The sequence below is a fragment of the Salmo trutta genome, chromosome 5 (assembly GCF_901001165.1).
Source record: "Salmo trutta chromosome 5, fSalTru1.1, whole genome shotgun sequence".
NCBI classification, from domain to species: Eukaryota; Metazoa; Chordata; class Actinopteri; order Salmoniformes; family Salmonidae; genus Salmo; species Salmo trutta.
The window spans coordinates 63,024,287-63,094,286 of NC_042961.1; the positions used below are offsets into that span (position 1 = coordinate 63,024,287).

At 43.1% G+C, this 70,000-nt stretch overlaps 2 protein-coding genes across 8 annotated transcripts in view; one reads left to right on the top strand and one right to left on the bottom strand.

Moving 5' to 3' along the window:
* Positions 1-15,949: 15,949 nt before the first annotated feature.
* LOC115194761 (mucin-19) lies at positions 15,950-50,227 on the top strand. Of its 7 annotated transcripts, none has more exons than XM_029754679.1 (4): positions 15,950-16,179; positions 18,799-20,642; positions 20,703-22,113; positions 49,096-50,227. In XM_029754679.1, the coding sequence occupies exons 2-4, from the start codon at positions 18,916-18,918 to the stop codon at positions 49,141-49,143; spliced, it is 3,186 nt and encodes a 1,061-aa protein (XP_029610539.1). In that variant the 5' UTR covers positions 15,950-16,179; positions 18,799-18,915; the 3' UTR covers positions 49,144-50,227. The 7 variants fall into 7 exon arrangements, with proteins under 7 accessions (XP_029610539.1, XP_029610542.1, XP_029610541.1 ...); XM_029754682.1 differs by having other exon boundaries at positions 18,799-20,162; positions 20,253-22,113; XM_029754681.1 differs by having other exon boundaries at positions 18,799-20,132; positions 20,193-22,113.
* Positions 50,228-65,690: 15,463 nt separating this feature from the next.
* Positions 65,691-70,000, bottom strand: part of rigi (RNA sensor RIG-I) — a 31,518-nt gene continuing 27,208 nt past the window's right edge. Inside the window, exons 19-22 of the mRNA XM_029754686.1 lie at positions 68,557-68,629; positions 68,396-68,481; positions 67,655-67,796; positions 65,691-65,828 (exon numbers count right to left, since the gene is read on the bottom strand). Of these exons, the coding sequence (XP_029610546.1) occupies positions 65,812-65,828; positions 67,655-67,796; positions 68,396-68,481; positions 68,557-68,629 (318 nt within the window). The 3' untranslated portion in view covers positions 65,691-65,811. The remainder of the gene's footprint in view (positions 65,829-67,654; positions 67,797-68,395; positions 68,482-68,556; positions 68,630-70,000) is intronic.

Sequence of the window (70,000 nt, forward strand, 5' to 3'; positions counted from 1 at the left end):
AGGACTGGAGGACTGGAGTTGGGCTGTTGGGGGTACTGGAGCTGGAGTTGGGCTGTTGGGGGGACTGGAGGACTGGAGTTGGGGCTGTTGGGGTTACTGGAGGACTGGAGTTGGGCTGTTGGGGTTACTGGAGGACTGGAGTTGGGCTGTTGGGGTTACTGGAGGACTGGAGTTGGGCTGTTGGGGTTTACTGGAGGACTGGAGTTGGGCTGTTGGGGTTACTGGAGGACTGGAGTTGGGCTGTTGGGAGGATTGGAGGACTGGAGTTGGGCTGTTGGGGTTACTGGAGGACTGGAGTTGGGCTGTTGGTTGTTACTGGAGGACTGGAGTTGGGCTGGTGTGGTTACTGGAGGACTGGAGTTGGGCTGTTGGGGTTACTGGAAGACTGGAGTTGGGCTGTTGGGGTTACTGGAGGACTGGAGTTGGGCTGTTGGGGTTACTGGAGGACTGGAGTTGGGCTGTTGGGGTTACTGGAGGACTAGAGTTGGGCTGTTGGGAGGACTGGAGTTGGGCTGTTGGACTGGAGGACTGGAGGACTGGAGGACTGGAGTTGGGCTGTTGGGAGGACTGGAGGACTGGAGTTGGGCTGTTGGGGTTACTGGAGGACTGGAGTTGGGCTGTTGGGGTTACTGGAGGACTGGAGTTGGGCTGTGGGGTTACTGGAGGACTGGAGTTGGGCTGTTGGGAGGACTGGAGGACTGGAGGACTGGAGGACTGGAGGACTGGAGGACTGGAGTTGGGCTGTTGGGAGGACTGGAGGACTGGAGGACTGGAGTTGGGCTGTTGGGAGGACTGGAGGACTGGAGTTGGGCTGTTGGGGGGACTGGAGGACTGGAGTTGGGCTGTTGGGAGGACTGGAGGACTGAAGGACTGGAGGACTGGAGTTGGGCGTTGGGAGGACTGGAGTTGGGCTGTTGGGAGGACTGGAGGACTGGAGTTGGGCTGTTGGGGTTACTGGAGGACTGGAGTTGGGCTGTTGGGGGACGAGGAGGACTGGAGTTGGCTGTTGGGAGGACTGGAGGACTGGAGTTGGGCTGTTGGGAGGACTGGAGGACTGGAGTTGGGCTGTTGGGAGGACTGGAGGACTGGAGTTGGGCTGTTGGGGTTACTGGATGACTGGAGTTGGGCTGTTGGGGGGACTGGAGGACTGGAGTTGGGCTTTTGGGGTTACTGGAGGACTGGAGTTGGGCTGTTGGGGTTACTGGAGGACTGGAGTTGGGCTGTTGGGGTTACTGGAGGACTGGAGTTGGGCTGTTGGGAGGACTGGAGGACTGGAGTTGGGGTTGTTGGGGGGACTGGAGGACTGGAGTTGGGCTGTTGGGAGGACTGGAGGACTGGAGTTGGGCTGTTGGGAGGACTGGAGGACTGGAGTTGGGCTGTTGGGAGGACTGGAGGACTGGAGTTGGGCTGTTGGGGTTACTGGAGGACTGGAGTTGGGGCTGTTGGGGTTACTGGGGACTGGAGTTGGGCTGTGGGAGGACTGGAGGACTGGAGTTGGGCTGTTGTTGGGGTTACTGGAGGACTGGAGTTGGGCTGTTGGGAGGACTGGAGGACTGGAGTTGGGCTGTTTGGGGTTACTGGAGGACTGGAGTTGGGCTGTTGGGGTTACTGGAGGACTGGAGTTGGGCTGTTGGGGTTACTGGAGGACTGGAGTGGGCTGTTGGGAGGATTGGAGGACTGGAGTTGGGCTGTTGGGGACTGGAGGACTGGAGTTGGGCTGTTGGTTGTTACTGGAAGACTGGAGTTGGGCTGGTGTGGTTACTGGAGGACTGGAGTTGGGCTGTTGGGGTTACTGGAAGACTGGAGTTGGGCTGTTGGGGTTACTGGAGGACTGGAGTTGGGCTGTTGGGGTTACTGGAGGACTGGAGTTGGGCTGTTGGGGTTACTGGAGGACTGGAGTTGGGCTGTTGGGAGGACTGGAGTTGGGCTGTTGGGGGGGGACTGGAGTTGGGCTGTTGGGAGGACTGGAGTTGGGCTGTTGGGAGGACTGGAGTTGGGCTGTTGGGGTTACTGGAGGACTGGAGTTGGGCTGTTGGGAGGACTGGAGTTGGGCTGTTGGGGGTACTGGAGGACTGGAGTTGGGTTGTTGCGGGGACTGGAGGACTGGAGTTGGGGTGTTGGGAGGACTGGAGTTGGGCTGTTGGGGTTACTGGAGGACTGGAGTTGGGCTGTTGGGAGACTGGAGTTGGGCTGTTGGGGGGACTGGAGTTGGGCTGTTGGGAGGACTGGAGTTGGGCTGTTGGGAGGACTGGAGTTGGGCTGTGTTGGGGTTACTGGAGGACTGGAGTTGGGCTGTTGGGAGGACTGGAGTTGGGCTGTTGGGGGTTACTGGAGGACTGGAGTTGGGCTGTTGGGGGGACTGGAGGACTGGAGTTGGGCTGTTGGGAGGACTGGAGTTGGGCTGTTGGGAGGACTGGAGTTGGGCTGTTTGGGGGACTGGAGGACTGGAGTTGGGCTGTTGGGGTTACTGGAGGACTGGAGTTGGGCTGTTGGGGTTATGGAGGGAGGGGTGTGGGTTGGGGTACTGGAGGACTGGAGTTGGGCTGTTGGGAGGACTGGAGTTGGGCTGTGGGGGGGACTGAGTTGGGGCTGTTGGGAGGACTGGAGTTGGGCTGTTGGATGACTGGTTGGGCTGTTGGGTTACGGAGGACTGGAGTTGGGCTGTTGGGAGGACTGGAGTTGGGCTGTTGGGGTACTGGAGGACTGGAGTTGGGTTGTTGCGGGGACTGGAGGACTGGAGTTGGGCTGTTGGGAGGACTGGAGTTGGGCTGTTGGGAGGACTGGAGTTGGGCTGTTGGGGTACTGAAGACTGGAGTTGGGCTGTTGGGGGTACATGAGGACTGGAGTTTGGCTGTTGGGGGTGCTGGAGGACTGGAGTTTTGCTGTTGGGGGTACTGGAGGACTGGAGTTGGCTGTTGGAGTACTGTAGTAGTAGCTAGTACTGTTAGTTGTTAGCTACTGAAGTAGTATTGTTAGCTGTTAGAGTTAGTACTGTTAGCTGTTAGCTAGCTAGTACTGTTAGCTGTTAGCTTTTTAGTATTGTTAGCTGTTAGCTACTGTAAGCTAGTATTGTAAGCTAGCCAGATAGCCACGAAGAAATGTTAGCTAGCTACCCTAGAATTTACCTAACATTAGTAACATAGTTTTAGGTAGAGGTAGTGAGGGGGTCAGGTCTGTGTGGTTGGTGATGTGTAGTTAGAGGTAGTGAGGGGGTCAGGTCTGTGTGGTTGGGTGATGGCTGTAGTAGAGGTAGTGATGGGGGTCAGGTCTGTGTGGTTGGTGATGGTGTAGTAGAGGTAGTGATGGAGTCAGGTCTGTGTGGTTGGTGATGGTGTAGTAGAGGTAGTGATGGGGTCAGGTCTGTGTGGTTTGGTGGTGGTGTAGTAGAGGTAGTGATGGGGTCAGGTCTGTGTGGGTTGGTGATGGGTGTAGTAGAGGTAGTGATGGGGTCAGGTCTGTGTGGTTGGTGATGATGTAGTAGTAGGTAGTGATGGGGGTCAGGTCTGTGTGGGTGGTGATGGTGTAGTAGAGGTAGTGATGGAGTCAGGTCTATGTGGTTAGTGGTGGATGGTGTAGTAGAGGTAGAGTGATGATGGCAAGTCGTCTGTGGTTAGTGGTGATGGTGTAGTAGAGGTAGTGATGTAGTCAGGTCTATGTGGTTAGTGGTGATGGTGTAGTAGAGGTAGTGATGGGGTCAGGTCTGTGTGGTTGGGTGATGGTGTAGTAGAGGTAGTGATGGGGTCAGTCTGTGTGGTTGGTGATGGTGTAGTAGAGTTAGTGATGGGTCAGGTCTATGTGGTTAGTGGTGATGGTGTAGTAAGGTAGTGATGGAGTCAGGTCTATGTGGTTAGTGTGATGGTGTAGTTAGAGGGGTAGTGATGGAGTCAGGTCTGTGTGGGTGGTGATGGTGTAGTAGAGTAGTGATGGAGTCAGGTCTTGTGGGGTGGTGATGGTGTAGTAGAGGTAGTGATGGAGTCAGGTCTATGTGGTTGGTTGATGGTGTAGTAGAGGTAGTGATGGGTCAGGTCTGTGTGGTTGGTGATGGTGTCGTAGAGGTAGTGATGGAGTCAGGTCTGTGTGGTGGTGATGTGTAGTAGAGGTAGTGATGGGGTCAGGTCTGTGTGGTTGGTCTGTGTGGTTGGTGATGGTGTAGTAGAGGTAGTGATGGAGTCAGGTCTGTGTGGTTGGTGATGGTGTAGTAGAGGTAGTGATGGAGTCAGGTCTATGTGGTTGGTGATGGTGTAGTAGAGGTAGTGATGGGGTCAGGTCTGTGTGGTTGGTGATGGTGTAGTAGAGGTAGTGATGGGGTCAGGTCTGTGTGTTGGTGATGGGTAGTAGAGGTAGTGATGGAGTCAGGTCTATGTGGTTAGTGGTGATGGTGTTAGTAGAGGGTAGTGATGAGTCAGGTCTATGTGGTTAGTGGTGATTGGTGTAGAGAGGTTTAGTGATGGGGTCAGGTCTGTGTGGTTGGTGATGGTTTGTAGTAGAGGTAGTGATGGAAGTCAGGTCTGTGTGGTTGGTGATGGTGTTGTCGCTAGAGGTAGTGATGGGGTCAGGTCTATGTGGTTTGGTGATGTGTAGTAGAGGTAGTGATGGGGTCAGGTCTGTGTGGTTGGTGATGGTTGTTGTAGTAGAGGTAGTGATGGCGTCAGGGTCTATGTGGTTAGTGGTGATGTGGTAGTAGAGGTAGTGATGGAGTCAGGTCTGTGTGGTTGGTGATGGTGTAGTAGAGGTAGTGATGGGGTCAGGTCTGTGTGGGTGGTGATGGTGTAGTAGAGGTAGTGATGGAGTCAGGTCTATGTGGTTAGTGGTGATGGTTGTAGTAGAGGTAGTGATGGAGTCAGGTCTATGTGGTTAGTGGTGATGGTGTAGTAGAGGTAGTGATGGGGTCAGGTCTGTGTGGTTGGTGATGGTGTACTGTATAGAGGTAGGATGATGTCGGTCTATGTGGTTAGTGGTGAGGTTTAGTAGAGGTAGTGATGGAGTCAGGTCTATGTGGTTAGTGGTGATGGTGTAGTAGAGGTAGTGATGGGGTCAGGTCTATGTGGTTAGTGGTGATGGTTGTAGTAGAGGTAGTGATGGGGTACAGGTCTGTGTGGTTGGTGATGGTGTAGTAGAGGTAGTGATGGAGGTCAGGTCTGTGTGGTTGTTGCTGGTGTAGTAGTAGAGGTAGTGATGGAGTCAGGTCTATGTGGTTGTGGTGAATGGTTGTCTGTAGTAGTAGAGGTAGTGATGGAGTCAGGTCTATCTGTGGTTAGTGGTGATGGTGTTTTTGTGTAGTGTCGTAGAGGTAGTGATGGGGTCAGGTCGTGTGTGGTGGTGATGGTGTAGTAGAGGTAGTGGATGGAGTCAGGTCTAGTGGTTAGTGGTGATGGTTGTAGTAGTGGTAGTGATGGAGTCAGGTCTATGTGGTTAGTGGTTATGGTGTAGTAGAGGTAGTAGATGGAGGTCAGGTCTATGTGGTTAGTGGTGATGGTTGTAGTTAGAGGTAGTGATGGGGTCAGGTCTGTGTGGTTGGTGATGGTGTAAGTAGAGGTAGTGATGGAGTCAGGTCTGTGTGGTTGGTGATGGTGTAGTAGAGGTAGTGATGGAGTCAGGTCTATGTGGTTAGTGGTGATGGTGTAGTAGAGGTAGTGATGGAGTCAGGTCTGTGTGGTTGGTGATGGTGTAGTAGAGGTAGTGATGGAGTCAGGTCTATGTGGTTAGTGGTGATGGTGTAGTAGAGGTAGTGATGGGGTCAGGTCTGTGTGGTTGGTGATGGTGTAGTAGAGGTAGTGATGGAGTCAGGTCTGTGTGGTTGGTGATGGTGTAGTAGAGGTAGTGATGGAGTCAGGTCTATGTGGTTAGTGGTGATGGTGTAGTAGAGGTAGTGATGGGGTCAGGTCTGTGTGGTTAGTGGTGATGGTGTAGTAGAGGTAGTGATGGAGTCAGGTCTGTGTGGTTGGTGGTGGTGTAGTAGAGGTAGTGATGGGGTCAGGTCTGTGTGGTTGGTGATGGTGTAGTAGAGGTAAGTTGATGGGGTCAGGTCTGTGTGGTTAGTGGTGATGGTGTAGTAGAGGTAGTGATGGGGTCAGGTCTGTGTGGTTAGTGGTGATGGTGTAGTAGAGGTAGTGATGGGGTCAGGTCTGTGTGGTTAGTGGTGATGGTGTAGTAGAGGTAGTGATGGAGTCAGGTCTGTGTGGTTGGTGATGGTGTAGTAGAGGTAGTGATGGGGTCAGGTCTATGTGGTTAGTGGTGATGGTGTAGTAGAGGTAGTGATGGAGTCAGGTCTGTGTGGTTGGTGATGGTGTAGTAGAGGTAGTGATGGAGTCAGGTCTGTGTGGTTGGTGATGGTGTAGTGTCATTCTGTTGATCTTAGATGGACCAGTTGTTTAATCAACACTACCTCACTAACTGTTTTATCAATAACGGATAAGATCCTAAAGTTAACAGCAGTATTTCACAGTGTTATTGTTGGACTGGTGTGTGTGTGTGTGTGTGTGTGTGTGTGTGTGTGTGTGTGTGTGTGTGTGTGTGTGTGTGTGTGTGTGTGTGTGTGTGTGTGTGTGTGTGTGTGACAGGTATGACGTAAGAGGAAGAACAATAGGAATGAACAACTCTTTAATGTTTAAACTCCCAGCGATGAAGACCGGCATACCTGACACACACACACACGCACGCACGCACGCACGCACGCACGCACGCACGCACGCACACACACACACACACACACACACACACACACACACACACACACACACACACACACACACACACTGCCCAGTACTCTGAGAGTATAATTGCTGGATAAGGGGCTGAATGTCAGTATCATAGCTAGAGGTGGGAGGAGGGGGCGTTGAGGCCACTGGAAAGGCCAGGGCAGAGAGTAGATCACATGGAAGTGGTTTGATCATACATAAGATACGGTTATACAGTTTAGAAGAGGAAGTTAGAGGGGGAGGAATGTAGGTGAGGGAGGAAGAGAGAGCGCTGGGGAGAGAGAGAGGGGGGAGGAGAGAGAGGGAGAAAGAGAGAGGGCTGAGGAGAGAGAGGATGGAAGAGAGGGAGGGCTGAGGAGAGAGAGGGAGAAAGAGAGAGAGGGCTGGGGGATAGAGAGAGGGGGAGAGAGGGAGGGAGGGGGAGAGAGGGAGAGAGGGCTGGGGGGATAGAGAGAGAGGGAGGGAGGGGGAGAGAGAGAGGGAGGGGGGAGAGAGGGCTGGGGGGATAGAGAGAGGGGGAGAGAGGGAGGGAGGGGGAGAGAGGGCTGGGAGGATAGAGAGAGGGGGAGAGAGGGAGGGAGGGGGAGAGAGAGGGAGAGAGGGCTGGGGAGAGAGGGAGGGAGGGGAGGGGGAGAGAGAGAGAGGGAGGGGGGATGAGAGGGCTGGGGGGATAGAGAGAGGGGGAGAGGGGGACGAAGAGGGACAGCTGAGGGAGAGAGAGAGAGAGAGAGAGAGAGAGAGTTTTGTACACATTTGAGAAGGTCAGGGGGAGGGACCTTGGACATTCTCCTCCAATATGACTCAGGAGGAGATAGGATGCTAGTAATCACAGAAAGCCTGTTATCCAATAAGCTGTGCTATACCACCTCTCAGTGTACAAAAAGTGTCATTTCAGTTTTTGAAACATCTTTCTTGAAGCCAGGGACTAAGATGCACCGTCACATCAAATCAAATGTTTTGGGTCACATAATACAACAGGTGTAGACTTCACTGTGCAGGGTTGGAGTTCAGGGTTGGAGATCGGGGTTGGAGTTCAGGGTTAGAGCCCTTTCCTAACAATGCAGTTAAAAAAGTCAGACAAATATTTTCTAAATAAAAAAGGAAATATCAACACAATAAAATAACAACAACGAGTGTGAAACAGTGTGTAGCATCAATATGTAGTGTGTGTGTGTGTGTGTGTGTGTGTGTGTGTTGGAGTGACAGCGCATAGAGTCAGTGGCAAAATATAAAGTGGTCCATGTAAATAGTCCAGGTGGCAATTTTATTAATTGTTCAGCAGGCTTATGGCTTGGGGATAGAAGCTGTTCAGGAGCCTTTTGGTCCTCCCATTAAACAGGACCTTTGGGTTGGGAAGCAGACCCTTCTGTGGGGGGGGGAGAGAACAAAGAGAAGTGGTGCCATTAGCCTCCTGACCAATTGTGCTATGTTGTTTTGGCGCTGATCCAATCTTGTTTTGGTGCTGATCTTATCTTGTTTTGGTGCTGATCCAATCTTGTTTTGGTGCTGATCCTATCTTGTTTTGGTGCTGATCCAATCTTGTTTTGGTGCTGATCCAATCTTGTTTTGGCGCTGATCCAATCTTGTTTTGGTGCTGATCCAATCTTGTTTTGGTGCTGATCCAATCTTGTTTTGGCGCTGATCCAATCTTGTTTTGTACATAATGTTTCTTCTGAACGTCAGGACATCTCTAACCTCCATTTGTACTTCAACGAGTCGGACATACTGCTCACCCTGGACCACGCCCTAATCCCCGAGACCACGCCCTAATCCCCGAGACCACGCCCTAATCCCCGAGATGCAGAACAATAAGATACATAGTTTCGTGTCAGGGTGCTATACCGCCGTAAGACATAAACCGCCTCTATTCCCTGGTGAATGTACAGTCACTGGAGAACAAACTGGATTAGCTCCGTTGGAGACTATCCTATCAAATCACTGGAGAACAAACTGGGTGAGCTCCGTTGGAGACTATCCTATCAAATCACTGGAGAACAAACTGGGTGAGCTCCGTTGGAGACTATCCTATCAAATCACTGGAGAACAAACTGGGTGAGCTCCGTTGGAGACTATCCTATCAAATCACTGGAGAACAAACTGGATGAGCTCCGTTGGAGACTATCCTATCAAATCACTGGAGAACAAACTGGATGAGCTTCGTTGGAAACTATCCTATCAAATCACTGGAGAACAAACTGGATGAGCTCCGTTGGAGACTATCCTATCAACGGGACCTGAACAACTGGAATATAATGTTTCTCAGAGTCGTGGCTGAACATGGTAAGGCAGACCAGGAGATTTGATCTATTCTAGACGTTTACACAGATCAGACACACGTGTGATGCCTCAGTTTCAAGGGTTTAATAAACAAATAATAGAAGAAGAAAAGAAACGGGCCCCGTCGAGACCTGGCACGTCCAGCAGAGGGAGCCACCGCCACGTGATGTAGACCCCGTCTGTCATCAGTCTACCCCACAATGGATAATATACGGTTTTAAATCACCTACATATGTACACTGAGTGCACAAAACATTAGGAACACCTTCCTAATATTGAGTTGCCCCCCTTTTGCCTTCAGAACAGCCTCAATTCATCAGGTCATGGACTCTACAAGGTGTCGAAAGCGTTCCACAGGGATGCTGGCCCATGTTGACTCCAATGCTTCCCACAGTTGTGTCAAGATGGCTGGATGTCCTTTGGGTGGTGGACCATTCTTGATACACACGGGAAACTGTTGAGCGTGAAAACCCAGCAGCATTGCAGTTCTTGACACAAACGGGTGCGCCTGGTACCTAACACCATACCCCGTTCAAAAGCACGTAAATGTTTAGTCTTGCCCATTCACCCTCTGAATGGCACACGTACACAATCCATGTCTTAATTGTCTCGAGGCTTAAAAATCCTTCTTTAACCCGTCTCCTCCCACTTCATCTACACTGATTGAAGTGGATTTAACAGGTGACATCAATAAGGGATCATAGCTTTCACCTGGATTCACCTGGTCAGTCTACAGTACGTCATGGAAAGAGCAGGTGTTCTTAATGTTTTGTACATCTAGCCTGTTTTTCAACGCTTCGGCAAGACAGAATGGCAGCTCAGGGGAAGCTCAGGGGAGGGTCAGGGGAAGCTCAGGGGAAGCTCAGGGGAAGCTCAGGGGAAGCTCAGGGGAGGGTCAGGGGAAGCTCAGGGGAAGCTCAGGGGAAGCTCAGGGGAGGGTCAGGGGAAGCTCAGGGGAGGGTGCGTCTCTTTGTGAACAACAGCTTGGTGCGTGATCTCTAATATTAAGGAAGTCTGGGTTGCTATTTGGCTAACAATTTAACTATCTGGGATATAGCCCCACCCTCTGCAGCCGGACCGGGACACACACACACACACACACACACACACACGCACGCACACACACACACACACACACACCACACACACACACACACACACACACACACACACACACACACACACACACACACACACACACACAGATCACACTGGGGAGCAGGGTTGGATATCAGGGTTGGATATCAGGGTTGGAGATCAAGGTTGGAGATCGGGGTTGGAGAGCAGGGTTGGAGAGCAGGGTTGGAGATCAGGGTTGGAGAGCAGGGTTGGAGAGCAGGGTTGGAGAGCAGGGTTGGAGAGCAGGGTTAGGAATCGGGGTTGGAGAGCAGGGTTGGAGAGCAGGGTTGGAGAGCGGGGTTGGAGAGCGGGGTTGGAGATTGGGGTTGGAGAGCAGGGTTGGAGAGCAGGGTTGGAGAGGGGGGTTGGAGAGTGGGGTTGGAGAGGGGGGTTGGAGAGCAGGGTTGGAGAACAGGGTTGGAGATCAGGGTTGGAGAGTGTCTGAGGTACGTTACATACATGGGTACATTAGACATTCTTAAGGTTGTTTGTATTTTGTACATGTGATCTGGCCTACATGATGACGATTACTGAAGTTTCAAAATTAACCAGATTTTTTTCTCTGTGTATGTGTGTGTGTGTGTGTGTGTGTGTGTGTGTGTGTGTGTGTGTGTGTGTGTGTGTGTGTGTGTGTGTGTGTGTGTGTGTGTGTGTGTGTGTGTGTGTGTGTGCTGGACTATGTGTGTGTGTACATATTGTTAAAACTTTAAGGAACAAGCTCTCTACCATTCTGGAACATCCCTGAACCTTCTGGAATGGAATGCTTATAAACACTTACACACAAAAATATATACAGTGCATTCTGAAAGTATTTAGACCCCTTTACCCCTCCACATTTTGTTATGTTACAGCCTTATTCTAAAACGAATTACATTATTTTTCCCCCCTCATCAATCTATACACAATACCCCATAATGACAAAGCAAAAACAGGTTTTCAGACATTTTTGCTAATTTATTAAAAATACAAATTAAATATATAACATTTGCATAAGTATTCAGACCCTTTGCTATAAGACTCGTAATTGAGCTCAGGTGCATCCTGTTTCCATTGATCATCCTTGAGATGTTTCTACAACTTCATTGGAGTCCACCTGTGGTAAATTTAATGTATTGGACATGATTTGGAAAGTCACATGCCTGTCTATATAAGGTCCCACAGTTGACAGTTCATGTCAGAGCAAAAATCTAAGCCATGAGGTTGAAGGAATTATCCGTAGAGCTCCGAGACAGGATTGTGTCGAGGTACAGATCTGGGGAAGGGTACCAAAACATTTCTGCAACATTGAAGGTCCCCAAGGACACAGTGGCCTTCATCATTCTTAAATGGAAGAAGTTTGGAACCACCAAGACTCTTCCCAGATCTGGCCGCCCGGCCAAACTGAGCAAACGGGGGAGAATGGACTTGGTCAGGGAGGTGACCAAGAACCCGATGGTCACTCTGACAGAGTTCTAGAGTTCCTCTGGAGATGGGAGAACCATCCAGAAGGACAACCATCTCTGCAGCACTCCACCAATCAGGCCTTTATGGTAGAGTGGCCAGACAGAAGCCACTCCTCAGTAAAAGCAACATGACATTCCGCTTGGAGTTTGCCAAAAGGCACCTAAAGACTCTCAGACCATGAGAAACAAGATTCTCTGGTCTGATGAAACCAAGATTTAACTCTTTGCCTGAATGCCAAGCACCACGTCTGGAGGAAACCTGGCACCATCCCTAAGGTGAAGCATGGTGGTGGCAGCATCATGCTGTGGGGATGTTTTTCAGCAGCAGGGACTGGGAGACTAGTCAGGATCGAGGGAAAGATGAACAGAGCAAAGTTCAGAGAGATCCTTGATGAAAACCTGCTCCAGAGCACTGAGGACCTCAGACTGGGGCGAAGGTTCACCTTCCAACAGGACAACGAACCTTCGCGCACAGCCAAGACAACGCACGAGTGGCTTCGGGACAAGTCTCTGAATGTCCTTGAGTGGCCCAGCCAGAGGCCAGACTTACATAACCACCCTTGTGGCTGAATTCAACAGCATAGTAAACATACTAGGAGAAATGCACGCATTTAAAAAATGTACGCTACTTTATAATTTTATCTATAAAATGACTGTAACAGCTAGCTACATTGATTTGAATTTTTATAACATGTATTTACATATATAATAACAAATAATAACATAATCTATAACATGTATTTACATATATAATAACAAATAATAACATAATCTATAACATGTATTTACATATATAATAACAAATAATAACATAATCTATAACATGTATTTACATATATAATAACAAATAATAACATAATCTATAACATGTATTTACATATATAATAACAAATAATAACATAATCTATAACATGTATTTACATATATAATAACAAATAATAACATAATCTATAACATGTATTTACATATATAATAACATATAATAATAATCTATAACATGTATTTAGATATATAATAACATAATCTATAACATGTATTTACATATATAATAACAAATAATAACATAATCTATAACATGTATTTACATATATAATAACAAATAATAACATAATCTATAACATGTATTTCCATATATAATAACAAATAATAACATAATCTATAACATGTATTTACATATATAATAACAAATAATAACATAATCTATAACATGTATTTTGGGATTCCTCCTCTGTCAACGTCCTTTGCCTGATGATGCGAGAGTTCCACGTTTCCTCTCCCTCCCTCCCCTGTTACCTTTGACTTTTTTCAAAAGAATGTACAACATTCTACCAGCTGGAGAACCCAATGATCACATTCTACCAGCTGGAGAACCCAATGATCACATTCTACCAGCTGGAGAACCCAATGACCACATTCTACCAGCTGGAGAACCCAATGACCACATTCTACCAGCTGGAGAACCCAATGATCACATTCTACCAGCTGGAGAACCCAATGACCACATTCTACCAGCTGGAGAACCCAATGATCACATTCTACCAGCTGGAGAACCCAATGGCCACATTCTACCAGCTGGGGGCAGTGTTGTTCTTGTGTTCGTGACCTTGTCCAGAGAATACGAGGGCAGTGGAACATGTTGGGAGTGTCTCACTCTCTCACTTTACTCTTTGTTTCTTCTCTTCAAGATAAAGACCCCCGTGTCCACCCCATATCCCCCCTACTGTTTCCTTTCTGTCTCGCTCTCTCTCGCTCCATCCACCTCTCTCAGTTCAAAGGGCGTTATTGGCATGGGAAACATGTTAACATTACCAAAGCAAGTGAAATAGATAATAAACAAATGGGAAATAAACAATCAGATATTAACAGTAAACATTAACTCACAAAAGTTTTTAAACAATATAGTCATTTTAGATGTTATATTATTGGCTAGTGTTGTAACAATGTGCAAATATTTACAAAAGGGAAAATAAATAAACATTAATATGGGTTGTATTTACAATGTTGTTTGTTCTTCACTGGTTGCCCTTTTCTTGTGGCAACAGGTCACATATCTTGCTGCTGTGACGACACACAGTGGTATTTCACCTAATAGATATGGGAGTTTATCAACGTTTGATTTGCTTTTCATATTCTTTGTGTATCTGTGTAATCTGAGGGAAATATGTGTCTCTAATATGGTCCTACATTTGGCAGGAAGTTAGGAAGTGCAGCTCAGTTTCCACCTCATTTTGTGGGCAGTGTTGCACATAGCCTGTCTTCTCTTGAGAGCCAGGTCTGCCTACGGTGGCCTCTCTCAATAGCAAGGCTATGCTCACTGAGTCTGTACATAGTCAAAAATTTCCTTAATTTTGGGTCAGTCACAGTGGTCAGGTATTCTGCCACTGTGTTCTCTCTGTTCAGGACCAAATAGTATTCTAGTTTGCTCTGTTTTTTTGTTAGTTCTTTCCAGTGTGTCAAGTAATTATCTCATAATGTGGTTGGGTCTAGTTGTGTTGCTGTCCTGGGGCTCTGTGTGGGTCTATCTGTGTCTGTGAACAAAACCCCACAACCCCAGTGGTCTTCCCTGTGGCTCAGTTGGTAGAGCATGGTGTTTGCAACACCAGGGTTGTGGTTTCAATTCCCATAGGGGACCAGTACAAAAAAAAATATATATATGCATGAAATTAAATGTATGCATTCACTACTGTAAGTCGCTCTGGATAAGAGTGTCTGCTAAATGACTAAAATGTAATATAACAAGCTGGCTGAGTGGACTCTTCTCTAGGTTCATCTCTCTGTAGGTGAGGGCTTTGTGGTGGAATGTGTGGGTATCTCTTCCTTTTAGGTGATTGTTGAATTTAACGGCTCTTTTCTGGATTTTGATGACTAGTGTGCATAGTCCTAATTCTGCTCTGCGTTATTTGGGGTTTTGCGTTGCACAGTAAGTATAGTTTTTGCAGAATTCTGCATGCGGAGGAGTCTCAATTTTGGGAATTCTTGGTTGGTGAGCGGACCCCAAACCTCACGACCATAAAGGGCAATGGGTTCTATAACTGATTCAAGTATTTTTAGCCAGTTTTAAAAAAAAAATGGTATGTCGAGTTTGTGTTCCTTTTGATGGCATAGAAGGTCCTTCTTGCCTTGTCTCTCAGATCGTTCACAGCTTTGTGGAAGTTACCTGTGGTGCTGATGTTTAGGCTGAGGTATGTATAGTTTTTTTTTGTGTGCTCTAGGGCAACGGTTTCTAGATCGAATTTATATCTGTTGTCCTGGAAACTGGACCTTTTTTGGTACACCATTGTTTTTTAAATTTACTGTCAGGGCCCAGGTCTGTCGGGGCCCAGGTCTGTCAGGGCCCAGGTCTGTCGAGGCCCAGGTCTGGCAGAATCTGTGCAGAAGCACCAGATCATCAGCAAACGGTAGATATTTGACTTTAGATTCTAGTAGGGTGAGGCCGGGTGCTGCAGACTGTTCTAGTGCCCTCGCCAGTTCATTGATGTATTATATGTTGAAGAGGGTGGGGATCAAGCTGGACCCCCTCCCTCCTTCACTCCCTCCTTCCCTCTTTCTTTCTCGCTCCCCTCCTCTCTTTCTCTCACCACCTCTCTCTCCCCACCTCTCTTTCTCTCCTCACCTCTCTTTCTCTCCTCACCTCTCTCTGTCCCTTCCTCCTCTCTTTCTCTCCTCACCTCTCTCTGTCCCTTCCTCCTCTCTTTCTCTCCTCACCTCTCTCTGTCCCTTCCTCCTCTCTTTCTCTCCTCACCTCTCTCTGTCCCTTCCTCCTCTCTTTCTCTCCTCACCTCTCTCTGTCTGTTTTCCTCCCTCTTTCTCTCCTCAACTCTCTTCCTCTCCTCACCTCTCTCTGTCCCTTTCCCCTCTCTTTCTCTCCTCACCTCTCTCTGTCCCTTCCTCCTCTCTTTCTCTCCTCAACTCACTCTGTCCCTTTACCCCTCTCTTTCTCTCCTCACCTCTCATTCTTTCCTCACCTCTCTCTGTTCTTTTTCCTTCTCTCTTTACCTCTTATTTTCCCTTATCTCTCTCTCCCTCCAACTCTCTCTAATGTCTCTATAGTGATTCTTAGCCAATGATCGGCTGGGGTTCATCCATTCCTCACCTTGCACCAATCAGCCTTCACGCAGCGACAGACAGACAGAGACACGGGAGGGTGCGAGCTGAGCCAAATGAGCTGAAACGAACACTCTCCTCGCCCACACAATAACACCTCCCCCCTCTCCTCTCCACCGCGAGCGCCCCGGGAGGAGCCCTGTTATACCGTCACCGTCGCGTGCCCCCCCCCTCCCGTCCTCCTCCCCTCCCGTCACTCACGGCTCGTCTTCGAGGACGCACGGAAGGCATAGCGCGTGCCTTATCAGTCTGCCCTCCCTCCCGTCTCTCCGCCATTATTCATTATTATCCCCTTGTTTTTCTCCTGCTAGCCCCACAGGTCGCCACGGCGCTTTAGCCCGCTGGAGACTTCTACCCGTTTCCTGCCGTTTGGTTTTAACCCTGCGGGTAACGTTTACAGAGGAGAGGCAGCCCCCCTCCCTTTCCTCCTCTCCTCTCCTCTCCTCCCCGTTGCTGCTCCCTGCCAGACAGAGACAGACAGACATGCTGCTCCACGGTGGGTGCTCGCGCTTCCCGCCTCCTCTCCCCTCCGGGACCCGGTGAGTAGGTAACAGCGTCCATCTTCTTTCACACATTGCTTCTCTATAGCTGCATGCTGTCTGTCTTTACGGGGCTGTACCAGAGAGAGAGAGAGAGAGAGAGAGAGAGAGGGGTTGGCTCACTGGGGAGGTTTAATTTCCTCAGCTGGTGACCTTCCACCGCTCAGGCTGCCTGCCATCTGAACAGACAGAGAGGGGAATTAGCTCTAGCCCTGGGGGCAACGGGCCTCACACACACACAGACACACACACACACACACACACACACAGAGAGAAAGAGAAAAGGAGAGAGCGAGACAGCGAGAAAGACGGAGTGATAGAAAGACGAGGAGAGAGTAGAGAGAGAGAGAGAGAGAGACATGAGAGGAAGCCAGTCATTTTATAGACCGGTCTGTCTGGAACAGTTTGATGATGGAATGGATTTGTTATTTTATTTCCTCTGGACCTGATCAGCTGGTCGCAGGACCTGTCTCATGATGATGGGGTCATCTGGTCGCAGGACCTGTCTCATGATGATCAGCTGGTCGCAGGACCTGTCTCATGATGATCAGCTGGTCGCAGGACCTGTCTCATGATGATCAGCTGGTCGCAGGACCTGTCTCATGATGATCAGCTGGTCGCAGGACCTGTCTCATGATGATCAGCTGGTCGCAGGACCTGTCTCATGATGATGAGGACATCTGGTCGCAGGACCTGTCTCATGATGATGAGGTCATCTGGTCACAGGACCTGTCTCGTGATGATGAGGTCATCTGGTCACAGGACCTGTCTCGTGATAATGAGGACATCTGGTCACAGGACCTGTCTCGTGATGATGAGGTCATCTGGTGACAGGACCTGTCTGATGATGATGCCCCCCCCTCCCCACACACAGCGTCATATGGATTGATTCTAAGATCATTTTTTTACATATAATTTAGAGGATACATGGACACACACCTGCAGGGTTCGTCACTGACGAGTACATCAAATATTGATCCAAACCAATGAGTCTTATCACACTCACACAGAAACACACACACTCTGGGCTTGGTGCAGGGGAAGTTATTTTACTGTTGTCGGAAGAACATTCCTGTAACATATCAGATTTGTCCATTAGAGAGAGCGAGAGAGAGAGAGAGAGAGAGAGAGAGAGAGAGAGAGAGAAAGAGAGAGGTGGGGGGTAGAGGAGAGTGAAAGCACTGAAACCAGAAACCCTGAGAGAGAGAGAGGGTTGAGGGAAAGTTTTGAGGGGCCATGGAGGAACAGAAAGGAGGATGAGGTATTGCAGATAGAGAAGGAGATGACAGGATATAGCCAGGTAAAACTATGACAGGATACAGCCAGGTCAAACTAGACAGGATATAGCCAGGTCAAATTATGACAGGATATAGCCAGGTCAAACTAGACAGGATATAGCCAGGTCAAACTAAGACAGGATACAGCCAGGTCAAACTAAGACAGGATATAGCCAGGTAAAACTAGACAGGATATAGCCAGGTCAGACGATGACAGGATACAGCCAGGTCAAACGATGACAGGATACAGCCAGGTCAAACGATGACAGGATACAGCCAGGTCAAACTAGACAGGATACAGCCAGGTCAAACTAGACAGGATATAGCCAGGTCAAACTAGACAGGATACAGCCAGGTCAAACGATGACAGGATACAGCCAGGTCAAACGATGACAGGATACAGCCAGGTCAAACGATGACAGGATACAGCCAGGTCAAACTAGACAGGATACAGCCAGGTCAAATGATGACAGGATACAGCCAGGTCAAACAATGACAGGATACAGCCAGGTCAAACTAGACAGGATATAGCCAGGTCAAACTAGACAGGATATAGCCAGGTCAAACTAAGACAGGATATAGCCAGGTCAAACTAGACAGGATACAGCCAGGTCAAACTAGACAGGATATAGCCAGGTCAAACTAGACAGGGTATATCCAGGTCAAACTAGACAGGATATAGCCAGGTCAAACTAGACAGGCTATAGCCAGGTCAAACTAGACAGGGTATAGCCAGGTCAAACTAAAACAGGATATAGCCAGGTCAAACTAGACAGGATATAGCCAGGTCAAACTAAGACAGGATATAGCCAGGTCAAACTAGACAGGATATAGACAGGTCAAACTAAGACAGGATATAGCCAGGTCAAACTAAGACAGGATACAGCCAGGTCAAACGATGACAGGATACAGCCAGGTCAAACGATGACAGGATATAGCCAGGTCAAACTAGACAGGATATAGCCATGTCAAACTAGATAGTGGATAGGGGCGGCAGGTAGCCTAGAGGTTAGAGCGTTGGACTAGTAACCGAAAGGTTGGAAGATCGAATCCCGAGCTGACAAGGTACAAATCTGTCGTTCAGCCCCTGAACAAGGCAGTTAACCCACTGTTCCTAGGCCATCATTGGAAAATAAGAATTTGTTCTTAACTGACTTGCCTAGTTAAATAAAGGTCAAATTAAAAAATAGATCCTTGCTAATGTTGAGGCAAACTACATTTCTAATTTCTACATGGATGAACATGCATATTTTCTTGTTGTATATACTGTATGTGTATATACCGTATGTGAAGTTGACCATTAAAATGCTTACTTTCTTCTCTCTCTGTTTCTCTCCTCCAGAGAGGTCTGCTGAGACCATAAAGGGTTAAATATCCTCCAGACTGACCAACGTGACCAGAGTGACGAGACCAGAGACTGACCACAACACCAATTTCTCTAATCTTGTTTCCTGTGGACATGTTCGATCTGACCAGGTCCATCTGTGTAGAGAACGGTCTGACCAGGTCCATCTGTGTGGAGAACGGTCTGACCAGGTCCAGTGGGGTAGAGAACGGTCTGACCAGGTCCAGTGGTGTAGAGAACGGTCTAACCAGGTCCATCTGTGTAGAGAACGGTCTGACCAGGTCCAGTGGTGTAGAGAACGGTCTGACCAGGTCCAGTGGTGTAGAGAACGGTCTGACCAGGTCCATCTGTGTAGAGAACGGTCTGACCAGGTCTAGTGGTGTAGAGAACGGTCTAACCAGGTCTATCTGTGTAGAGAACGGTCTGACCAGGTCCATCTGTGTAGAGAACGGTCTAACCAGGTCCAGTGGTGTAGAGAACGGTCTGACCAGGTCTAGTGGTGTAGAGAACGGTCTAACCAGGTCCAGTGGTGTAGAGAACGGTCTAACCAGGTCCAGTGGTGTAGAGAACGGTCTGACCAGGTCCAGTGGTGTGGAGAACGGTCTGACCAGGTCCAGTGGGGTAGAGAACGGTCTGACCAGGTCCCGTGGGGTAGAGAACGGTCTGACCAGGTCCAGTGGTGTAGAGAACGGTCTATCCAGGTCCAGTGGTGTAGAGAACGGTCTGACCAGGTCCAGTGGGGTAGAGAACGGTCTGACCAGGTCTATCTGTGTAGAGAACGGTCTGACCAGGTCCAGTGGTGTAGAGAACGGTCTGACCAGGTCCAGTGGTGTTGAGAACGGTCTGACCAGGTCCATCTGTGTAGAGAACGGTCTAACCAGGTCCAGTGGTGTAGAGAACGGTCTGACCAGGTCCAGTGGTGTAGAGAACGGTCTGACCAGGTCCAGTGGTGTAGAGAACGGTCTGACCAGGTCCAGTGGTGTAGAGAACGGTCTAACCAGGTCTATCTGTGTAGAGAACGGTCTGACCAGGTCCAGTGGTGCAGAGAACGGTCTGACCAGGTCCAGTGGGGTAGAGAACGGTCTGACCAGGTCCAGTGGTGTAGAGAACGGTCTGACCAGGTCCAGTGGTGTAGAGAACGGTCTGACCAGGTCCAGTGGTGTAGAGAACGGTCTAACCAGGTCCAGTGGTGTAGAGAACGGTCTGACCAGGTCCAGTGGTGTAGAGAACGGTCTGACCAGGTCCAGTGGTGTAGAGAACGGTCTGACCAGGTCCAGTGGTGTAGAGAACGGTCTGACCAGGTCCAGTGGTGTAGAGAACGGTCTAACCAGGTCTATCTGTGTAGAGAACGGTCTGACCAGGTCCAGTGGTGCAGAGAACGGTCTGACCAGGTCCAGTGGGGTAGAGAACGGTCTGACCAGGTCCAGTGGTGTAGAGAACGGTCTGACCAGGTCCAGTGGTGTAGAGAACGGTCTGACCAGGTCCAGTGGTGTTGAGAACGGTCTGACCAGGTCCATCTGTGTAGAGAACGGTCTAACCAGGTCCAGTGGTGTAGAGAACGGTCTGACCAGGTCCAGTGGTGTAGAGAACGGTCTGACCAGGTCCATCTGTGTAGAGAACGGTTTGACCAGGTCCAGTGGTGTAGAGAACGGTCTGACCAGGTCCAGTGGTGTAGAGAACGGTCTGACCAGGTCCATCTGTGTAGAGAACGGTTTGACCAGGTCCAGTGGTGTAGAGAACGGTCTGACCAGGTCCAGTGGTGTAGAGAACGGTCTAACCAGGTCCAGTGGTGTAGAGAACGGTCTGACCAGGTCCAGTGGTGTAGAGAACGGTCTGACCAGGTCCATCTGTGTAGAGAACGGTCTGACCAGGTCTAGTGGGGTAGAGAACGGTCTAACCAGGTCCAGTGGGGTAGAGAACGGTCTGACCAGGTCTATCTGTGTAGAGAACGGTCTGACCAGGTCCAGTGGTGTAGAGAACGGTCTGACCAGGTCCAGTGGTGTAGAGAACGGTCTGACCAGGTCCATCTGTGTAGAGAACGGTCTGACCAGGTCCAGTGGTGTAGAGTACGGTCTAACCAGGTCCAGTGGTGTAGAGAACGGTCTGACCAGGTCCAGTGGTGTAGAGAACGGTCTAACCAGGTCCAGTGGTGTAGAGAACGGTCTGACCAGGTCCAGTGGGGTAGAGAACGGTCTAACCAGGTCCAGTGGGGTAGAGAACGGTCTGACCAGGTCCAGTGGGGTAGAGAACGGTCTAACCAGGTCCAGTGGGGTAGAGAACGGTCTCAGTCAATACGACCACAGCGTTCACAGCCACTCCTCAACCACACACGGTCAGTGCTGTGCCGTCACCATGGACGGTTGTGGTCTAACCCCGGTCTTGGACTATACGGCTGAGATGGAGCGATACCGATCTTTTGCTAACTTCTATGCTAAAACTAACGTGAACATGAACGCTGTTAACAGCATGAATTTCCCTCAGTCGGCCAAGCTTGCCCGCATCACTCCTCCCATGTTCCCCGGCGGCAGGCTTGGGGTGGGCGTAGCGGGAGTGACGCCGTGGGGTTGCCATGATAACGTCAACATGAACATCAATGCAGCGGCGATGCTGTGGGGGCGGAAACCTCCAGTACATCAGGCCACAACCCTGGCTCCTCCCACAACGCACCCGTCGCCCTTGGCAACGCACATGCAGCCCCACCCCCACCGGACCGGCGGCGGAGACGGGAAGCAGCACGGAGGACATGGAGGACACGCCTCCTCCTCACAGGGACAGGAAACTCATCATCACCACGGGAATAACAACTTCCTGTCGAGCTACACGGCCACCGATCACATGACCAAACAAGGCCACACCCACCAGGACATGCTCAGCCTATCAGATCGCAACAGCAGCTGCAATGGAGGAGGAGGAGCCAACGGGGTCAACATGTCAAACTTCCCCGCTGGAATGTTGGGGTTACCACCCGGGGTCATCGTCATGGCGATGGGGTCGCACAATGGCGTCAACATTCCGGACTCCTCCCACTTCCAGATGGCGACCAACCACAACCAGATGCTATCGGACTGCCACCACGCCAACCAGACTACCTCATCCCCCTGCCCCTCGACTTCCCCGGGGATGACCTCTGGGGGTCAGGGGTCAGGAGCCTCCAAGAGGAAGAGGAAGCGGTGTGGAGTGTGTGCTCCCTGCAGGCGGCTGATTAACTGTGGGGTGTGTTCAGCCTGTAGAAACAGGAAGACAGGTCATCAGATCTGTAAGTTCAGGAAGTGTGACGAACTGAAGAAGAAGGCTGGGAGTGTACAGCTAGAGGTAGGAGACACACACACACACACACACACACACACACACACACACACACACACACACACACACACACACACACACACACACACACACACATACAAACACAAACACACATAACACACACACATACACCTGCTCACAAATCAAATAAAATGTTATTTGTCACATGCTTGGTAAACAACAGGTGTAGAGACCAACAGTGAAATGTTTACTGACGGGCCTTGGTAAACAACAGGTGTAGACTAGAGAAAGATAGAGAAACAGTAGAAAATAAGGAATAAATCCACAATGAGTAACAATAACTTGGCTGTATACGTGAGGTACCAGTACTGAGTCCATGTGTAGAGGTACAAGGTAATAACATGGCTACATAGTATATACATGAGGTAGCAGTACTGAGTCCATGTGCAGGGATACAAGGTAATAACTTGGCTGTATACATGAGGTAGCAGTACTGAGTCCATGTGCAGGGATACAAGGTATTTGAGTTAGATATGTACATATAACTAGGAATAAAGTGACTAGGCAGCGGGATTCAAAAGAGTTAACTATTTAACTAACTAGTTAGCAGTCTTGTGGCTTGGGGGTAGAAGCTGTTCTGTTTTATTAAACGCTCTGAAAATGTAAATTATAGGTTATTTTGAAGTTTTGGACTGAATTTTTCAATAAGACTTTTAGTCACACTGCTAGCTTATTTTGGGTAAACTTTCTCCAACTGTGATAGAGGGGACGGATAGAAATACATTTCCTTAGGCATTAATCAAGCAAATAAATTTTTTTTTTAAATTGTTACTGTAGACCTCAGTTCCTACATTTCAACATAAAAATTGATTTTATCAAACAAAACGATGCTACATTTTATCTCTGGGACCCTCAGGATGACAAATTAGAGCATGCTTACTGAATGTAAGTACATTATTTACCTTCAGAGGTGAATGTATCAAACAAGTTGCCGTGATAAAAGTTTTTTGTTGTCGTGCACTCTCCTCAAACAATAGCATGGTATTTTTTTCACTGTAATAGCTACAGTAAATTGGACACTGCAGTTAGATTAACAAGAATTTAAGCGTTCTGCCCATATAAGACATGTCTATGTCCCGGAAAGTTGGCTGTTGTATACTAGTCACATTATTGCACCTTAGCAACAAACATCCCGGTTTAGGGACACCCATCCTGTAGAGGAATGTATGCTTTTAAAATTCTCTGAACAATTTCCAAACATGACTTTAAATAGAACCATGAGGAAACCTGTAGGAAACCTGTAGGAAAACGTGCCGAAGTACTAATATTCCCTAAGAAGAACGTTCTCTGAACTATTGGAGAAGGTTCCCAATGTTAAACCAGTTGGAGAACATTTCTAGAACAAATTTAAATTAAAACGTAACCATGTTTGAACTTTCAGGAAACGTTCTCTTATAGTAATGAAATGCCAAGAAAATAATGTTTTTTTTGTTGTCAAGTTCCTTAAATGTGCTAAGAATGTTCAAAACTGCACCAATCCCAGAAAGTTGTGGGAAGGTTAAAATAACCGTAGGACAACCACTCTCTCACTCAGCTTTAAGAAATGCGTTTCTCAGAATGCTAGGTGCTAGCTGGGTTACCATCTTAATGGCTACTTGCACATTCCTTCTACCCCTCTCTCTCTCTCTCTCTCTCTCTCTCTCTCTCTCTCTCTCCCTGTCTCCCCCCCTCTCTCTCTCTCTCTCTCTCCCTGTCTCCCCCCCTCTCTCTCTCTCTCTCTCTCTCTCTCTCTCTCTCCTCTCTCTCTCTTCTCTCTCTCTCTCTCTCTCTCTCCCTGTCTCCCCCCTCTCTCTCTCTCTCTCTCTCTCTCTCTCCCTGTCTCCCCCCCCCTCTCTCTCTCTCTCTCTCCTCTCTCTCTCTCTCTCTCTCTCTCTCTCTCTCTCTCTCTCTCTCTCTCTCTCTTCTCTTTCTCTTTCTCTTTCTCTTTCTTTCTCTGAGGTATTCAACTCAGCCCTCTGCCCACCCTTCTCTGCCAGCTCCAATTAACTCTAATTACCAGTGTGTGTGTGTGTGTTAATGTGTGTGTGTGTGTGTGCCCTGGCACTCTTAACCCTAATCACTGCCAGTCCTGCTGGAAGGCCTCCACTAACTGTGTGTGTGACTATGCATGTGTGTGACTGTGCATGTGTTTGTGTGTGTGTTTGTGTGTTAATGTGTGTGTGTTCTTGTGTTAATGTGTGTGTGTATATGTGTGTGTGTGTGTGTTCTTGTGTTAATGTGTGTGTTTGTGTGTTAATGTGTGTGTGTGTGTGTGTGTGTGTGTGTGTGTATATGCGTCTGTGTGTGTGTGTGTTAATGTCAGGGCTTAAAAAGGTTACAGTTGTCTCCACCTGCTGCCATCTCAGTTCTGTTAAAGATGTAACACTGGCGTGTCTCTGTCTCTCTCTCTCTCTCTCTCTCTCTCTCTCTCTCTCTCTCCCTGTCTCTCCCTCTCTCTCTCTCTGTCTCTCTCTGTCTCTCTGTCTCTCTCTCTCTCTCTCTCTCTCTCTCTCTCCTCTCTCTCTCTCTCTCTCACTGTCTCTCTCTGTCTCTCTCTCTCTCTCACTCTCTCTCTCTCTCTCTCTCTCTCTCTCTCACTGTCCCTCTCTCTCTCTCTCTCTCTCTCTCTCTCTCTCTCTCTCTCTCCGTCTCTCTCTCTGTCTTTGTCTCTCTCTCTCTCTCTCTCTCTCTCTCTATTTAATTTCAGGGGGCTTTATTGGCATGGGAAATATATGTTTACGTTGCCAAAGCATGTCAAATAGATAATACACATAAAAAAATGAACAGTAAACATTACACTTATAAAAGTTCCAAAATGTTTCAAATGTTATATTATCTATATATACAGTGTTATAATTACGACTATATACAGTGTTATAATTATGTGCAAATAGTTAACGTACACAAGGGAAAATAAATAAACATAAATATGGGTTGTATTTACAATGGTGTTTGTTCTTCACTGGTTGCCCTTTTCTTGTGGCAACAGGTCACAAATATTGCTGCTGTGATGTCACACTGTGGTATTTCACCTAATAGATATGGGAGTTTATCAAAATTGGATTTGTTTTCAAATTCTTTGTGTATCTGTGTAATCTGAGGGAAATATGTGTCTCTAATATGGTCATACATTTGGCAGGAGGTTAGGAAGTGCAGCTCAGTTTCCACCTCATTTTGTCTGTACATAGCCTGTCTTCTCTTGAGAGCCAGGTCTGCCTACGGCGGCCTTTCTCAATAGCAAGGCTATGCTCACTGAGTCTGTACATAGTCAAAGCTTTCCTTAATTTTGGGTCAGTCACAGTGGTCAGGTATTCTGCCGCTGTGTACTCTCTGTTTAGGGCCAAATAGCAGTATAGTTTGCTCTGTTTGTTTTTGTTAATTCTTTCCAATGTGTCAAGTAATTATCTTTTTGTTTTCTCATGATTTGGTTGGGTCTAATTGTGTTGCTGTCCTGGGGCTCTGTGGGGTCTGTTTGTGTTTGTGAACAGAGCCCCAGGACCAGCTTGCTTAGGGGACTCTTCTCCAGGTTCATCTCTCTGTAGGTGATGGCTTTGTTACGGAAGGTTTGGGAATCGGTTCCTTTTAGGTGGTTGTAGAATTGAACGGCTCTTTTCTGAATTTTGATAATTAATGGGTATCGGCCTAATTATGCTCGGCATTCACCCGCTGTATGGTGGCAGGGTGGAAGTCTTTTCGTGGTAGCAGAGTGGAGATAACCACTTGTGCCTTGGGGAAAGTGGAAGAAGCTTTTTCAATTACTCCCTTGAGTGCTTTGGTCACCCTTTCCTGCTGGGCCCTCAGGTCGTTTGTGTCCGTGTGAATTATGATGTGGCTGGGGGTGACCCTAGTCTGTCCTCTGACAACAGCTCCAGGGCATGCCTAGTGTTTGGGCACCGGAGTTTAGCCACTTTGTGTTTGAATGTATTTGGGGGCTGTTTAGGAGGGTGTAGGGTCTGTTGGGTTGGTGGGTCTGTGTCGTTCTGTCCCATTGTGGGGTTGTGGTCAGGGTCTGGGTCTGGGTCTGAGGTAGGCTGTTCTGTTGGCTTCTCTGGGGGAGGGTCCTGCTCTCTGTCACACCTCAGCTTTCTGACCTCTATCTATCTCTGTCTCTTCCTCTCCCTCTCCCTCCCTTTCTCTCTTTATCTCCCCCCCCTCTCTCTCTCTCTCTCTCTCTCTCTCTCACTCCCAATTTCTCCCCTCTCTCTCTCTATCTCTTCCTCTTTCTCTCGCTCTCTCTCCATCACATTCTCTCTCTCTCTCTCTCTCTCTCTCTCTCTCTCTCTATCTCTTTCTCTGTCTCTCTCTCTCTCTCTCTCTCTCTCTCTCTCTCTCTCACACACACACACTTCAGAGAGCTGTGTATTAGACTGATAGGTGGTGGTTCAGACTACTGTAAATCAAGGTAGAGGCATATTGACTTTAACATTAGAACTCTGAGTAGTCACTACACACACACACACACCCTCACACGCACACACTAACACACACACACACCCTAACACACACACCCTAACACACACACCCTAACACACACACACACACACACACAAACACAACACAACACACACACACACACACACACCACACACACACACACACACACACACAACACACACACACACACACACAACACGCACGCACACACACACACACACAGGGACTGATTACAAGCAGAGGATAAGATATTTTCCTGAGGGGGAAGAGGATAAGAGGGAGGGACTCCACACTTAATTTCCCAGACTGTCTCTATTTCAAGTCTCAGGATTCAATCCAAGGTGCAGCATAGAACACTAGACATTATGTGGTATAGAACACTAGACATTATGTGGTATAGAACACTAGACATTATGTGGTATAGAACACTTGACATTATGTGGTATAGAACACTAGACATTATGTGGTATAGAACACTAGACATTATGTGGTATAGAACACTAGACATTATGTGGTATAGAACACTAGACATTATGGGGTATAGAACACTAGACATTATGTGGTATAGAACACTAGACATTAGTGGTATAGAACACTAGACATTATGTGGTATAGAACACTAGACATTATGTGGTATAGAACACTAGACATTATGTGGTATAGAACACTAGACATTATGTGGTATAGAACACTAGACATTATGTGGTATAGAACACTAGACATTATGTGGTATAGAACACTAGACATTATGTGGTATAGAACACTAGACATTATGTGGTATAGAACACTAGACATTATGTGGATAGAACACTAGACATTATGTGGTATAGAACACTAGACATTATGTGGTATAGAACACTAGACATTATGTGGTATAGAACTAGACATTATGTGGTATAGATCACTAGACATTATGTGGTATAGAACACTAGACATTATGTGGTATAGAACACTAGACATTGTGGTATAGAACACTAGACATTATGTGGTATAGAACACTAGACATTATGTGGTATAGAACACTAGACATTATGTGGTATAGAAACTAGACATTATGTGGTATAGAACACTAGACATTATGTGGTATAGAACACTAGACAATGTGGTATAGAACACTAGACATTATGTGGTATAGAACACTAGACATTAGTGGTATAGAACACTAGACATTATGTGGTATAGAACACTAGACATTATGTGGTATAGAACACTAGACATTATGTGGTATAGAACACTAGACATTATGTGGTATAGAACACTAGACATTATGTGGTATAGAACACTAGACATTATGTGGTATAGAACACTAGACATTATGTGGTGTAGAACACTAGACATTATGTGGTATAGAACACTAGACATTATGTGGTATAGAACACTAGACATTATGTGGTATAGAACACTAGACATTATGTGGTATAGAACACTAGACATTATGTGGTATAGAACACTAGACATTATGTGGTATAGAACACTAGACATTATGTGGTATAGAACACTAGACATTATGTGGTATAGAACACTAGACATTATGTGGTTATAGACACTAGACATTATGTGGTATAGAACACTAGACATTATGTGGTATAGAACCTATACATTATGTGGTATAGAAACACTAGACATTATGTGGTATAGAACACTAGACATTATGTGGATAGAACACTAGACATTATGTGGTATAGAACACTAGACATTATGTGGTATAGAACACTAGACCTTATGTGGTATAGAACACTAGACATTATGTGGGATAGAACACTAGACATTATGTGGTATAGAACACTAGACATTATGTGGTATAGAACACTAGACATTATGTGGTATAGAACACTAGACATTATGTGTATAGAACACTAGACATTATGGTGTATAGAACACTAGACATTATGTTGTATAGAACACTAGACATTATGTTGTATAGAACACTAGACATTATGTGGTATAGAACACTAGACATTATGTGGTATAGAACACTAGACATTATGTGGTATAGAACACTAGACATTATGTGGTATAGAACACTAGACATTATGTGGTATAGACACTAGACATTATGTGGTATAGAACACTAGACATTATGTGGTATAGAACACTAGACATTATGTGGTATAGAACACTAGACATATGTTATAAACACTAGACATTATGTGGTATAGAACACTAGACATTATGTGGTATAGAACACTAGACATTATGTGGTATAGAACACTAGACATTATGTGGTATAGAACACTAGACATTATGTGGTATAGAACACTAGACATTATGTGGTATAGAACACTAGACATTATGTGCTATAGAACACTAGACATTATGTGCTATAGAACACTAGACATTATGTGGTATAGAACACTAGACATTATGTGCTGTAGAACACTAGACATTATGTGGTATAGAACACTAGACATTATGTGGTGTAGAACACTAGACATTATGTGGTATAGAACACTAGACATTATGTGGTGTAGAACACTAGACATTATGTGGTATAGAACACTAGACATTATGTGGTGTAGAACACTAGACATTATGTGGTATAGAACACTAGACATTATGTGGTATAGAACACTAGACATTATGTGGTATAGAACACTAGACATTATGTGGTATAGAACACTAGACAATTATGTGGTATAGAACACTAGACATTATGTGGTATAGAACACTAGACATTATGTGGTATAGAACACTAGACATTATGTGGTATAGAACACTAGACATTATGTGGTATAGAACACTAGACATTATGTGGTATAGAACACTAGACATTATGTGGTATAGAACACTAGACATTATGTGGTATAGAACACTAGACATTATGTGGTATAGAACACTAGACATTATGTGGTATGACACTAGACATTATGTGGTATAGAACACTAGACATTATGTGGTATAGAACACTAGACATTATGTGGTATAGAACACTAGACATTATGTGGTATAGAACTAACATTATGTGGTATAGAACACTAACATTATGTGGTATAGAACACTAGACATTATGTGGTATAGAACACTAGACATTATGTGGTATAGAACACTAGACATTATGTGGTATAGAACACTAGACATTATGTGGTATAGAACACTAGACATTATGTGGTATAGAACACTAGACATTATGTGGTATAGAAACAGACATTATGTGGTATAGAACACTAGACATTATGTGGTATAGAACACTAGACATTATGTGGTATAGAACACTAGACATTTGTGGTATAGAACACTAGACATTATGTGGTATAGAACACTAGACATTATGTGGTATAGAACACTAGACATTATGTGGTATAGAACACTAGACATTATGTGGTATAGAACACTAGACATTATGTGGTGTAGAACACTAGACATTATGTGGTATAGAACACTAGACATTATGTGGTGTAGAACACTAGACATTATGTGGTATAGAACACTAGACATTATGTGGTATAGAACACTAGACATATGTATAGAACACTAGACATTATGTGGTATAGAACACTAGACATTATGTGGTGTAGAACACTAGACATTATGTGGTGTAGAACACTAGACATTATGTGGTATAGAACACTAGACATTATGTGGTGTAGAACACTAGACATTATGTGGTGTAGAACACTAGACATTATGTGGTGTAGAACACTAGACATTATGTGGTGTAGAACACTAGACATTATGTGGTGTAGAACACTAGACATTATGTGGTATAGAACACTAGACATTATGTGGTATAGAACACTAGACATTATGTGGTATAGAACACTAGACATTATGTGGTATAGAACACTAGACATTGGTGGTATAGAACACTAGACATTATGTGGTATAGAACACTAGACATTATGTGGTATAGAACATAGACATTATGTGGTATAGAACCTAGACATTATGTGTATAGAACACTAGACATTATGTGGTATAGAACACTAGACATTATGTGGTATAGAACACTAGACATTATGTGGTATAGAACACTAGACATTATGTGGTATAGAACACTAGACATTATGTGGTATAGAACACTAGACATTATGTGGTATAGAACACTAACATTATGTGGTATAGAACACTACATTATGTGGTATAGAACACTAGACATTATTGGGTATAGAACACTAGACATTATGTGGTATAGAACACTAGACATTATGTGGTATAGAACACTAGACATTATGTGGTATAGAACACTAGACATTATGTGGTATAGAACACTAGACATTATGTGGTATAGAACACTAGACTTATGTGGTATAGAACACTAGACATTATGTGGTATAGAACCTAGACATTATGTGGTATAGAACACTAGACATTATGTGGTATAGAACACTAGACATTATGTGGTATAGAACACTAGACATTATGTGGTATAGAACACTAGACATTATGTGGTATAGAACACTAGACATTATGTGGTATAGAACACTAGACATTATGTGGTATAGAACACTAGACATTTGTGGTATAGAACACTAGACATTATGTGGTATAGAACACTAGACATTATGTGGTATAGAACACTAGACATTATGTGGTATAGAACACTAGACATTATGTGGTGTATAGACACTAGACATTATGTGGTAGAACACTAGACATTATGTGGTGTAGAACACTAGACATTATGTGGTGTAGAACACTAGACTTTATGTGGTATAGAACACTAGACATTATGTGGTGTAGAACACTAGACATTATGTGGTGTAGAACACTAGACATTAGTGGTTAGAACACTAGACATTATGTGGTATAGAACACTAGACATTATGTGGTATAGAACACTAGACATTATGTGTATAGAACACTAGACATTATGTGGTATAGAACACTAGACATTATGTGGTATAGAACACTAGACATATGTGGTATAGACCACTAGACATTATGTGGTATAGAACACTAGACATTATGTGGTATAGAACACTAGACATTATGTGGTATAGAACACTAGACATTATGTGGTATAGCACTAGACATTATGTGGTATAGAACACTAGACATTATGTGGTATAGAACACTAGACATTATGTGGTATAGAACACTAGACATTATGTGGTATAGAACACTAGACATTATGTGTATAGAACACTAGACATTATGTGGTTTAGAACACTAGACATTATGTGGTATAGAACACTAGACATTATGTGGTATAGAACACTCACATTATGTGGTATAGAACACTAGACATTATGTGGTATAGAACACTAGACATTATGTGGTATAGAACACTAGACATTATGTGGTATAGAACACTAGACATTATGTGGTATAGAACACTAGACATTATGTGGTATAGAACACTAGACATTATGTGGTATAGAACACTAGACATTATGTGGTATAGAACACTAGACATTATGTGGTATAGAACACTAGACATTTGGTATAGAACACTAGACATTATGTGGTATAGAACACTAGACATTATGTGGTATAGAACACTAGACATTATGTGGTATAGAACACTAGACATTATGTGGTATAGACACTAGACATTATGTGGTATAGAACACTAGACATTATGTGGTATAGAACCTAGACATTATGTGCTATATAAACACTAGACATTATGTGGTATAGAACACTAGACATTATGTGGTATAGAACACTAGACATTATGTGGTATAGAACACTAGACATTATGTGGTATAGAACACTAGACATTATGTGGTATAGAACACTAGACATTATGTGGTATAGAACACTAGACATTATGTGGTATAGAACACTAGACATTATGTGGTATAGAACACTAGACATTATGTGTTATAGAACACTAGACATTATGTGGTATAGAACACTAGACATTATGTGGTATAGAACACTAGACATTATGTGGTATAGAACACTAGACATTATGTGTATAGAACACTAGACATGATGTGGTATAGAACACTAGACATTATGGTATAGAACACTAGACATTATGTGGTATAGAACACTAGACATTATGTGGTAAGAACACTAGACATTATGTCGTATAGAACACTACATTATGTGGTATAGAACACTAGACATTATGTGGTATAGAACACTAGACATTATGTGGTATAGAACACTAGACATTATGTGGTATAGAACACTAGACATTATGTGGTATAGAACACTAGACATTATGTGGTATAGAACACTAGACATTATGTGGTATAGAACACTAGACATTATGTGGTATAGAACACTAGACATTATGTGGTATAGAACACTAGACATTATGTGGTGTAGAACACTAGACATTATGTGGTGTAGAACACTAGACATTATGTGGTATAGAACACTAGACATTATGTGGTATAGAACACTAGACATTATGTGGTATAGAACACTAGACATTATGTGGTATAGAACACTAGACATATGTGGTATAGAACACTAGACATTATGTGGTATAGAACACTAGACATTATGTGGTATAGAACACTAGACATTATGTGGTATAGAACACTAGACATTATGTGGTATAGAACACTAGACATATGTGGTATAGAACAACTAGACATTATGTGGTATAGAACACTAGACATATGTGGTATAGAACACTAGACATTATTGGTATAGAACACTAGACATTATGTGGTATAGAACACTAGACATTATGTGGTATAGAACACTAGACATTATGTGGTATAGAACACTAGACATTATGTGGTATAGAACACTAGACATTATGTGGTATAGAACACTAGACATTATGTGGTATAGAACACTAGACATTAGTGGGATAGAACACTAGACATTATGTGGTATAGAACACTAGACATTATGTGGTATAGAACACTAGACATTATGTGGTATAGAACACTAGACATTATGTGGTATAGAACACTAGACATTATGTGGTATAGAACACTAGACATTATGTGGTATAGAACACTAGACATTATGTGGTATAGAAACTAGACATTATGTGGTATAGAACACTAGACATTATGTGGTATAGAACATAGGCATTATGTGGTATAGAACACTAGACATTATGTGGTATAGAACACTAGACATTATGTGGTATAGAAACACTAGACATTATGTGGTATAGAACATAGACATTATGTGGTATAGAACACTAGACATTATGTGGTATAGAACACTAGACATTATGTGGTATAGAACACTAGACATTATGTGCTGTAGAACACTAGACATTATGTGGTATAGAACACTAGACATTATGTGCTATAGAACACTAGACATTATGTGCTATAGAACACTAGACATTATGTGGTATAGAACACTAGACATTATGTGGTGTAGAACACTAGACATTTGTGGTATAGAACACTAGACATTATGTGGTATAGAACACTAGACATTATGTGGTATAGAACACTAGACATTATGTGGTATAGAACACTAGACATTATGTGGTATAGAACACTAGACATTATGTGGTATAGAACACTAGACATTATGTGGTATAGAACACTAGACATTATGTGGTATAAACTAGACATATGTGGTATAGAACACTAGACATTATGTGGTATAGAACACTAGACATTATGTGGTATAGACACTAGACATTATGTGGTATAGAACACTAGACATTATGTGGTATAGACACTAGACATTATGTGGTATAGAACTAGCATTATGTGCTATATAACACTAGACATTATGTGGTATAGACACTAGACATTATGTGGTATAGAACACTAGACATTATGTGGTATAGAACACTAGACATTATGTGGTATAGAACACTAGACATTATGTGGTATAGAACACTAGACATTATGTGGTATAGAACACTAGACATTATGGGTATAGAACACTAGACATTATGTGGTATAGAACACTAGACATTATGTGGTATAGAACACTAGACATTATGTGGTATAGAACACTAGACATTATGTGGTATAGAACACTAGACATTATGTGGTATAGAACACTAGACATTATGTGGTATAGAACACTAGACATTATGTGGTATAGAACACTAGACATATGTGGTATAGAACACTAGACATTATGTGGTATAGAACACTAGACATTATGTGGTATAGAACACTAGACATTATGTGGTATAGAACACTAGACATATGTGGTATAGAACACTAGACATTATGTGGTATAGAACACTAGACATTATGTGGTATAGAACACTAGACATTATGTGGTATAGAACACTAGATTATGTGGTATAGAACACTAGACATTATGTGGTATAGAACACTAGACATTATGGGGTATAGAACACTAGACATTATGTGGTATAGAACACTAGACATTATGTGGTATAGAACACTAGACATTATGTGGTATAGAACACTAGACATTATGTGTGTAGAACACTAGACATTATGTGGTATAGAACACTAGACATTATGTGGTATAGAACACTAGACATTATGTGGTATAGAACACTAGACATTATGTGGTATAGAACACTAGACATATGTGGTATAGAACACTAGACATTATGTGGTATAGAACACTAGACATTATGTGGTATAGAACACTAGACATTATGTGGTATAGAACACTAGACATTATTGGTATAGAACACTAGACATTATGTGGTATAGAACACTAGACATTATGTGGTATAGAACACTAGACATTATGTGTTATGTGATAGAACACTAGACATTGTGGTATAGAACACTAGACATTATGTGGTATAGAACACTAGACATTATGGTATAGAACACTAGACATTATGTGTATAGAACACTAGACATTTGTGGTATAGAACACTAGACATTATGTGGTATAGAACACTAGACATTATGTGGGATAGAACACTAGACATTATGTGGTATAGAACACTAGACATTATGTGGGATAGAACACTAGACATTATGTGGTATAGAACACTAGACATTATGTGGTATAGAACACTAGACATTATGTGGTATAGAACACTAGACATTATGTGGTATAGAACACGACATTATGTGGTATAGAACACTAGACATTATGTGGTATAGAACACTAGACATTATGTGGTATAGAACACTAGACATTATGTGGTATAGAACACTAGACATTATGTGGTATAGAACACTAGACATTATGTGGTATAGAACACTAGACATTATGTGGTATAGAACACTAGACATTATGTGGTATAGAACACTAGACATTATGTGGTATAGAACACTAGACATTATGTGGTATAGAACACTAGACATTATGTGCTGTAGAACACTAGACATTATGTGGTATAGAACACTAGACATTATGTGCTATAGAACACTAGACATTATGTGGTATAGAACACTAGACATTATGTGGTATAGAACACTAGACATTATGTGGTGTAGAACACTAGACATTAGTGGTATAAACACTAGACATTATGTGGTATAGAACACTAGACATTATTTGTTATAGAACACTAGACATTATGTGGTATAGAACACTAGACATTATGTGGTATAGAACACTAGACATTATGTGGTATAGAACACTAGACATTATGTGGTATAGAACACTAGACATTATGTGGTATAGAACACTAGACATTATGTGGTATAGAACACTAGACATTATGTGGATAGACAATAGACATATGTGGTATAGAACACTAGACATTAGTGGTATAGAACACTAGACATTATGTGGTATAGAACACGACACTATGTGGTATAGAACACTAGACATTATGTGGTATAGAACACTAGACATTATGTGGTATAGAACACTAGACATTATGTGGTATAGAACACTAGACATTATGTGGTATAGAACACTAGACATATGTGGTATAGAACACTAGACATTATGTGGTATAGAACACTAGACATTATGTGGTATAGAACACTAGACTTATGTGGTATAGACACTAGACATTATGTGGTATAGAACACTAGACATTGTGGTATAGAACACTAGACATTATGTGGTATAGAACACTAGACATTATGTGGTATAGAACACTAGACATTATGTGGTATAGAACCCTAGACATTATGTGGTATAGAACGCTAGACATTATGTGGTATAGAACACTAGACATTATGTGGTATAGAACACTAGACATTATGTGGTATAGAAAACACTAGACATTATGTGGTATAGAACACTAGACATTATGTGGTATAGAACACTAGACATTATGTGGTATAGAACACTAGACATTATGTGGTATAGAACACTAGACATTATGTGGTATAGACACTAGACATTATGGGTATAGAACACTAGAATTATGTGGTATAGAACACTAGACATTATGTGGTATAGAACACTAGACATTATGTGGTATAGAACACTAGACATTATGTGGTATAGAACACTAGACATTATGTGGTATAGAACACTAGACATTATGTGGTATAGAACACTAGACATTATGGTATAGAACACTAGACATTATGTGCTATAGAACACTAGACATTATGTGGTATAGAACACTAGACATTATGTGGTATAGAACACTAGACATTATGTGGTATAGAACACTAGACATTATGTGGTATAGAACACTAGACATTATGTGGTATAGAACACTAGACATTATGTGGTATAGAACACTAGACATTATGTGGTATAGAACACTAGACATTATGTGGTATAGAACACTAGACATTATGTGGTATAGAACACTAGACATTATGTGGTATAGAACACTAGACATTATGTGGTATAGAACACTAGACATTATGCGGTTAGAACACTAGACATTATGTGCTGTAGAACACTAGACATATGTGGTATAGAACACTAGACATATGTGCTATAGAACCTAGACATTATGTGCTATAGAACACTAGACATTATGTGGTATAGAACACTAGACATTATGTGGTATAGAACACTAGACATTAGTGGTATAGAACACTAGACATTATGTGGTATAGAACACTAGACATTCTGTGGTATAGAACACTAGACATGATTGGTATAGAACACTAGACATTATGTGGTATAGAACCACAGACATTATGTGGTATAGAACACTAGACATTATGTTGGTATAGAACACTAGACATTATGTGGTATAGAACACTAGACATTATGTGGTATAGAACACTAGACATTATGTGGTATAGAACACTAGACATTATGTGGTATTAACACTAGACATTATTGGTATAGAACACAGACATTATGTGGTATAGAACACTAGACATTATGTGGTATAGAACACTAGACATTAGTGGTATAGAAACTAGACATTATGTGTATAGAACACTAGACATTATGTGGTATAGAACACTAGACATTATGTGGTATAGAACACTAGACATTGTGGTATAGAACACTAGACATTAGTGGTATAGACACTAGACATTATGTGGTATAGAACACTAGACATTATGTGGTATAGAACACTAGACATTATGTGGTATAGAACACTAGACATTATGTGGTATAGAACACTAGACATTATGTGGTATAGAACACTAGACATTATGTGGTATAGAACACTAGACATTATGTGTATAGAACACTAGACATTATGTGGTATAGAACACTAGACATTATGTGGTATAGAACACTAGACATTATGTGGTATAGAACCTAGACATTATGTGGTATAGAACACTAGACATTATGTGGTATAGAACACTAGACATTATGTGGTATAGAACACTAGACATTATGTGGTATAGAACACTAGACATTATGTGTATGAACACTAGACATTATGTGGTATAGAACACTAGACATTATGTGGTATAGAACACTAGACATTATGTGGTATAGAACACTAACATTATGTGGGATAGAACACTAGACATTATGTGGTATAGAACACTAGACATTATGTGGTATAGAACACTAGACATTATGTGGTATAGAACACTAGACATTATGTGGTATAGAACACTAGACATTATGTGGTATAGAACACTAGACATTATGTGGTATAGAACACTAGACATTATGTGGTATAGAACACTAGACATTATGTGGTATAGAACACCAGACATTATGTGGTATAGAACACTAGACATTATGTGGTATAGAACACTAGACATTATGTGGTATAGAACACTAGACATTATGTGGTATAGAACACTAGACATTATGTGGTATAGAACACTAGACATTATGTGGTATAGAACACTAGACATTGTGGTATAGAACACTAGACATTATGTGGTATAGAACACTAGACATTATGTGGTATAGAACACTAGACATTATGTGGTATAGAACCTAGACATTATGTGGTATAGAACACTAGACATTATGTGGTATAGAACACTAGACATTATGTGGTATAGAACACTAGACATTATGTGGTATAGAACACGAACATTATGTGGTATAGAACACTAGACATTATTGGTATAGAACACTAGACATTATGTGCTGTAGAACACTAGACATTATGTGGTATAGAACACTAGACATTATGTGCTATAGAACACTAGACATTATGTGGTATAGAACACTAGACATTATGTGGTATAGAACACTAGACATTATGTGGTGTAGAACACTAGACATTATGTGGTATAGAACACTAGACATTATGTGGTATAGAACACTAGACATTATGTGGTATAGAACACTAGACTATTAGTGGTATAGGAACACTAGGACATTATGTGGTATAGAACACTAGACATTATGTGGTATAGAACACTAGGACATTATGTGGTATAGAACACTAGACATTATGTGGTATAGAACACTAGACATTATGTGGTATAGAACTACATTTATTGACATTATGTGGTCTAGAACACTGACATTATGTGGTATAGAACACTAGACATTATGTGGTATAGACAACTAGACATTATGTGGTATAGAACACTAGACATTATGTGGTATAGAACACTAGACATTATGTGGTATAGAACAACTAGACATTATGTGGTATAGAACACTAGACATTATGTGGTATAGAACACTAGACATATGTGGTATAGAACACTAGACATTTCTGTGGTATAGAACACTAGACTTATGTTGGTTATAGAACACTAGACATTATGTGGTATAGAACACTAGACATTATGTGGTATAGAACACTAGACATTATGTGGTATAGAACACTAGACATTATGTGGTATAGAACACTAGACATTATGTGGTATAGAACACTAGACATTATGTGGTATAGAACACTAGACATTATTGGTATAGAACACTAGACATTATGTGGTATAGAACACTAGACATTATGTGGTATAGAACGCTAGACATTATGTGGTATAGAACACTAGACATTATGTGGTATAGAACACTAGACATTATGTGGTATAGAACACTAGACATATGTGTATAGAACACTAGACATTATGTGGTATAGAACACTAGACATTATGTGGTATAGACACTAGACATTATGTGGTATAGAACACTAGACATTATGTGGTATAGAACACTAGACATTATGTGGTAGAAACACTAGACATTATGTGGTATAGAACACTAGACATTATGTGGTAAGAACACTAGACATTATTGGTTAGAACACTAGACATTATGTGGTATAGAACACTAGACATATGTGGTATAGAACACTACATTATGTGGTATAGAACACTAGACATTATGTGGTATAGAACACTAGACATTATGTGCTATAGAACACTAGACATATGTGGTATAGAACACTAGACATTAGTGGTATAGAACACTAGACATTATGTGGTATAGAACACTAGACTTATGTGGTATAGAACACTAGACATTATGTGGTATAGAACACTAGACATTATGTGGTATAGAACACTAGACATTATGTGGTATAGAACCTAGACTTATGTGGTTATAGAACACTAGACATTATGTGGTATAGAACACTAGACATTATGTGGTAAGAACTAGACATTATGTGGTATAGAAAACTAGACATTATGTGGTATAGAACACTAGACATTATGTGCTGTAGAACACTAGACATTATGTATAGAACACTAGACATTATGTGCTATAGAACTAGACATTATGTGCTATAGAACACTAGACATTATGTGGTATAGAACACTAGACATTATGTGTATAGAACACTAGACATTATGTGGTATAGAACACTAGACATTATGTGGTATAGAACACTAGACATTATGTGGTATAGAACACTAGACATTATGGGTATAGAACACTAGACATTATGTGGTATAGAACACTAGACATTATGTGGTATAGAACACTAGACATTATGTGGGTATAGAACTAGACATTATGTGGTATAGAACACTAGACATTATGTGGTATAGAACACTAGACATTATGTGGTATAGAACACTAGACATTATGTGGTATAGAACACTAGACATTATGTGGTATAGACACTAGACATTATGTGGTATAGAACACTAGACATTATGTGGTATAGAACACTAGACATTATGTGGTATAGAACACTAGACATTATGTGTATAGAACCCTAGACATTATGTGGTATAGAACACTAGACATTATGTGGTATAGAACACTAGACATTATGTGGTATAGAACACTAGACATTATGTGGTATAGAACACTAGACATATGTGGTATAGAACACTAGACATTATGTGGTATAGAACACTAGACATTATGTGGTATAGAACACTAGACATTATGTGGTATAGAACACTAGACATTATGTGGTATAGAACACTAGACATTTGTGGTATAGAACACTAGACATTATGTGGTATAGAACACTAGACATTATGTGGTATAGAACACTAGACATTATGTGGTATAGACACTAGACATTATGTGGTATAGAACACTAGACATTATTGTATAGAACACTAGACATTATGTGGTATAGAACACTAGACATTATGTGGTATAAACACTAGACATTATGTGGTAAGACACTAGACATTATGTGGTATAGAACACTAGACATTATGTGGGATAGAACACTAGACATTATGTGGTATAGAACACTAGACATTATGTGGTATAGAACACTAGACATTATGTGGTATAGAACACTACATGTGGTATAGAACTAGACATTATGTGGTATAGAACACTAGACATTATGTGGTATAGAACACTAGACATTATGTGGTATAGAACTAGACATATGTGGTATAGAACACTAGACATTAGTGGTATAGAACACGACATTATGTGGTATAGAACCTAGACTATGTGGTATAGAACACTAGACATTATGTGGTATAGAACACTAGACATTATGGGTATAGAACATAGACATTATGTGGTATAGAACACTAGACATTATGTGGTATAGAACACTAGACATTATGTGGTATACAACTAGACATTATGTGGTATAGAACACTAGACATTATGTGGTAGAACACTAGACATATGTGGTATAGAACACTAGACATTATGTGGTATAGAACACTAGACATTATGTGGTATAGAACACTAGACATTATGTGGTGTAGAACACTAGACATTATGTGGTGTAGAACACTAGACATTATGTGGTGTAGAACACTAGACTTTATGTGGTATAGAACACTAGACATTATGTGGTGTAGAACACTAGACATTATGTGGTGTAGAACACTAGACATTATGTGTGTAGAACACTATACATTATGTGGTGTAGAACACTGAACATTAGTGGTGTAGAACACTAGACTTATGTGGTGTAGAACACAGACATTATGTGGTATAGAACTAGACATTATGTGGTATAGAACACTAGACATTATGTGGTATAGAACACTAGACATTATGTGGTATAGAACACTAGACATTATGTGGTATAGAACACTAGACATTATGTGGTGTAGAACACTAGACATTATGTGGTGTAGAACACTAGACATTATGTGGTGTAGAACACTAGACGTTATGTGTATAGACACTAGACTTATGTGTGTAGAACACTAGACATTATGTGGTGTAGAACACTAGACATTATGTGGTGTAGAACACTAGACATTATGTGGTGTAGAACACTAGACATTATGTGGTGTAGAACACTAGACATTATGTGGTGTAGAACACTAGACATTATGTGGTATAGACACTAGACATTATGTGGTATAGAACACTAGACATTATGTGGTATAGAACACTAGACATTATGTGGTATAGAACACTAGACATTATGTGGTATAGAACCTAGACATTATGTGGTATAGACACTAGACATTATGTGGTATAGAACACTAGACATTATGTGGTATAGAACACTAGACATTATGTGTATAGAACACTAGACATTATTGGTATAGAACACTAGACATTATGTGGTATAGAACACTCGGACATTATGTGGTATAGAACCACTAGACATTATGTGGTATAGAACACTAGACATTATGTGGTATAGAACACTAGACATATGTGGTATAGAACACTAGACATATGTGGTATAGACCACTAGACATATGTGGTATAGAACACTAGACATTATGTGTATAGAACACTAGACATTATGTGGTATAGAACACTAGGACATTATGTGGTATAGAACACTAGACATTATGTGGTATAGAACACTAGACATTATGTGGTATAGAACCACTAGACATTATGTGGGATAGAACACTAGACATTATGTGGTATAGAACACTAGGACATTATGTGGTATAGAACACTAGACATTATGTGGTGTAGAACACTAGACATTATGTGGTATAGAACACTAGACATTATGTGTATAGGAACACTAGGACATTATGTGTATAGAACACTAGAATTATGTGGATAGAACGTGGTATAGACCACTAGAATTTATGTGGTATAGAACACTAGACATTATGTGGTATAGAACACTAGACATTATGTGGTATAGAACACTAGACATTATGTGGTATAGAACACTAGACATTATGTGGTATAGAACACTAGACATTATGTGGTATAGAACACTAGACAAACATTACGCCATTGTGTTCATGCATAAAAAAACAGATAATGAAAGAAAAGCATTATAAATTGGATTTTTGTAAAGTTCTCATGAGAGAGGTGTAAAAAATGCTTTCGATCAATAATGACAAAACCTCCTGGCATTGACAACTTAGTCGGAAAGCTACTGAGGATTGTAGCTGACTCTATAGACACTCCTGTCTGTCACATCTTTCATCTGAGCCTAGAGGAAAGGGTTTATCCTCAGGCCTGGAGGGAAGACAAAGTCATTGCGTTACCCAAGAGTAGTAAAGAGGCCTTTACTGGTTCTAACAGCAGACCTAACAGCTTGCTGCCAGCTCTTAGCAAACCGTTGGAAAACATACTGTTTGACCAAATACAATGCTATTTCTCTGTCAACAAATAAACAGCAGACTTTCAGCATGCTTATAGAGAAGGGCACTCAACATGTACTGCACTGACACAAATGACTGATGATTGGTTGAAATAAATTGATAATGAGATCAATCAATCAAATTTATTTTTAAAGCCCTTTTTTACATCAGCCGGTGTCACAGAAACTATACAGAAACCCAGCCTAAAATCCCAAACAGCAAGCAATACAGATTTAGAAGCACAGTGGCTAGGAAAAACTCCCTAGAAAGGACAGAACCTAGGAAGAAACCTAGAGAGGAACCAGGCTATGAGGGGTGGCTAGGAAAAACTCCCTAGAAAGGACAGAACCTAGGAAGAAACCTAGAGAGGAACCAGGCTATGAGGGGTGGCCAGTCCTCTTCTGGCTGTGCCAGGTGGAGATTATAACAGTACATGGCCTAGATGTTCAAATGTTCATAGATGACCAGCAGGGTCTAATAATAATAATAATAATCACAGTGGTTGTAGAGGGTGCAACAAGTCAGCACCTCAGTCAATTAGCTTTTCATAGCCGAGCATTCAGAATTACAGACAGCAGATGCAGTAGAGCGAGAGAGTTGAAAACAGCAGGTCCGGGACAAGGTAGTACGTCCGGTGAACAGGTCAGGGTTCCATAGCCGCAGGCAGAACAGTTGAAACTGGAGCAGCAGCACGACCAGATGGACTGGGGACAGCAAGGAGTCATCAGGCCAGGTAGTCCTGAGTCATGGTCCCAGGGCAGTTCGTTGCTCCAGTGCCTTTCCGTTCACCTTCACACCGCTACGCCAGACTACACTCAATCATAGGACCTACTGAAGAGATGAGTCTTCAATAAAGACTTAAAGGACGAGACCGAGTCTGTCTCTCACATGGATAGGCAGACCATTCCATAAAAATGGAGCTCTATAGGTGAAAGCCCTAGAAATTTTAGGGACAGTAAGGAGGCCTGCGTCTTGTAACCGTAGCGTATGTGTAGGTATGTACGGCAGGACCAAATTGGAGAGATTGGTAGGAACAAGCCCATGTAATGCTTTGTAGGTTAGCAGTAAAACCTTGAAATCAGCCCTAGCCTTTACAGCAGTGGTCACCAACCTTTTCTGAGTCAAGATCACTTTCGCAGTCAAAAAGCAAGCTGAGATCTACTGCTCAGATTGTTTTTTTTACATTAATCTCAAACAAACAGTTTGGTAGGAATGAGGTTTGGTCAGTAGGCCTAATACATTATCACAGCATATTGGCTATATGATTGGCCTGCCAATATTGTTAATCAGACCATATTCTATTTCAAAACTTGAGCTTTGATAACAAAATAGATCAGTTGGTTTAGCACTTGTGAGGCACTGTGGAGCTCTGTGATGAATTTAAATAATTTCCTTTTTTATTTTACTGGACTGATGGTACCTGCACATGATGGTCAACGAGATCAAATCCCAACGTCAGTGATCTTCAGGTCGAAAAGTCAGAGCTCTAGAAAGATGCCAGAGTTTCCAACTTGGAATTCCGAGTTGGATAACCGTTCTCTCATGGTCCTTGCTCTTTCCTTCCATTCCTCTGGGGAAACTGATCAGAGAGATGGGACACCATCTTCCACCTGATGGCACCACATCTGCCTCATGCACAAATTCATGTTGTTCCTGTGACCAGAGAAAGTTCAATTTTCCTTAATATTAAAATCGACACGACGAGTTGCTAATAATATAAAAAAATGCAGGGCTACTCATTCATTGCAGCTGCAGCCTGAGCTGCGCGTTTTGTAATAGTGTTGAATAAAAACAGTGACTCTGTGGTCATGGTTAAAAGTTACAAAATCTTACGTAGACTAGTAGCCAATTATACTTGGCTGTGGTCAGAGTCATGGAAGCTCTGTAGCCACCGTGATTTGAGCTATCTGATTGGGCAGCGCAGTAGGTGCACTCGATTTAGTCACAGGCTTGCCGGTCCGCCGGGTAGGTTGAGTTTGTCTCATGGGAACACTCTGCCCACCCGGTGCGCAGAACTTTTGAATCAAGTGCACCACCTACTGGCAACAGCTCAACACAATTTAAAAAAAGGAGCGCATGCCTTTATCGTTCGTTGGCTTTTCTACAGAAATATTTGGTGATCGACTAGGCATGCCTTGATCGCGATCGACTGGTTGGCGACCACTGCTTTACAGGAAGCCAGTGTAGAGAGGCAAGCACGGGAGTAATATGATCCAATTTTTTGGTTCTAGTCAAAATTCTAGCTGCAGTGTTTAGCCATAACTGAAGGTTATTTAGTGCTTTATCCGGGTAAGAAGATTGTGGGAGCTGTACTGTTAGATTTTAGTTCAGCCTTTTCATATTGTTGACCATAACCTGTTGTTAAGAAAACGTATCTATCTATCTAATAGAACTCAGAGGGTTTCTTTAATGGAAGTTTCTCCCATGTCAAATGTGAAGTGTGGTGTACCACAGGGAAGCTGTCTATGCCCTAAACGTTTATCTATTTTTTTTACAAATGACCTGGCACTGGCATTAAACAAAGCCTTTAGGAAAAGGTGGTCAGTAATAAACTGGTCCTGAACTTCTCTAAAACTAAGAGCATTGTATTTGGTACGAATCATTCGCTAAGCACTAGACCTCGGGGGAATCTGGTAATGAATGCTGTGGCTGTTGAGGAGACTAAATTACCTGGTGTTACCTTAGATCGTAAACTGTCATGGTCAAAACATATAGATTCAATGGTTGTAAAGATGGGGAGAGGTCTGTCTGTAACAAAGAGATGTTCTGCAGGCTCTAGTTTTATCTTAATCTTAATTATTGTCCAGTCGTGTGGTCCAGTGCTGCTAAGAAGTAACTAGTTAAGCTGCAGCTGGCCCAGAACAGAGCGGCACGTCTTGCTCTTCATTGTAATCAGAGGGCTGATATAAATACTATGCATACCAGTCTCTCTTGGCTAAGAGTTGAGGAGAGACTGACTGCATCACTTCTTCTTTTTATAAGAAACATTGTGTTGAAAAGCCAAAATTGTTTGCATATTCAACTTACACACAACTCTGACACACACACTTATCCCACCAGACATGCCACCAGGGGTCTTTTCACAATCCCCAAATCCAGAAGGGGTAATACACTACATAACCAAAAGTATGTGAACACCTACTCGTCGAACATCTCATTCCAAAATCATGGGCGTTAACATAGAGTTGGTCCCCCCCTTTGATGCTATAACAGCCTCCACTATTCTGGGAAGGATTTCCACTAGATGCTGGAACATTGCTACGGGGACAGGAAATTAGGCCTGTCTCGCAGTCGGCATCCCAATTCATCCCAAAGGTGTTCGATGGGGTTGAGTTCAGGGGTCTGTGCGGGCCAGTCAAGTTCTTCCACTCTGATCTTGCTTTGTGCACATTCTGAAACAGGAAAGGGCCTTCCCCAAACGGTTGCTAGAAAGTGCAGAATCGTCTAGAATGTCATTGTATGCTGTAGCATTAAGATTTCCCTTCACTGGAACTAAGGCGCCCGAACCATGAAAAACAGCCCCAGACCATTATTCCTCCTCCACCAAACTTTACAGTTGGCACTATGCATTGGGGCAGGTAGCGTTCTCCTCACATACGCCAATACCAAATTCATCCGTCAGACTACCAGATGGTGAAGCGTGATTCATCACTTCAGAGAACGTATTCCCATTGCTCCAATGGCGGTGAGCTTTACACTACTCCAGCCGACGCTTGGCATTGCACATGGTGATCTTAGGCTTGTGTGCGGCTGCTCGGCTATGGAAACATATTTCATGAAGCTCCAGACGAACCGTTCTTGTGCTGACGTTGCTTCCAGAGGCAGTTTGGAACTCGGTAGTGGAGGGTTACAACTGAGGACAGACGATTGTTACGCGCTACGCGCTTCAGCACTTGGCAGACCCGTTCTGTGAGTTTGTGTGGCGGCCTACCACTTCGCGGCTGAGCCATTGTTGTTGCTAGACGTTTCCACTTCACAATAACAGCATTTACAGTTGACCTGAGCAGCTCTAGCAGGGCAGAAAATTGACAAACTGATTGTTGGAAAGGTGGCATCCTAAGACGGTGCCACGTTGAAAGTCACTGAGCTCTTCAGTATGGGCCGTTCTACTGGCAACGTTTGTCTATGGAGATTGCATGGCGTTGTGCTATACACCTGTTAGCAATGGGTTTGGCTGATATAGCAGAATCTACTCATGTGAAGGGTGCGTCCACATACAGTACAGTACTTTTGTATATATAGTGTATAAATACTATGCATGCCAGTCATTCTTGGCTAAGAGTTGAGGAGAGACTGACTACATCACTTCTCCTTTTTTATAAAAAAACATTAATGTGACAAACACACTTACCCCACCAGACATGCCACCAGGGGTCTTTTCACAGTCCCTAAATCCAGAACAAATTCAAGAAAGCGTACAGTACTATACAGAGCCATTATAGCATGGAACTACATTTCATCTCATATTGCTCAAATGAACAGCAAACCTGGTTTTAAAAAACAGATAAATCAAAGCCACTCCCTTGTTTGACCTAGATATTTTGTGTGTATGTATTGATATGTAGGCCACGTGTGCTACGTGTGCTGTTTTCAATTGTAGGTAGTTCTGTCCTTGAGCTGTTCACGTCTATCAACGTTCTGTATTATGTCATTTTTCATGTTCTTTGTGGACCCCAGGAAGAGTAGCTGCAATTATCACAGCTAGTGGGGGATCCTAATAAATACCGCTGCTCAGTATTCAAACAGTCCAGTCTCTATTCCTGGTCAGTATTATAACAGTCCAGTCTCTATTCCTGGTCAGTATTCTAACAGTCCAGTCTCTATTCCTGGTCAGTATTCTAACAGTCCAGTCTCTATTCCTGGTCAGTATTCTAACAGTCCAGTCTCTATTCCTGGTCAGTATTCTAACAGTCCAGTCTCTATTCCTGGTCAGTATTCTAACAGTCCAGTCTCTATTCCCACTGGTCAGTATTCTAACAGTCCAGTCTCTATTCCTGGTCAGTATTCTAACAGTCCAGTCTCTATTCCTGGTCAGTATTCTAACAGTCCAGTCTCTATTCCCACTGGTCAGTATTCTAACAGTCCAGTCTCTATTCCTGGTCAGTATTCTAACAGTCCAGTCTCTATTCCTGGTCAGTATTCTAACAGTCCAGTCTCTATTCCTGGTCAGTATTCTAACAGTCCAGTCTCTATTCCTGGTCAGTATTATAACAGTCCAGTCTCTATTCCTGGTCAGTATTCTAACAGTCCAGTCTCTATTCCTGGTCAGTATTCTAACAGTCCAGTCTCTATTCCCACTGGTCAGTATTCTAACAGTCCAGTCTCTATTCCTGGTCAGTATTCTAACAGTCCAGTCTCTATTCCTGGTCAGTATTCTAACAGTCCAGTCTCTATTCCCACTGGTCAGTATTTAACAGTCCAGTCTCTATTCCTGGTCAGTATTTAACAGTGTGTTTCCTTCTCTCCTCAGAGTCCTCCCTCGGTGCCCAGTGGAGAAGCTTTCAGATGGTTCTTCTAGAGGTCGAACAACAACTCTTGAAAAGCTGAAGATGTGAGAAGGATAACTACTGCTACTCTATAACTAGTCTATAACTAGTCTATAACTAGTCTATAACTAGTCTATAACTAGTAACTTGTTTCAGTTCTTCACCTCGTGACTGGTTCCTCTCTTACCATAGAAATAGAGTCTATAGAACTGCCTCCCCCCCTCCCCCTTCCCCCAGTCAGTGATGTCGTGATGGGGCCCGAGATTCTGTCTCTATACTCTCTACCTCCTTTCACACACACACAAAAAATAAAATAAAATGTTCTGACTCTTCCTCAATTTAGCCCAGTCAGTCCGATGTGTTTTTAGGACATACAGTACATCACTTGCAGTGGAGCAGAAAACCTTTAGAATCCAGGAAGTTCCTCTCATGTTCTGACGTTTACAACTACAAACCCGACTGGAGCTGTCACTGAACGTTTCCGGGAAAACATTTAAGTTTGTGTGTTCAAATGGCACCTTGTTCCCTGTAACGTTTGAATTTTACATATACTGTATTATGTAGTGCGTTATACTTACGCTATATAGTGCATTACTTTGAATGTAGTGCACTGTGGTGGGAATAGGATGCTGTTTGGGACCCTTTTCATTGAATACGCCCCTCCTCTCTAACTGGCTGGGACCCTTTTCGTTGAATAAGCCCCTCCTCTCTAACTGGCTGGGACCCTTTCATTGAATAAGCCCCTCCTCTCTAACTGGCTGGGACCCTTTCATTGAATACGCCCCTCCTCTCTAACTGGCTGAGACCCTTTCGTTGAATACGCCCCTCCTCTCTAACTGGCTGGGACCCTTTTCGTTGAATACGCCCCTCCTCTCTAACTGGCTGGGACCCTTTCATTGAATAAGCCCCTCCTCTCTAACTGGCTGGGACCCTTTTCATTGAATACGCCCCTCCTCTCTAACTGGCTGGGACCCTTTTCATTGAATACGCCCCTCCTCTCTAACTGGTTGTCGCATGGATTATAACGTGTTTTGTTTTTTGAAAGGTTACAAAACGTTTGTATATTGACGTCGTGATTCCTCCATGTGTCGAGTAATAAAATGGTTTTAAATAATGTACGTGTGTGTGTGTGTGTGTGTGTGTGTGTATGTGTGTGTGGGGGAGGGTGAATATGTAGAGCAGTACTGTTATAACACAGAATGTCTGCTGGTTGCATCATGCAGCCATTTGTCAGCATTAGGGTTTTCAATCCTGCAAATGTGTGTGTGTGTGTGTTTGTAGTGTGTATGTGTGTGTGTGTGTGTGTGTGTGTGTGTGTGTGTGTGTGTGTGTGTGTGTGTGTGGTCCTGTCATTGCCTCTCTCTCTGCTGTAATGGTGTAGCTATCAGGACTCTCGTCTCTCCATGACGACCTGTGTTACTAGGCAACAGAGATAACAATGGAATTGTGCCTTGTGTTCCAGAATGTGGGAGGGGCTCCGGGCTCATCTCCCCTCATTTATTTTGCAGACATTTTCTACTGAATCCTCTCTCTCTCTCTCTCTCTCACACACACACACACACACACACACACACACACACACACACACACACACACACACACACACACACACACAGACACACACACACACACACACAGACACACACACACACACACAGACAGTATACACACGGCAGCTAGGACAGGAAATCGTGGTTTGATTTAAGCAAAATTATATTTGAGCATAATGCTAAATTCATACCAAGCTATATGGAGAACACACACAGTAAACACACACAGTAAACACACACACACAGTAAACACACACACAGTAAACACACACACACACACGCACAGTAAACATACACAGTAAACACATACAGTAAACATACACAGTTAACACACACAGTAAACACACACACACACACACACGGTAAACACACAGTAAACACACACACAGTAAACACACACAGTAAACACACACAGTAAACACACACAGTAAACACACACAGTAAACACACACACACAAAGTAAACACACACAGTAAACACACACACACACACACACAGTAAACACACACACACACACACAGTAAACACACACACAGTAAACACACACACACAGTAAACACACACACAGTAAACACACACACACACACACACACACACAGTAAACACACACACACACACACACAGTAAACACACACACAGTAAACACACACACACAGTAAACACACACACACACACACACACACACACACACACAGTAAACACACACAGTAAACACACACAGTAAACACACACACACACACACACACAGTAAACACACACAGTAAACACACACGCAGTAAACACACACAGTAAACACACACACAGTAAACACACACAGTAAACACACACAGTAAACACACACACACACACACACACACACACACACACACACACAGTAAATAACCGTGTTCTGTATTTAGACCTGAGAGTGCCAGACAGACCAGGAGGCTAGGAGACGGTTGCAGAATATGATGACATTGAATGCAAACCGTAAGGTCACTACACGATAGACACACACCGTACACACACACCGTACACACACACACACACACACACACACACACACACACACACACAGACACACACACACAGACACACACACACACACACACAGACACACACACACACACACACACAGACACACACACACACCATACACACACACACACACACACACACACACACACACACACACACACACACACACACACACAGACACACACACACACACACACACACACAGACACACACACACACACACACAGACACACACACACACCATACACACACACACACACACACACACACACACACACACACACACACACACACACAGACACACACACACAGACACACACCTTCCAAGGGAAAATTACATTCAGATGTGAATTACCGTGCAGCTTATATTCTCTCCTATTCAGCAACTTGCTGATCGCCTGTGTAACAATACATACGCTATATTAGAATCACGTTATAATATAATCCTATAATAATGTATAGTAAGTAACATGGTAATATATGTGTTATAATGTGATTATTATATAATAATATAATCCTATAATAACGATGTAATCATCTATTAATGTATTATTATTATTAGAACCAGAACACTGCTAATAACCGAATAACTGTGAGCTCGTAAAACGTAAATCATCACACCATCCCTCCCTCCCCCTCCCTCCTCCCTCCTCCCTCCCCCAGGACTCATTCCTCTAGCCGGGCGGCGGGTGCAGGAGCGCGACCCCGTCACTTAGCGACGTCGCCGACACCTCCCCGGGGCCGCGCACTACCACTCCAGCTCCTCCCAACACACAGACACAGTACTGCCGCTGCTACCGCCTTTAACTGTTTCCTGATGGTTTAATAGGTTAACTGTTTCCTGGGTTAACTGTTTCCTGATGGTTTAATAGGTTAACTGTTTCCTGATGGTTTAATAGGTTAACTGTTTCTTGATGGTTTAATAGGGTAACTGTTTCCTGGGTTAACTGTTTCCTGATGGTTTAATAGGTTAACTGTTTCCTGATGGTTTAATAGGTTAACTGTTTCCTGATGGTTTAATAGGTTAACTGTTTCCTGATGGTTTATTAGGTTAACTGTTTCCTGATGGTTTAATAGGTTAACTGTTTCCTGATGGTTTAATAGGTTAACTGTTTCCTGATGGTTTGATAGGTTAACTGTTTCCTGATGGTTTAATAGGTTAACTGTTTCCTGATGGTTTAATAGGTTAACTGTTTCCTGATGGTTTAATAGGTTAACTGTTTCCTGGGTTAACTGTTTCCTGATGGTTTAATAGGTTAACTGTTTCCTGGGTTAACTGTTTCCTGATGGTTTGATAGGTTAACTGTTTCCTGATGGTTTAATAGGTTAACTGTTTCCTGATGGTTTAATAGGTTAACTGTTTCCTGATGGTTTAATAGGTTAACTGTTTCCTGATGGTTTGATAGGTTAACTGTTTCCTGATGGTTTAATAGGTTAACTGTTTCCTGATGGTTTAATAGGTTAACTGTTTCCTGATGGTTTAATAGGTTAACTGTTTCCTGGGTTAACTGTATCCTAATGGTTTAATAGGTTAACTGTTTCCTGATGGTTTAATAGGTTAACTGTTTCCTGGGTTAACTGTATCCTGATGGTTTAATAGGTTAACTGTTTCCTGGGTTAACTGTTTCCTGATGGTTTGATAGGTTAACTGTTTCCTGATGGTTTAATAGGTTAACTGTTTCCTGATGGTTTGATAGGTTAACTGTTTCCTGATCTTTTAATAGGTTAACTGTTTCCTGATCTTTTAATAGGTTAACTGTTTCCTGATGGTTTAATAGGTTAACTGTTTCCTGGGTTAACTGTTTCCTGATGGTTTAATAGGTTAACTGTTTCCTGATGGTTTAATAGGTGAACTGTTTCCTAATGGTTTAATAGGTTAACTGTTTCCTGATGGTTTAATAGGTTAACTGTTTCCTGGGTTAACTGTATCCTGATGGTTTGATAGGTTAACTGTTTCCTGATGGTTTAATAGGTTAACTGTTTCCTAGCGATAAAGGAGGAGGTTGTAAAGGAGGAGGTTGTAAAGGATGAGGTTGTAAAGGGGGAGGTTGTAAAGGAGGAGGTTGTAAAGGAGGAGGTTGTAAAGGAGGAGGTTGTAAAGGAGGAGGTTGTAAAGGATGAGGTTGTAAAGGGGGAGGTTGTAAAGGGTGAGGTTGTAAAGGGGGAGGTTGTAAAGGGTGAGGTTGTAAAGGAGGAGGTTGTAAAGGGTGAGGTTGTAAAGGAGGAGGTTGTAAAGGATGAGGTTGTAAAGGAGGAGGTTGTAAAGGATGAGGTTGTAAAGGAGGAGGTTGTAAAGGAGGAGGTTGTAAAGGAGGAGGTTGTAAAGGGGGAGGTTGTAAAGGGGGAGGTTGTAAAGGATGAGGTTGTAAAGGGGGAGGTTGTAAAGGAGGAGGTTGTAAAGGATGAGGTTGTAAAGGATGAGGTTGTAAAGGAGGAGGTTGTAAAGGAGGAGGTTGTAAAGGGGGAGGTTGTAAAGGAGGAGGTTGTAAAGGGGGACTCTGGGATACATATAAATTACCTCATTAGACTGTTTTGCTCCATAGATTGTAATCAATGTAACCAAACATCCAACGGCAGTTCAGTTATTCTAAGTGCAAATTTCAGTTTAAAAAGCATCATGATTTCAGCAGGTTACATAAAATGACACGCAGTGCAATTACTGTAAGGCCTTTAAAACTCCTTTGGTTTACAATCATAACTGATTGTTACTGTAAGGCCTTTAAAACTCCTTTGGTTTAAAATCATAACTGATTGTTACTGTAAGGCCTTTTAAACTCCTTTGGTTTACAATCATAACTGATTGTTACTGAGAGGCCTTTAAAACTCCTTTGGTTTAAAATCATAACTGATTGTTACTGTAAGGCCTTTTAAACTCCTTTGGTTTACAATCATAACTGATTGTTACTGTAAGGCCTTTAAAACTCCTTTGGTTTAAAATCATAACTGATTGTTACTGTAAGGCCTTTAAAACTCCTTTGGTTTACAATCATAACTGATTGTTACTGTAAGGCCTTTTAAACTCCTTTGGTTTACAATCATAACTGATTGTTACTGTAAGGCCTTTAAAACTCCTTTGGTTTAAAATCATAACTGATTGTTACTGTAAGGCCTTTAAAACTCTAGCGGTTTAAAATCATAACTGATTGTTACTGTAAGGCCCGGATAATCAACTCGATTCAGCCACAGGACAATATTTTTTTCTGTTTGACCAAAACATAATAATTTCAAACCTTTCTTACATTTGTATAGGATCACGTATCTCCCTATTGCGCATGGGAATACTTGGGAACAGATTTGCTTAAATAAAAATCACTTCGAGCTGATTTCCTGGTGTTATTCAATTCTTTTATGTCCAACAATTAAGAAAATACAGTGGCAAGAAAAAAGTATGTGAACCCTTTGGAAATACCTGGATTTCTGGATAAATTAGTCATAAAATTTGATCTGATCTTCGTCTAAGTCACAACAATAGACGAACACAGTCTGCTTAAACTAATAACACACAGTATTCATGTCTTTATTGAACACACCGTGTAAACATTCACAGTGCAGGGTGGGAAAAGTATGTGAACCCTTGGATTTAATAATTGTTTGACCCTCCTTTGGCAGCAATAACCTCAACCAAACGTTTTCAACCGTTCTCAACCAAACGGTCAGGAGGAATTTTGGACCCTTCCTCTTTACAAAACTGTTTCAGTTTAGCAATATTCTTGGGATGTCTGGTGGGAACTGCTCTCTTGAGGTCATGCCACTGCATCTCAATTGGGTTGAGGTCAGGACTGACTGGGCCACTCCAGAATGCATATTTTCTTCTGTTGTAGCCATTCTATTGTTGATTTACTTCTGTGTTTTGGGTCGTTGTCCTGTTGCATCACCCAACTTTCTGTTGAGCTTCAGTTGGAGGAAAGATTGCCTAACATTCTCCTGCAAAATGTCTTGATAAACTTGGGAATTCATTTTTTCCGTCGATGACAGCAAGCTGTCCAGTCCCTGAGGCAGCAAAGCAGCCCCAAACCATGATGCTCCCTCCACCATACTTTACAGTTGGGATGAGGTTTTGATGTTGGTGTCCTGTGCCTTTTTTTCTCCACACATAATGTTTTGGTATTTTAGTATTTTAGTAGGATCCCCATTAGCTGTTGCAAAAGCAGCAGCTACTCTTCCTGGGGTCCACACAAAACATGAAACATAATACAGAACATTAATAGACAAGAACAGCTCAAAGACAGAACTACATACATTTTAAAAAAAAGGCACTATATATATCAATGCAGACACACAAACTATCTAGGTCAAATAGGGGAGAGGCGTTGTGCCGTGAGGTGTTGATTTATCTGTTTTTTGAAACCAGGTTTGCTGTTTATTTGAGCAATATGAGATGGAAGGAAGTTTCATGCAATGAGGGCTCTATATAATACCGTACACTTTCTTGAATTTGTTCTGGATTTGGGGACTGTGAAAAGACCCCTGGTGGCATGTCTGGTGGGGTAAGTGTGTGTGTCAGAGCTGTGTGTAAGTTGAATATGCAAACAATTTGGGATTTTCAACACAATGTTTCTTATAAAAAGAAGAAGTGATGCAGTCAGTGTCTCCTCAACTCTTAGCCAAGAGAGACTGGCATGCATAGTATTTATATCATCCCTCTGATTACAATGAAGGGCAAAACGTGCTGCTCTGTTCAGGGCCAGCTGCAGCTTAACTAGGTCTTTCCTTGCAGCACTGGACCACACGGCTGGACAATAATCAAAATTAGACAAAACTAGAGCCTGCAGAACTTGCTTTGTGGAGTGTGGTGTCAAAAAAGCAGAGCATCTCTTTATTACTGCCAGACCTCTCCCCATCTTTACAACCATTGAATCTATATGTTTTGACCATGATAGTTTACGATCTAAAGTAATGTCAAGTAATTTAGTGTCCTCAACTTGTTCAACAGCCACACCATTCATTACCAGATTCAGCTGAGGTCTAGCACTTAAGGAATGATTTGTACCAAAAATAGTTTTAGAGATGTTCAGGACCAGTTTATTACTGGCCACCCATTCCAAAACAGACTGCAACTATGTGTTAAGGGTTTCAGTGACTTCATTAGCTATGGTTGCTGATGCGTATATGGTTGACTCATCAGCATACATGGACACACATGCTTTGTTTAATGCCAGTGGTAGGTTATTGGTAAAAATAGAAAAGAGAAGGGGGCCTAGAGAGCTGCCCTGCGGTACACCATTTGATGTTGGTATGCTGTGACTTTTTTTCTCCACACATTGTGTTGTGTGTTCCTTCCAAACCACTCAACTGTAGTTTAATCTGTACACGGAATATTTTTCCAGTAGCGAACATCCAGGTGCACTTTTGCAAACTTCAGATGTGCAGCAATGTTATTTTTTTGGACAGCAGTGGCTTCTTCCATGGTGTCCTCCCATGAACACCATTTTTGTTTAGTGTTTTACGTATCGTAGACTCGACAACAGAGATGTTAGCATGTTCCAGAGATTTCTGTAAGTCTTTAGCTGACACTCTAGGATTCTTCTTAACATCATTCTGCGCTGTGCTCTTGTAGTCATCTTTGCAGGACGGCCACTCCTAGGGAGAGTAGCAACAGTGCAGAACTTTCTCCATTTATAGACAATTTGTCTTACCATGGACAGATGAATATCAAGGCTTTTAGAGATACTTTTGTAACCCTTTCCAGCGTTATGCAAGTCAACAATTCGTAATCTTAGGTTTTCTGAGATCTCTTCTGTTCGAGGCATGGTTCACAGCAGGCGTTAGTACAGTACTGAGTTGTCAATGCTGACACCGTTGAAATCAGCCGTATGTTCCTAAAGCTGAGAGTTTGTTATTTTATGTATCATGGTTCACATCAGGCATTAGTTCAGTACTGAGTTTCTTGTGAATAACAAACTCACATTTTGTGAGTATTTTTTTTATAAGGATGTCATGACGCTAGCCCTTTCAGTGAATTGGCTAGCAGAGATGTAAACACCCCCCCCCCCCCCCCCTCCTGTTAGGTGGGCAGTGGGGGGCAGCTTTACGACTTCACAACCACGTCATACATTTCTTGAAGAGACTCTTGTCTCCCTGACCATTCAATATGGGATCCACAGTAGAACAAAGGAACTCTCCTGCCAAATTCTTCTACATCCTAGAATTTGAGAATTGAACAATATTCCTATTCTAGAGAATGTGTAAAACGGTCGGTGGAGAAGTCATGCTACGACCCGGTCCGTTTTGTTTCATGTTTGTGACCTCATGAAAAGACAATACAGCCACGTTACCCTAACTCTGTTTATACAGGTGCCTCAGTTATGAGGGTTGCATCTAATTTTTGTATAGAATGAATGAGTAAAGATGAAACTATTTGCGAAATTATGTAATGTGATATTTAGTCTTCTAAATGAGAGAATTGTTTTCATAAATAAACTGATGCTCACTCAGCAGCCACGCCCAAGTGAAAAGACATTGGTTGGAAATTATGAACCAACCCCTATTCTACATTTCTATAAAAGCCCCCGTGACGAAAAGTCACCTCAGTTCCAAATAACTGGAGGACTTGTCCTCCATGTTGAAAAAGTTTCAACTATGCAGGCCGGGAGACGTGAGGGCTGCCTCCACACGTGAACTTGGTATGAACTCTGAACTATTGATCACCTAAAGAAGAAGTGCATACTAAACTAGCATATATCAGACTGCAGCTGAACATATGTGCAAATCTAGTACGAGAACACTGACCGACGATGAAGCATCTCCAGAGTGAGATGAGCCTCTCACACGACGTGAACCTCTCACACGACGACTTGGAAGAATCTACAAAGGACAATGGCGACCTCGACTGGGCAAACCAGAGCCTCACATCACCAGCTCAACTATCGAAGCCAGCTTCACGTAAATACAATGCATTGCTTTAAAAAAAAATTGTAATATTGAATATCTGAAACATACAATATACTTGCAGTGAAGCCGCTCCATAACTACATCATCCCAGTCGTCCAACAGATTCCCATTCAGAGCGACACACAGAAGCATCCAGGGTCAATGCTCAAGGGCACGTTGACAGATCTCCCACCAGGCCAAAAAGCGTGAAACCGAACCCTCCAAGATCCCCCCACAGTTCCCCAATAGCTGTCCCTCAACCATTTGAGACCCCTCCCACAGCCCCCCTAGGAAGAAAAATAAAAAATACAATTAATTCCATTCCCCATCCCCAAGAACCCCCCAATGCACCAACAACCAAGAGAATGAACTAAAGAGAAAAAAGGAAAAGACAGAAGAAAACAGCAAACAACAAAAAAACACACAAAAACAAAGGACATCAAGGACAACTAAAATCATAACAGCGATGCCAACTGTATATGTTTGTGTGCATGTCTGGCACTATTACATGTATGTGTGTGTTCTTGTATGTGTTTATTTGAATGAGAGTGTGTGTATATGCATGTGTACAAACACCTGCACGACATCAGCCTCAGGCAAACCGACATTAGTTGTAAAAACACTGCCTCTCAGTGTCATTCAAATGTACTTTTTATGTTTTGTTTTGACTTTATTTTTTACTTTTACCTTTGACCATCATTCTATCTCTCACACAGTAACTCCACTCCTACTTGTCTCCAGTTCCACATACCAACCCTCAGCTTCCCTCAGCCCATCCCATCTATCTCTGCTGGTCACCCACTTCCTGTTTCAACCCATCCCAACCCTCAGCTTCCCTCAGCCCATCCCATCTATCTCTGCTGGCCACCCACTTCCTGTTTCAACCCATCCCAACCCTCAGCTTCCCTCAGCCCATCCCATCTATCTCTGCTGGCCTCTCACTTCGGATTTCTACGCAACACATATCTTTCAACTATGCTGTGATGTTTAACGTACAATTTCAATCTACCTAATCGAATAGAATCCACAGATTGCGTGTTGAAGATAAATACTTTTACTAAGAGTATTAGTATATTAGTAATTGACTGACCCGGTCTCTCCTGATCTCCTAACAGTACTATTTCTAGGGTCAATTTTAAATCAATGTTATGCATTTTCAGCCATTCCTGAACCTGAGACCAGAAACAGTCTACCTGAGGGCAATACCAAAATAAATGGTCTATTGATTCTGTATCTGTAACAGGTGTCGTTGGGTAGAGAGGACCAAGGCGCAGCGGGATGCATGTTCATCATTATATTTTATTAAATAAATGTGAACACATGAAAACAAAGAACAACAGCCCAACAGTTTCACATGCTAATACTCACAGCAGTGCGAAATACAACTACCCACAAATCCCCAGGTGAAAACAAGCAACTAATATATGACTCCCAATCAGGAACAACGACGTACAGCTGTTCCTGATCGGGAGCCACACAGACCACACAGAAATAGACAAACTAGAACACCATAGAAAACTAACACTAGAACAATACTCAAAACCCCGGACTAGCTAAACCAAACACCCCTACAATATTCACACTCAACCTAAACCATACAAAACAAATACCCTTCTGCCACGTCCTGACCAAATACTAATACAATTACTCCCTCTGCTGGTCAGGACGTGACAGTATCCTCACAACAAAATCAGCAGAGCTTCGGTGATTTTACGCCCCAAATATTAAACATTTTGTTGGTGGCAAGAATTCTATATAATAATTTTAGCTGAAAAGCATGAAGTCTTAAATCTTGCGTTGTTTTATATATCAACTCATACACCCTGTACCATGGAATCGGTACATCAAAAATCTCTTCCCAACTATTTTGCAATCTGTATGGCACAGTTGTCAACATCCTGGTCCTCAAATGAAACGGATATACTTTCCTATTTATGCTGTTTTTATTCCTCTGCCAGTTTTGATCCTTTATATTGGGCAGACAGACCAGTTCCCTACCTCCTCCCGCTGCCACCCGCCTCCTCCATTTTTGGGATAATGCTGTAATCTATTTGTTGTAATTGAACAGACCTTCCCGTAGAATTCTGAAGGACTCCATGAAGGACATAACACTACCATTCCAATTTACAATGTCATTTAAGAACAAAATACCCTTTTCAAACATCTTTCCCATAAATACAGGTATTTTATCAACCAGCACATTTGAGTTCAGCCATAATATTTGTTGGTCCACTAGGGACGGTATGTACTGTAATTATGTATTGTATATTCTGTAATTGTTTAATTAGTTAGTAAATAAATAATTAAGTCAATTGGTGTATGGATGATTGTCACGACTTCCGCCGAAGTCGGCCCCTCTCCTTGTTCGGTCGACGTCACCGGCTTACTAGTTATCACCGATCGATGTTTCCCTGTTCGTTTTGTTTTGTCTTTATTATACACACCTGTTTTTGATTCCCTGATTAGGTTCATTATTTAACCCTCTGGCTTCCCTGTTTGTCTTGTCCGTGATTGTTCATGTTTTGTGGTTGTTGGAGGCGTTTCTCCCAACCCTGTTATTTTGCTGTGGGAGAAGTTTTATTGTGGTTTTGAGTAAACACGTTTTGTTTGCACTCATCCCTGTGTACTGCGCCTGACTCCATACTTCTCCAAACGAAATCATTACACTGATTCATAGTAGAGGGTTGGGTTCGTGCAGATAATCAAGAATTTACGACGTTCAGATGAGACTGACGGAAGGTAATAATAATAATAATAATAATAATAATAATAATAATGAATTAATAGAAGACTAATTGATCAGATATTAAAATATCTGAAGAGTTATATTCGGAAAATTATGACTCTGTAAACCAACGTTTTCCATAGTGCCCTGACTTCCTAGTTAATTAAATTTACATGATTAGTTTAATCACATAATAATAATTACAGAGAATTGATTTGATAAAATAACAGTCTTCACATTTAATGATAAGTCAGAGTCACGACAGCTCTAACCAACATCTCCAGTCTCGTCTCATTGATTGGACTCCAGATTAGCTGACTCCTGACTCCAATTAGCTTTTGGAGAAGTCATTAGCCTAGGGGGTTCACATACTTTATCCAACCTACACTGTGAATGTTTAAATTATGTATTCAATATAGACAAGAAAAATACAATAATTTGTGTGTTATTAGTTTTAGCAGACTGTGTTTGTCTATTGTTGTGACTTAGATGAAAGTCAGATCAAATGTTATGACCAATTTATGCAGAAATCCAAATAAATCCAAATGTTTCACATACTTTTTCTTACCACTGTATATCTCTTTTTTTTGTTGTTGGTCAGTTCAGAAAACTTGGGGAGCCAAATAAAACCAGTGCGTTCTAGCCTGGAGTCCACTAGAAGGCCACCACAGTGTGGCTCCTGTGTTCCATCGCTTCTGGCTCTCCACCAGGAACCTGCCCTGACGTTTTCCCTTTGTCATTATGGGGCATTGGGAGTAATTTGAAGAGGGAAGTAAATAAATAAATACATATATTTTAGAATAAGGCTGTAACATAACAAAATGTGGAAAAAGTCAAGGGGTCTGAATATTGTAGCTACTGTCACGTCCTGATCAGTATAGAGGATTATTTGTTATTGTAGTTTGGTCAGAACGTGGCAGAGGGTAGTTTATGTATTCTGGGGTTTTGGGTTTCTTTTCTATGTTTGTGTTTCTATGGGTTTTCTATCTGTTCTGTTTCTATGTTAGTTAATTGGGGTATGGACTCTCAATTGAAGGCAGGTGTTTTCTAGTTGCCTTTGATTGGGAGTCCTATATATTAGGGTGTGTTTGGTCTTGTTGTTTGTGGGTAGTTGTTTTAGCACTGCTATACGTGTGTAGCCTGCTATACTGTTCCTGTCGGTCATTGTTTTCTTGTTTTGTTTGTGGTGTTCACATTATAATAAATTATGATGAGCACGCAATCCGCTGCATATTGGTCCACTTTTTCCGACAGTGATTTCAACATATCTTCTGACGAAGAGGAACGTGACAGAACTACCCACCTTAAAAGGACCAGGCAGCGGAGGAAATCTGGTGAGGACCGGGGAACACGGCTGGTAAGGGAGCCCGAGAGGCAGCCCCAAGTATTATTTTGGGGGGGGCACAAGGGTAGTTTGGCTGGGCGAGGATGGAGCTCCAGGCCAGCTCCCCGTACCTTTTTTTAGGCAGAGACCTACTGGACAGGTCCCGTGCTTTGAAGTGATGGGTGCTGTGACGAGGCCGGGTATTTTCAGGCCGGTACGCGCAGTACCAGCGCCCCGCATGTGCCAGGGGAAAGTGGGCATCCAGCCAGTAGGGGTGATGCCAGACCTGCGCTCGAGACCGCCAGTGCGCCTCTACGGTCCAGTGTTTCCCGCTACACGCACTAGCCTTGAAGTGCGTGTCTCCAGGCTGGCACGTCCAGTACCAGCCCCACGCATCAGGCTTCTAGTGCGTCAGCCCAGCCTCGCCAGTCTGGAGCCGCCAGAGCTGCCCGCCAGCCGGGAGCCGTCAGGGTCGCCCACCAGTCCTCCGACGCGGCCAGGGGCGCCGCCTAAGTGGGCGACGCCGAGGGTGGAGCGGAGTCCACGTCCCGCACCTGAGCCGCCTCCAATATAGATGGGTTGGGGAGGGGGGGTGTAGCACAGGTGCCGTCGTTGACGGCAGCCACCCTCCCTTCCCTCCCTTTAGTTTAGGTGGATTTTCTGTTTGTTTTGGGGGATTACTGGGTTTTGTGTAAGGTGCGTCTGGGGTCTGCACCTTTGGGGGGGGTGGGGGGGTACTGTCACGTCCTGACCAGTATAGAGGATTATTTGTTATTGTAGTTTGGTCAGGACGTGGCAGAGGGTAGTTAGTTTATGTATTCCGGGGTTTTGGGTTTCTTTTCTATGTTTGTGTTTCTATGGGTTTTCTATCTGTTCTGTTTCTATGTTAGTTAATTGGGGTATGGACTCTCAATTGAAGGCAGGTGTTTTCTAGTTGCCTTTGATTGGGAGTCCTATATATTAGGGTGTGTTTGGTCTTGTTGTTTGTGGGTAGTTGTTTTAGCACTGCTATACGTGTGTAGCCTGCTATACTGTTCCTGTCGGTCATTGTGTTCTTGTTGTTCGTGGTGTTCACATTATAATAAATTATGATGAGCACGCAATCCGCTGCATATTGGTCCACTTTTTCCGACAGCGATTTCAACATATCTTCTGACAAAGAGGAACGTGACAGCTACCCACAAAATGCTAATACATGACAGTAAGTTAGTTCATCACTAGTATGAAATGATTCACACCCCATGATTTATTCCATATTTTGTGTTAGTCTGAATTACAAATGGATTAAATACTTTTTTCCCCTCACCCATCTACACACAACCCCATAATGACATCACAATACCCCATAATGACATCACAATACCCCATAATGACATCACAATACCCCATAATGACATCACAATACCCCATAGTGATAAAGTGAAAACATGTTTTTAGAAATTGTTCCAAAAGTATTGCAAATGAAATACATATATCAAATTAACATAAGTATTCACACCTCTGAGTCAATACTTTGTAGAAGCACCTTTTGCAGCAATTACAGCTGTGAGTCTTTCTGGGTAAGTCTCAGAGCTTTCCACACACTGTGCAACATTTGTCCATTATTCTTTTCCAAATTCTTCAAGCTCTGTCAAATTGGTTGTTGATTATTGATAGACAGCCATTTTCAGGTCTTGCCATAGATTTTCAAGTAGATTTAAGTCAAAACTGTAACTTGGCCACTCAGAAACATTCACTGTCTTTAGTAAGCAACTCCAGTGTATATTTTGCCTTGTGTTTTAGGTTATTGTCCTGTTTTAAGGTTAATTTGTTTCCCAGTTTCTGGTGGAAAGCAGACTGAACCAGGTTTTCCTCTAGGATTTTATCTGTGCTTAGCTCAATTGTTTCTTTTTTTACCCTGAAGCTCCCCAGTCCTTAATGATTACAAGGATACCCATAACATGATGCGGTCACCACCATGCTTGAAAATATGAAGAATGGTACTCAGTGATGTGTTGTATTGGATTTGCCCCAAATATAACATTTTGTATTCAGGACAAAAATGTAATTGCTTGGCCACATTTTTTGCAATATTTCTTTGTTGCAAACAGGGTGCATGTTTTGGAATATTTGTATTCTCTACAGGCTTCCTTCTTTTCACTCTGTCATTTAGATTAGTATTGTGGAGTAACCACAATGTTGTTGATCCATCCTCAAATTTCTCCTATCACAGCCATTAAACTCTGAATCTGTTGTAAAGTCACTATTGGCCACATGGTGAAATCCCTGTTTGGTTTCCTTCCTCTCCGGCAACTGAGTTAGGAAGGACGCCTGTATCTTTGTAGTGACTGGGTGTATTGATACACCATCCAAAGTGTAATTAATAACTTCACCATGCTCAAAGGGATTTTCTTCTTTTTTTTTTACCCATCTACCAATAGATGCCATTCTTTGAGAGGCATTGGAAAACCTCGGTCTTTCTGGTTGAATCTGTGCTTGACATTCACTGCTCGACTGAGGCACCTTACAGATAATTGTTTTTGTAGGTTACAGAGATGATGTGGTCACCAAAAAATATATGTTAAACACCATCTCTCTGTGTACATCTCTCTCTCTCTCTCATTCAATTTGCTTTATTGGCATGACGTAACAATGTACACATTGCCAAATGCTATACTTTGGAAATTAAGTGATTAATTTACTACATTAACATAATTAATAATAATAATAATCAATATTGTCAAGGGGACAAACAGCAACACCAATAATTAAGGGTCAAAATAACCATACATTGAACAATAACCATAACAATAACATGCGTGCTGCCAACCCACAGCTCTCTGCATCTTCCCCCAACAGGATGGGTAGCCTATTTTTATCAGAGAGATCTTAGCCTATCCTCTACAGGGAGCCATGTTTTCCTATGTCTACCCTTCTCAATAGCAAGGCTGTGCTCACTGAGCCTGTACTTTGTCAAGGGTTTTTCTAAGGTTTTGATCAGTAACCATGGTCAAATAGTTTGCCACAGTGTACTGTCGATTTATGGCCAGATAGCACTGCATTGCGCTTGTGTTTCCCAATAAGCAATGTCGTTTTGTTTTGACTGTGTTGTAATTTGTTTTGATCTGATTGATTGGATGTTCTGGTCCTGAGGCTCCTGGCATTGCAGGGCTTGGTAATGACCAATGCTTCTCTCTTCATGGCTCCTCCTTTCCAGATTGTCAGGTGTAGGGGCCTACTGGTCTTCAAGCACTAGAAAGAAACGAAGCAACATTACAACACACTGTCATGACGTTGCCCTGTTGGTGAGGTTCATGACCCCCATAAATACCTTTCCCCCCTTTTCTCTCTCTACTCTACTGAATGGACTCTTGGAAAAGCCCTTTGTTAACATAGTGTCTGGTAACATCAAAAGGTTGGAGAATGGAACCATATTTCTGTAATCCAACCAGTTGAAAGTATCCGTTGGTACTTAAAGAATATGATGTCAGATCCGTTGTTGACTGAGACATTATGACTGATGACAGGACGACAAACTGTATCTTGGAAAGTCTACACATTCTAGTTATCAGATTCACATGGAATTGTTGTGCAATTTAAATGTTTAAATATGAAACTATTTGTGAAAAGATTAAATGTAATTTTAGTTTTTAAAATGAGAGAATTGTTTTCATATGTAAAATATGCTCAATCAGTGGCCACGCCCACATGAATAGGCATTGGTTGGAAAGGATGAACCAACCTCTTTTCTACATTTCTGTAAGAGCCCCCGTGACCCAATTCACGGCGAACTAAGCCAACCTCAGCGTGAGCTCTGGTTGTGAATGGCTGACTGACTACAACCTGACCTAATTAACAGTGTGTTCCCGGTGACGTGAGGACTGATGTCCATACATTTAGAAGGGCAAATTTCAACGTGGAGGTGACGATCGCCACACTGAAAGGATGAATTTGATTACACCAGCCAGAATATAGCATGAGCTTAAAGTATGGCAACTTGGTATGAACTTTGAACTCTTATCCACTAAAGAAGTGATAGCTCCTAGCCGTTGAGTTAGCAGCAGCAGCTGTAAACGTGGGCTAGGAAAGGACGGACAAAGTATCTGCTCTACGACAATCTCTTCAGAAAGACAGGGTACTACAACGTATCTGTTCTACCAACACGACGACGGTACTACAATGTATCCACCCAGAAATATTCTTCAAAGGACAAGGGAGATCTCTGCTGGGCAACCCAGCCTTCCATCTTCGACCAATCTATCGAAGCGCAACTCAGAGTAAATATATTTCTTGCATTTTCCTTTTCCGAATTTAGAATGCATAAGATTCTGTATTTACGATAGCGTAGCTTCATAAGGTCCAATCAGAGACCCAATCCTTTTGTTCTTCAGTCTTCCCGCGCTTTCATTCAAACCAAACCCCCTTTCTTTGTGCAACCAGCCGTCATAACGGTTTCGTCCGCCAGGGACGTTTTCTTTCATGACATAATTAATAATCGATGTATGATCCATCCTGTGTATGTGTAATTCTGTGTGATTAATTAGGTATTTAGTAAATAAATAATTAAACCAACTTTTGTATTGCTGATTCAACTTGTTAGCCAGGATTCGTGAAGATAACCAAGAATTTTACGACGTTCAGATGAGACTGAATAAGGTGACGATTAATAATTGACTGCTATTGATATAAAAGATTACCAGGTCTTTAAGAGTTTATTCAGAAGACAACAGCTTAATAAACATTCTTCCGTGGTGCCCCGATTTCCTTACATTACATTAACATGATTAGTTTAATCAGGTAATATTAATTACAGAGAATTGATTTTATAAAATAGCATGTCATATAATTTAATCCATAGTAAAGACACGACAACACACACACACATTAAACACACACATAAAGAGAAAGAGAGAGCAACAGAGAGTGGGAGAGAAAGGGGGAGGTTGAGAGAGAGAAGACAGAGAGAAGAGAGAGAGAGGGGGGAGAGTGATAGAGAGAGGGAGAAGACAGAGAGTGAGAGAGAGAGGGAGAGAGAGGGGGAGAGAGGAGGGGAGAAAGAGGGGGAGAGAGAGACTTACGTGGATTCCAGCTATCAGCTATGTCTGTAAGTTCAAAGGTCTTCATGGAAAAGGTCACGTCTCTCCACTTCCTGTAGTACCTCTGTTGCTCGGTAACACAGTTCTTCACCACAAAGCTCTCTATCTTTAACACAGGCAGGTTCTGGAAGACAAAACACTTCCAAATAAACACACTACAATGGCTAATCAAGTAAGTGGGTGAACCTGTATGGCCAGGTACGTATACCCCAGTCTAGTGTTTACCTGTATGGTCAGGTATGAGGCCACTATCCCCCAGTCCAGTCTAGTGTTTACCTGTATGGTCAGGTATGAGGCCACTATCCCCCAGTCCAGTCTAGTGTTTACCTGTATGGTCAGGTATGAGGCCACTATCCCCCAGTCCAGTCTAGTGTTTACCTGTATGGTCAGGTATGAGGCCACTATCCCCCAGTCCAGTCTAGTGTTTACCTGTATGGTCAGGTATGAGGCCACTATCCCCCAGTCCAGTCTAGTCCAGTGTTTACCTGTATGGTCAGGTATGAGGCCACTATGCCCCAGTCCAGTCTAGTCTAGTGTTTACCTGTATGGTCAGGTATGAGGCCATCCAGTGTTTACCTGTATGGTCAGGTATGAGGCCACTATCCCCCAGTCCAGTCTAGTCCAGTGTTTACCTGTATGGTCAGGTATGAGGCCACTATGCCCCAGTCCAGTCTAGTCTAGTGTTTACCTGTATGGTCAGGTATGAGGCCATCCAGTGTTTACCTGTATGGTCAGGTATGAGGCCACTATCCCCCAGTCCAGTCCACAGTGACAGAATAGCTTCTTGGTCTTCACCAGCCCCATGAAACCTGTAGAAGGACATACCACTTTATTAATCTAGAAAAGACAGACTAGTGTTTTTAACCCCTCTGATATAAACACACCTTTGGGTTTAGGATGAGGTTCTGTCCGAGCTCGAGAGAACAGAGTGGGGTCCAACACGATGTGGTGAGAATCCTGGAGAGATGGGAGGGGTGAGGGAAAGGGGGAGAGAGGGGATGGGGGAGAGAGGGGATGGAGGGGAGGGGGAAAGGGGGAGAGAGGGGATGGAGGGGAGAGGGAAAGGGGGAGAGGGGATGGGGGAGAGAGGGGATGGAGGGGAGGGGGAAAGGGGGAGAGAGGGGATGGAGGGGTGAGGGAAAGGGGGAGAGAGGGGATGGAGGGGAGAGGGAAAGGGGGAGAGAGGGGTGAGGGAAAGGGGGAGAGAGGGGATGGAGGGGTGAGGGAAAGGGGGGGGAGAGGGGATGGAGGGGTGAGGGAAAGGGGGGGGAGAGGGGATGGAGGGGAGAGGGAAAGGGGGAGAGAGGGGATGGAGGGGTGAGGGAAAGGGAAAGGGGGAGAGAGGGGTGAGGGAAAGGGGGAGAGAGGGGATGGAGGGGAGGGGGAAAGGGGGAGAGAGGGGATGGAGGGGTGAGGGAAAGGGGGGGAGAGGGGATGGAGGGGAGGGGGAAAGGGGGGAGAGAGGGGATGGAGGGGAGGGGGAAAGGGGGAGAGAGGGGATGGAGGGGAGGGGAGTGAGGGGATGGAGGGGAGAGGGAAAGGGGGAGAGAGGGGTGAGGGAAAGGGGGGGAGAGGGGATGGAGGGGAGGGGGAAAGGGGGGGAGAGGGGATGGAGGGGAGAGGGAAAGGGGGAGAGAGGGGATGGAGGGGAGAGGGAAAGGGGGAGAGAGGGGATGGAGGGGTGAGGGAAAGGGGGAGAGAGGGGTGAGGGAAAGGGGGAGAGAGGGGATGGAGGGGAGGGGGAAAGAGGGGTGAGGGAAAGGGGGAGAGAGGGGATGGAGGGGTGAGGGAAAGGGGGAGAGAGGGGATGGAGGGGTGAGGGAAAGGGGGAGCGACGGGAGGGAGGGGAGACAGACAAGAGAGAACAGAATGTGAGAGGCTTGCTACACAGTACACTATCCAGTGAGTTTACAAAACATTAGGAACACCTTCCTAATATTGAGTAGTCCTCAGAACAGCCCCCAGAACAGCCCTCAGAACAGCCCCCAGAACAGCCCCCAGAACAGCCCCCAGAACAGCCCCCAGAACAGCCCCCAGAACAGCCCTCAGAACAGCCCTCAGAACAGCCCCCAGAACAGCCCCAGAACAGCCCTCAGAACAGCCCCCAGAACAGCCCTCAGAACAGCCCCCAGAACAGCCCCCAGAACAGCCCTCAGAACAGCCCCCAGAACAGCCCCCAGAAGAGCCCCCAGAACAGCCCCGAGAACAGCCCTCAGAACAGCCCCCAGAACAGCCCCTAGAACAGCCCCCAGAACAGCCCTCAGAACAGCCCCTAGAACAGCCCCCAGAACAGCCCTCAGAACAGCCCCCAGAACAGCCCTCAGAACA

Excerpts from the sequence above, each read along its gene's own strand:
- LOC115194761 (XM_029754678.1), top strand. The coding sequence starts at position 18,916 with ATGTTCGATCTGACCAGGTCCATCTGTGTAGAGAACGGTCTGACCAGG. Across the intron at positions 22,114-49,095 it reads CTGGGAGTGTACAGCTAGAG|AGTCCTCCCTCGGTGCCCAG; the intron begins GTAGGAGACACA and ends TTCTCTCCTCAG.